Source organism: Daphnia magna, unplaced genomic scaffold (assembly GCF_020631705.1).
Source record: "Daphnia magna isolate NIES unplaced genomic scaffold, ASM2063170v1.1 Dm_contigs083, whole genome shotgun sequence".
NCBI classification, from domain to species: domain Eukaryota; kingdom Metazoa; phylum Arthropoda; class Branchiopoda; order Diplostraca; family Daphniidae; genus Daphnia; species Daphnia magna.
The window spans coordinates 415133-487221 of NW_025533121.1; the positions used below are offsets into that span (position 1 = coordinate 415133).

The 72089-nt window shown below is 40.7% G+C and overlaps 2 protein-coding genes, 1 long non-coding RNA gene and 2 pseudogenes across 4 annotated transcripts; 3 read left to right on the top strand and 2 right to left on the bottom strand.

Annotated features, from left to right (window-relative positions):
• Positions 1-14625: 14625 nt before the first annotated feature.
• Positions 14626-20420, top strand: LOC123477563. The gene is made up of 4 exons (XM_045180945.1): positions 14626-14982; positions 15327-15548; positions 19516-20280; positions 20415-20420. Exons 1-4 carry the CDS (start codon positions 14626-14628, stop codon positions 20418-20420), a joined length of 1350 nt encoding a protein of 449 aa, XP_045036880.1.
• Positions 20421-20977: 557 nt separating this feature from the next.
• LOC123477564 lies at positions 20978-23808 on the top strand (annotated as a pseudogene).
• A 2036-nt stretch (positions 23809-25844) lies between these two features.
• Positions 25845-27961, bottom strand: LOC116932941. Of its 2 annotated transcripts, none has more exons than XR_004399788.2 (5): positions 27831-27961; positions 27303-27764; positions 26720-27242; positions 26539-26652; positions 25845-26452 (listed from the first exon to the last, which is right to left on the bottom strand). It is a non-coding gene; the product is annotated as an uncharacterized LOC116932941 (long non-coding RNA). The 2 variants fall into 2 exon arrangements; XR_004399787.2 differs by having other exon boundaries at positions 26532-26652.
• A 5481-nt stretch (positions 27962-33442) lies between these two features.
• On the bottom strand, positions 33443-36753 carry LOC123477565. The gene is made up of 2 exons (XM_045180946.1): positions 34162-36753; positions 33443-33949 (listed from the first exon to the last, which is right to left on the bottom strand). The coding sequence occupies exons 1-2, from the start codon at positions 36751-36753 to the stop codon at positions 33443-33445; spliced, it is 3099 nt and encodes a 1032-aa protein (XP_045036881.1).
• A 13106-nt stretch (positions 36754-49859) lies between these two features.
• Positions 49860-58792, top strand: LOC123477566 (annotated as a pseudogene).
• The last annotated feature ends 13297 nt before the right edge of the window (positions 58793-72089 follow it).

Sequence of the window (72089 nt, forward strand, 5' to 3'; positions counted from 1 at the left end):
CTTGTTCTACATAGCCAATAATGAACTAATAAATGTTTGCTAGTAATAGTTGTTTTTTTAACGGATCAGTCTAGTCGTTTACAGCCTGTCGAATCCATGCTACTGACCAGTAAGCAGATCGATTGCTTTCGGAAAATGACTGTGCCCTGTAGGAATGCAGCATAAAACTGATTAGCTAGGCTTAATCAGGCTAAGACTAGCAAGGGCAAGCTGGTCGTAAAAAGAAACAGCAAAATTTTCTTCCCGGGTGGTCTACATGGATGATGTAGTCATCTTTGGGAGGGATGCGGAAGAGCATTTGAAAAGACTAAGAAAAGTCTTGTCGTGCTTCCGGAAGGCAAATTTTCAGCTGAAGATGGAAAAATGTGTAAAAACAAGCGTGTGAGGATGTTGGGCCACGTGGTAAGCAAAGCCGGAATAGAGCCTCATCCGAATCACTGTAAGGCTATCGAGATGTTTCCTGGGCCGAACCTGAATGCCAATGAAAAGGCAAAAAGGAAGTGGGTGAAGAGCTTGTAGGCCTTTGCTCATTTTACCGCAAGTTTGTTCCAAATTTCGCCCAGGTGGCGTATCCGCTCACGGCAATGGAGGAGAAGGGTGTTATTCGTTGGGGGGAGCTTGAACGGAACAGTTTCGCCAAGTTGAAAGCTGCGCTGGTGAAGGCAGCAAAGCTTGCTCATCCGGACTATTCCAAGAATTTCGAAGTGCATCATGACGCCTGTGATTACGGTAAAGGGGCGGCGCTGATGCAAGAAAGAAACGGGAACCCCATGCCAATTTGTTTCGTCAGTAGAGTGTTGAACAAGTCGGAGAGAAATTACACAATAACGGATAAAGAGTGCCTTGCCATTGTATGGGCTGTAAAGAAGTTTCGGCCGTTGCAAGAGTACGACATTGCCATCTGCTACAAGAAAGGGAGTTTACACGAAGACGTGGATGCCGATGCCCTATCGCGTTACCCTATACAAGAAGGGGGTAAGGGGACACAAGCGGTGGCCATCCCAGTCGCTGCCATAGGCCTGGATACGCGGTCTTGGGCTGAGGGTCAAGACCGGGTGAAGAAGTGGGGATGGATCAAGCAGGTAATAAGCAAGAATGGCACCACGCATAATGGGAATTTCATGATGAAGGAGGGCCTACTGTACCGGAGGACAATCAGGTTCGGTCAAGAATTTGACCACCAATGTGTGCCACCAGATCGGCAGCTGTTCGTTGAGTTCAACGTAGACGAGGCTCGGAAATGCGCTCTGTACATGGGCAGTGTGTTCCTGTTCCTAAAACCTATTGACCGGAAAGAAAGAATGAAGAGCTGTGAGGCAGCAGTTTTTCTGCAGGAGCAGGAAGGAATCCAAAGGAACTGTCGCTTAGACAGTAAAAAGTGGACTGGCATTGACTTGTTTTATATTGGTGGAAGAAGATGGGTTTACGCGGGCAAGGACAACGTAACCATAGTGCTCCAGTGTCCTGGGAAAAGAATTGGGGGAATAAGCTTGCCGCAAGTGTTGCCAGCGGCGGGAGTAATAAAAATTCCAAGATTGTGTTCAGCGACATCAGACGATTGGGTTCTACAAGCAAGCTTTAGGCAAATGCTACCCGTGAATGTGACAAATGTCATCGATGAAGAAGCCGCGGGTATGCTGAGTGGCGCCGGGGCCGTCGGTGGTGGAACAATCACCGCTGGCAAAGAGCCCCATCGTGGAAGAAGCCCCCGCTGCCCTTCGTAAGGCGTCCGGGATAGACCTAGCGGAGACGAACGCCCATTTAAAGGCGGTGGAACGCCTACAATGCCAATGGGAGGAAGAAGGGAATGCCAAGAGGTATCCGTTCGAATGGTTAATCGGATGCCTGCTCCCGGTGCCGCTGCTGGTTTACCTCTGGTTCGAGTACCGGAGGCTGAGTGGCCATGTAGACACCCTACTGTTGGTTCGTCTGAGGGAGATGCGGGAGCCAGGGGAGGAGGATCAACACCAGCCCGGCCCGAATGCAGTGGCGTAAATGTCTCAGTTAAATTTCAGTTAGGTAGTAACCCCATGTTAAAGTAGTAAGCAGGGCCCTTTATGTTTTGGCCGTTTAGAATTTATTAATTAAAAATGGGCACTCTGTATGTCATTCCCTAAGAACCCATGTCAGTAGGTAGGAGGGGGGATGTAGCGCAAATGTACTTTGTCGCTCAGCCCCGGATGCTGAGTGGCCTAAGTGTGCAATGGTCAATGAACTTTGCCGCTCTGGCCGGATGTCAGAGGCCTTAAAAGCCCGTCTATGGCCGGCCAGAAAGCAGTCCAGTGTAGTGATTCTGTGTAGCTGTAGTGTTGTTAGTTCTGTCGTGTCCTGCTGTGTATTGTGTAACCTGCCTACGAGTAATACACCAAATGAATCTGCTACAGTATACATGTTGTATAAAGTATAAACATAAATATGTGTGTCTGTATATAAATGTATAGTATGTATAATATATGTAAAACTAGTAACTTTGGGCCCGTCCAGGGCCGGGAGATAGGTGGAGCTAGCGTATTTTTAACGCCCTTTTCGCCATTTAATTCTGCCAAACTGTTAACGTTAAATTTTTGCCCGTCTACTCTTAAAGCTTTCTGCGTTCCCATTTTTTGCCCGCCGACCCGTTCACTGTCTCTACCCGCCAAGATGTCCGCCTAGTTTCCCGTCCTCTCCCTCATAGTCTGCACGTCAACCTATTTTGCCTGCCAAAACGACCGCTGTAGGTGCCCGTCGTCCCAATCGGTGGCCCTGCCCGTTTAAACCCTCACAGTCTCAGCCCGTCAAATCGCTACCTGTATCTGCCCGTCTAATCCCTCACAGTCTCTGCCCATCGGCCCAATCTTTGTCCACTAAAACGCCCGCTGTAGTGGACCGTCTGCCCTGTCCTTGCCCCTGCCCGCCCTCTCCATCACAGTTTCTGCTCGTCAACCCACTCGCTGCCCACACAAATCCCGCTGTAGTTGCCCGTCAGCTCCCTAACAGTCTCTGGCCGTCAAGCTCCTCTCTGCCCGTCAACCAACAATGGATCCGCAAAAACGCCCAGTATAGTGACCCGTCAATCCTTTTGTTGCCTCTGTTCATTTTTCCCTTCTGAGTATCTGCCCGTCGACTCACTTACTGCCCGCCAAATTCCCCGCTGTAGTTGCCCGTCAATCCACTCTTTGCTTCTGCCCGTCGATCTACTTGCTGCCTTTGCCCGTCACATCATTCACAGCCTCTGTCCGTCAACACCCTCTCTGCCCGTCGACACACTCTTTGTCCGCCAAAACACCCGCTGTAGTTGCCCGTCGACCCTATCGTTGCCTTGCCCGTGTGCCCCCTCATAGTCTGTGCCCGTCAACCCAATCTCTGTACCTGCCCGTCGACTCACTCACAGTCTCTGCCCGTCGACTCACTCACAGTCTCTGCCCGTCGACCCAATCACTGCCGGCCAAAATTTCCGCTGTATTTGCCCGTCGAATCACTCACAGTCTCTGCCCGTCTTCCCACTCCCTGCCCACAAAAATGCCCAATGAAGTTGCCCGTCAACTGATATATTGCCTCTGGCTATCTAATCCCTAATAGTCTTTGCCCGTCGACCCCCTCCTCTGCCCGTCAACCCCCTCTTTGCCCGTCGATCAACAATCGATCAGCAAAAATAACCACTGTAGGGGGCCCGTCGACCATATCGTTGCCTCTGTTTACCATCCTCCTCACAGTCTCTGCCCGTCAACCCACTTACTGCCCACCAAAATGTCCGTTTTAGTTGGCCGTCAACCTATTTATGGCCCCTGTCCGTCATCTCACATGCTGTCTTGTCCACCCGTCCTCTCGTCCGATTTCGTCCACCTTTTACGCATCTAGTCTTCCAAAAGCCTCATCCCGCCATTTACCTTAGCCAGTAGCCGGCGGCAACTTACAGCCAATCACAGGATGCGCACATTGCAAAGGACCCAAAACTCCTCCCACATTTTTCCTTAGATTTTTATAGAGTATAGATATATAATAATATATTTTTTTTCCCCGCTTCATTTAAAGAGGTAACAAAAGTCATCGGACAACGCCCAGGATCTCGATGTGCCACTTTAACAGAATCTGTTATGAAATGGTAAAAAAAAATTTTAAAAATTTAATTTTATCATAAGAAGAATGAAATTAATCTGTTTTGATTGTTGCTGTAATGTATAACATCAACTAAAAGAATGTCTGTGAATTTGTTGTTATACATTACGGAAACAATCAAAACAGATTAAATACTTTCTTCTTATTATAAAAAAATGAATTATTTTTTATTTTATTTTTTTATACAAAAAATCTAACTGTGTTTAAAGAAAAAATCTGAGCACTTGATATTGATCCCAGCACCCCTGGTGGCGCAAGCACAAATCATAATTTTCTCTGTAAAACATTTTAGTGTAACAACTTTGGGGTATAGGGAAGGATTTTTTTAGTTCAAATAATTCAAAAACATGCACTATATTCTAATACAGTAAAGAAAAACGCGTCGTTTGGCATAAAAAAATGAATTTAAGGATGTTTTGAAGTATTTTTTTTATATTTTTGGAAACGCCGGTATTAACATGGCGTTTATGGGGAGAAAAGTGGTGTACCTAATCATGTGAACGATACTTTAGCGCCCTGGGTGTAACTTCTACAATTTTTTCATGTTACGATAACTTTTAAAGCACTTTCTCTTCTGATAGAGGAAAAAAGGAAAAAAAAATAGTCCTTATCAGTAAAAAGATATTCAGGTTTTCCTAAGACCCGTAGCGCCATAAGAATGCACTAAAAAAACGAGGGTGTACCTAATCGTTTGGTGGGTACTGTATATAAGTAATATATATAATGTATATATATAATGTATACATCAGGCACGCAATGTATGAAAGATATAAACAATATAAATAATACTCAATATATAATGTATACATATTTTCTTACCTTGTTTGAATAGTACCCTTGTTTGTTTGTTTTCATAATAGAAATCGTTCTTTTCAGTTCATCTAATTTCGTACCTTTTCTACTACTCCATCTTCATCACTTTCTTCATCTTCATCGCTTCTTTCATCTTCAGTTTCATTTTCGTCATCTGTGTCACTCTCTTCGTTGGCACTTTCCGGATATTCAGCCTCGTCCCTCTCATTTTCAGTACGATCCTTTTCTTTTAGTTGTTGTTTAAGAGCGGCATTTTCTCTTTTCAATTCGTCAAGTTCCTAAAGAAATTATTTATGATTGCTATGTATGTATGTAAAGAAGAACTTTGATACCATATTTACTATCTTTTCGAGAATCGCTATTCTATTTCGATCAGACTCCTTCGATATTGCGTCCTCGATCACCAATTTATCCTATTTAATTTTATATTTAGTAATGCACTACGTATTTGAACATATCAACTATAACTATATGAATAATGATGCTTATACTTTCGTCGTCGTCGACGAAAACGTCCTCGCCATCCAGGGACACAAAACCAAAGAAATTACCCTGGAAAGAAATAGAGAATTTTTCGGATGTATCATAATAATTTATAGTGTAATTATTAAAATATATATTACATCATCCAGGGAAGTGGGAGAATAGTTACTTTCCTGCATCATTTATCCTGGAAGTATAGAAAATATTTTGTAGATCAGTTAATATATATAAAATGTAAATTTGTAAATATCTAGATTTACTGTTTCATTTTGTCCTTTTTTCCTAGAAAGAGATTTCCCCTTTTTTGATTGGTTGGTTTTCGTCAGTCTCTTGTCCACCATACGTTCCTATTAATGTTGAAATAAATTTATAAATACACATAGACTATACATTCTGGAAATACAGGAACGGTGTAAGTTGGATGTTGAATCCAAACCTAAAAAACCTTTATATCTGTGGCCTATTCTGGAATCAACTTTTAAGTCTTCAATTATTCTAATAAAAAATTATCATTCTGGACCGGTCTTGATTTCATTTTCCTAAATTGGAACGTTCCAGCATGATAGATTGATTATATTGGTTTATGTATGAACGCTTGGAAGTTGACTCATAACAGGCAGAATTCTAAATGCTACAAAGTTCTGGTTCAACATCCAATTTAGACCGTTCCTGTTATATGATTTTTAAAATGTTATTTTATACCAAAGTATACGTTACATTCACAATAAAATACATGCAAATTAGTAAACGTACATAAAATACTTACATTTTGTCCTTCCTCTGACAGAACAACTGTTCTAATTCTAAGTTTTCTCTCCATAATTCACAATATTTTGAAATGGTACCACGTGCGTTTCAATTCAAATATAATAATTAAATAAAAATATCATATCAAAGAGCTTTTAAAAATTAGGGCCATTGGGAAGAAATTCGAGCAGAAACATCTTGGGTATATAGTGGTGCCTCTGGTGGTGAATTTTAGGTTACCGACACGATTTAGGGGAAATCGTGTATTTGACACGGTTGTAAGCCCCTCCTTTATGGGGCGGAGTCTAGCAAATACACGGTTAGAGTACACGCTTTAGGGTGATGCGATACACGGTGATGCGTACACGATTTAGGGTGGCCCCTATCGTTTGCTTTATTTTGTACTGTCAAAGAAGGCCCCGAAATTACTCCCAAAAGATTCCCTGCTGCACCTTCTAATAGCAATTGGAAAACAACGAAACTATTAGAATCGGAAAGGAAGAAAAGGGAAAGGTTAAACAGGAGAAATTTAAATAGAAATTTAAAAAGGGCTCAACAACCTGGAGCTGGATTGGGAGGAAGGGCATTTGGTCTTTTGAACAAAAGGGATGGAATTTTGTCAAAAGTGAATCTTCAGTAAAAATACCTGCTAGAACACCTAATCGGAAGTCTGTTACTTCTGTTTTGGATAAAAGTGAAAATCAGTTCCAATCTAACGGAACTGAAATGGGGGACCAAGCTGATCTTGTTGGTGACTCGAGTTTGGCAGAAGGAGAGGAAGCAATCAAAGCTTTCAGTAAGTACATGATTTATAAAACAGTGTTATTGTTTTAATCATTTTGCACACTAGTTAATAAAATCTATCTAGGGGTAGATATTATTCAGAAAATAATGAGAAAGCTTTGTGAGGAAAACGTCATTGCAAAGCAGCTTCTACAAGGCCAGGCTGAAGTAAAAAAGAAAAACCATGAAAAGTGGTCAGAACGTCAGAAGAGCATTGACAATGCATGGATGCGAAAAAAGAAATTTGATGGCTGCATTTATTATTCATGAAGCTCCAGTAGAATCACAACGCTGTCATTAATGTTGAAAGGCAGTCGCGAATTGCATACGATGTTCAACATGTAAGGAAGTATTGTGCCCTAGTTGTGATTTAAACCATCACATAACCAGGTCTTTTCACAATCGTCAATGCATGAAACTGGACTCGTGTCTACCACTAAAACCAACTCAGTTTTTGGATGCTGACGGGGAAATATTAGAAAAACGTACAGCCTACAATTTATTTGCCAAGGCTTATTTGAACATTTAAATAGTTTTCTGTATTTTTAGATGTTCCTGTTCCGTTGTTCTGTCCGGAGGAATGCTCGAACTGTGGAGATAACAGGACCCTAAAATGCCAGGCTGGTACTAAGTCGATTGCGGTTATCACTCGTGATGGTATTGATTGATTCAATGGTGTACCTTTCTTTTTATTTATTTAATTGTATATCTACGTAGGCCGATTTGATCTATCAGATTCTTTAATTCAATGTGCAGTATGTCTTCACACAACAGAAGCAAGTGCTGAACTTTATCTTTAATCCGGATTTTAGCCCGGCTGTCCAACTTCTATAACTTATTTGTACTCGGAAGATGTACTCGAATTTTGGATCCATCTGAAGCATCAACTGCCAAGGTCTTCAGAACGAAAATATTTAAAAATTCTTGAAGAGTTATCGAGGACAAGGGGCAGAGTAAGTTGAAAACTAAAATCGATGTTTCTTACAAAAAACATTATGTATCTGTATTTTTACAGTTCGATGTTATCAGTCGTGTGCATTTTGCCCGAGCTTCAAGAGAGTACGAGTACATGATGCATAGAATTGACACAGAAGTTTTGTCTCTTTACATAATGATTGGTAAAGCGTGTGGCATCAAACCAAAAGCCCTGCACGTTGACGGTAATTTCAAACTTTATCGTTAGCTGTTATCCCACATCAAAGGCTTTTTTGCAAACAAAAAAGTTTGGTACAAATAGTTGTTTTAAGATTTTGCGATCTGGTGATATACTCGACCTAATCGACAAAACGGAAAAAAATCTTTCGTTCCGAAACTTTTTTTTACGAAATTTTTGCTACAAATTATACAGAAATCGGTAGCCCCTTCTGATTGATTATAAAATACTCTAAGTAAGCTACCAGAACCAAAAAATGTGGCGTTCTTTATTTAGTAGAATTATTTATTTATTTATTTATTTTAAAAATGATTTTATTGGGAACCCTTTCCTACCCCTTGTAGTTTACTCCCTATGCATTTTGAGAGCGAAAATCTTACCTTCGCTTTCAATCCCTAGTGGTGCTAGTGTGCTGTTAGGTGACAAAAGAAAACACACAGAAATCAATGTTGGGATTCTAATAGCCAAAAAGAATTAAGATAAAGCCATTAAAGAATTAAAAATATATTGATTTTTTGTTGATTGATTGAACCCATTCTTCTACTTATACTCAAACATAATGGTAGGTTGTTTCATGACTTTTAAATTACTTCTAGATTACTTTTTCGATAGCTACTCTTATCAATTCTAGGATTAGGTGTCTTTTCTACATCTACGTGTTGCAATTGTGTTGGCATTTCAATGCCCCAAAAAAGGGTCAACTTCGCTGACCAAACATCCGATCTGGCAACGTCTGGATGGGAGTTTGGGAAATCGGTAACGAAGGGCGGAGCTACGGACGACCTGCGCGCAGACGATCGACTAGTTGCCTAGAAGACACACGTGTCCGGCTCCCAAACTTACGTCTCGCCTTTAGTTCCGGCGGTAATTTCCCTAAATGCGAAGGAAGAATCAGAAGATACCGTGTTAGTATCCAACGAGCGTCAGGAAATTCCAGCATATTCAATTAAACCGGTTTCAGCGAAAGTTTCTAGTAAACTGGAAGGCGCTTGTGTCCTGAAACAATCAGTTTCACTGATGGCCACGACAAGTCTGTCTATGGTTCACGCCCTCGTGCAGAAGGAACTAGAAAACATATCTGTAGCAAATCTGTCTCCCAAATCATTGTGGCTGAAGAAAGGTGTAACATTGGGGACTTTAGAAGAATTCCAAGAAGTGGAAAACACAGAAGAATCTGGTGAAGCTTCAGGAACGGATGCTGCGATTGAGGGAGTGGATCAAAAATTTTAAAAATTATTGGATAATTTGAAAAGCAGAATTGGAGAAAACCTACACGAAGATAAAAAAAGTGAGGTGTTGAAAATTCTCAGAAGTTCCATCAGCTGTTTCAAATTTCGTGAAGATGATTTGGGGCACTGAGCGTTGGTGGAGCACGACATTAACACTGGAGTTAACCCTCCAATTCACCAGCTCCCTTATAAGAGTGCCTGGAAGGAACGAGCTGTGATCCAAAAATAGGTGGAAGGAATGTTACGTCAGGGAATAATTGAACTCTCGGACAGCCCTTGGTCTTCGCCTGTGGTCCTAGTAAAGAAGAAAGGTGGAACTTGGCGTTTTTGTGTTGATTATCGCAAACTTAATGCAGTGACCGTAAAGGAATCCTACCCGCTGCCTCGTGTGGCCGATACATTAAGCCGCCTGGAGGGGGCAACAATCTTCTCCAGCATGGATCTCCAATCCGGATATCACCAGGTGCCAGTCACCAGAAATGATCGTCTGAAAACAGAAATCGTAACTGCGGATGGATTATATCAGTTCCGCGCTCCTCCATTTGGTTTAACTAATGCCCCGGGCACATTTCGGCGAGCAATAGATATTATTTTAGCCGGACTTCGATGGACAACGTGCCTGGTGTACCTAGATGACGTCATCGTCAACTAATAACTCGGCAACGTTCGAAAAACATTTCGAACGACTCCAATCAGTGCTGGATTGCCTTGCAAAAGCCAACCTGAAACTAAAATGGTCAAAGTGTTCATTTGCTAAGAATACATAAAAAGTATTAGGTCACGTCGTTACCAAGGAAGGTATTGATTCGGATTCTGAAAAACTAGAGGCGGTGGAAAATTTTCCATCTCCAGCAGTAGGCCATTCAACTGCAAATAAAGTCAAACGGGTACAAAGCTTCCTGGGATTGTGCTCCTATTACCGGCGTCACATACAGAATTTTGCAGCCATCGCACCAGTGTTTTGGATCTTTTTTTTTGGGGGCCTGAAGATCGGATACCGATAGGTGATCAACTACAAACCTAAAGATCAGATCAGATAGTCGAAATAAATGCTGAAAAAAAAGATAGAAGATACTATCTACAAAAATACCGATCAGATACTTTTTTTCACATTTTTTCTCCCTGAAGATCAGATAAGATAAGATAAAATACTTGCACGTCCTCTGCCACCAACCATGTTAATATTCTTGAAAATATTGTATATTCCTCACAAGCCGCAATACAATACAACCAAAGGCATCAACAAATACATACCGTCACCAGATGTGACTTAAACAGTCATAAATGCAGAAATGAAATGAAGTTCCTGGATGAAAAGAGGAATAGATATAGCAAATAAATAATAAGCATACTACAGAGCGAAAAATACCTGTTTGAACAGACAAATGCTTTTCCTAGACAGGATACTTGAACAATTAGGCTGCGAATGCCCAACAAATCCTGAAACCAACAGAGTAGTAAAACATGAGCATTAAGCAACCACCTTCATGAACAGTTATGAAAGTTGGAGACGAAAATCAAATAGAAATTACCCAAGATCACAGAATAGAAATTACTAGTAGGGGAGAGTGTGGTCAATTGAGACACATTTTGGTTTTTTGTATCTCTTGAAAACAAAACTAAAAAATTTAACATAAAAACTATATAAGATTGTAGCCTACTATCTCAACTACTAAACGGTATTTTTTTAATGAGAAAAAATTTAGTTTAATTGTAGTAAATTGTAAAAAACTAAGGTAATTTTTTGTGTTTCAATTGCCATGGTAGCAGGGCAATTGAAGCGGTGTGTTGACGCAATTGCAACGTGGGATTTTCCATAAGGAAGTTTCTTTATAGAGCAAGTGACTGACGCGTACCTGTTTACGAGTAATACTGTTTTACGAGTGCACCTTACTATTTTAAGAGAGAAATTGTGGCTGGCGGCCATGTTTATCTCGAAACAAACATGGCTTCCAGCCGCAAAAGATAATCTTAAAACACCAATGTGCGTTCGTAAAACAATGGGGGTACTTGTCAGTCATTTGCTCTATACCCACATTAAATCAAAATCACGATATCTCAAAAGCCACAACTGCTAGTGTGATCAAATTTTACAATTAGGTACGTTGCGATTTACAGATTTTTAAAATATGCTTATGGTATATCGAACTTAAGTTTAAAATATTTAAATAACTAAATTTTAAAAAATTCCATTAAGCTACATGCTTTTTCAAATAAATCTTAAACAGCTAATGCAAGTATTATAGTTGTCTTAAAATGATGATTTACATTTGTTGGAAGGAATTACATGAAATACTTGCAAACAAAAAAATGCATCCACTTACGGACAGAGAATATTAACAATGTGTTTCAATTGCCCCACAATAGGGTCGTCGTTACATTTAATTATTTAGAATTATTTAAGAATACAGGAAAAAAATAAATGACATTAAGTTATCGAAAAATGAATTGCAAACCGTTTCAAACTAATTTTGTTATTGAAGCATACTACTTTAGGGTTCAAAACAAAAAAATTAAAAAAGCAAAATTAATAGACGAAGTACAAAAAATTTTTTTTTGGAGATAACTTGAAAAGTTTTAAATAAAAAAAACTCACAAATTTTTCTAAACTTGTAAATCCCGTCATTCTATTAATCCTAATTTTTTCAAGAAAATTCTTCTGATACGGTGCGAGAAACAATTTTTGTTTCGATTGTCCTGTGTCTCAATTGACCCCACTCTCCTCTAGAAGGATGGCGGATCACAGAAACGTTTTTAAGCGGTACATTAATTTGGTACAATAGCAGACGACTCCTTAGTCACAGATACAGGCATTACCAGATTTCAATAAATTCTATCTGTGGTGGCGCTGTCGTCATTTTAAAATTATCTGGTCTTTTCCCGATATTGATCTATATTCTCTAGTGCCGAAGATCAAAGATACTTTTTAATGCGTTTTTTTCTGGTCGATCAAGATACTGAAAAATGTATAAAAATATATGATCTTATCTGATCTGATCGGATCTTTTCAGAAAGATCCAAAACACTGCATCGCACGTCCACTCACATCGCTGACAAAGAAAGATTCATTCATTTGGGGAACGGATCAAGTTAGTAGCAGTGTTTACTATCTTTTTTTAAGTCCAAAAAGATAAGATAAGATAAATCACCCTCAAGCGAGAAGAAAGATAATATAATGTAACGAGCCACTTTTACTATACTACATTTCCATTATCCTTGCACGGGAGTTTGAGTGGCACATACAATATGTCACTCAGCTAAGCCCCTCCCACTTCACCTTGTTACGGTCAACGTACGTCACGGTTGATGTATGTTACGACTGGCGTGCGTCACGGTCGACGTGAGCACCAGTGGATGTTGCATCCGGAGGTTGCACCACAGGCGTATGTCACTACAGGCGGATGTTACTACCGGTGGATGTTACTCCCGGCGGATGCCCCTACCGGCGGATGCTTCATCCGGTAAAAGCTGCCTTCTAGGAGTATATAAACTCGTTGCAGTTTCTTGTACTTCCAGAGTTGTTTTTGTACTCTCAGTAAAACGCTGTACTGTGCACCGAGGACAAAATACAATATTAAAAGCAGATTTTACATTTGGAGGTCCCAACGAGACTGAAAAGGCTTAAGACTGAAAAATGAGTAAAAAAGATCTGTTAGATATTGTATTAAGTTTGGAAAAGTGCATGTGCTAGTGAGGCTACAAGGTGCGTCAGAACCTACAACATCAGAGGTAAGCGAATGAATAGCATTTCTAAAAACTCACCAGAGACTGCTCTCAACACTAATCCACTTTACCCCGACTTAACTCACCAGCACCTACCCTCCCTGTATCCTACCCTAGATACCCTTGACACCCAAGACCCTGAGTCCGAAACACAACAAATTAGAGAACAGTTAATCGCACATTGGAAAGAGCTCGTAGAGCTTGAGTACGAACATTTTAACGAAAAAAGTAAACCTCACCAAACCATCTCAACAACACTTGACTTAAAGAAAATAGAGGAAAAACAACAAGAGATCCACAGAAAAACTAACAACACACTTCAACTTTATACGCACTCTATATTAAAGAAAACTTTGGAGACCCCAGACAATATCACACCTAACATAGTAACTCAGACAGCTAATACCCTTAAAACTGAAATAGCACGGCGTTGTGGAGAACAAAGTAAAGTAGATGATCTTTTACAACAAGTAAAATTTATTCATGGTAAAGAAAAAGAATTTCTATCTGGTACAATTACTATACTACAAAAAAAAACTAATCCAAAAGATTAGTGAAATAAAATTATTAGCAGAATTAAAATTGGAAAATTCTAATTTGTATAAACAGCTTGACAATATCAAAAAGAAAGCTAAAAGTTCCAAATACACATTAAGTAGCTCCCTTGAACAATTACAAGAAAACAATAACACCCTCACAAAATCGGTTGAGAAAGCCCACACCCGAATTAAAGAATTAGAGAATAATCAAGAAAGTACTACCGCACAAACTTACCTTAAAAGTTTACTGAAGAAACAAAAAGACGTTATCGCAGACATTGAAAAAGAGAGCCAGGAGACAATTAACCAGCTTGAGAAAGAAAAAAAATTACTGGTTGAAAAACTAGACGCCACCAAGAAACAGGTTAGAAACACTTCAGAAAGGATCCAGCAGTTAGAAAACGAGATCAGAGAAACGAAAAAAGCCTTTAACGAGTCCCAGACAGAAAAAAAATCTTTGCGAAAAAACCTGACAGACACAACCGTGAAGACATCGAAAAAAAAACTAATAGAAGTCCAAGCATACACCACCAAGCAGCAAGATAAAATATCGTATCTGGAGAGTCGCATAGCAGAATATAAACAACGAGAATTTCATTTTCTGGAGGCTGAAGGAACAGACGATTCAACACGGGAAGAAACGGTTGGAGAAGTAACGGAACTAGTAAACCAGATAAACGACTTAACATCTCTAACGGGAATTGGAGAGAAATCCTTACATTTCGAACTAGAAGCGGAACAAGTTTCTGAACTACAACAAGTGATAGATACTCTAAAAAACCTAATAGAGTTGCAAAACAACGACATATATCATCTGCAAAAGGAAAACAGCCGCCTGTATCAAAATCTTAAGATGGGAATAACTCATGACGCCAGCAGTAAGACCGATGACGCCAACGCTAGGAAAGAAGCTTCGACAAGCGGCAAAACAACCACTGACGAACAAGCTATGGTGACTAGCCTAACTCAACCAATTGTTAAAGTTTAGGGAGAGCTTTTTTCCAGAGAAGAGAAAAAATCCATCCCACCTTTCAAAGGATAGAGCACGGATAAACTCATCATGGAATGGCTGAAAGGAGCGGAACACGTTGCCAGGAACAACGACTGGGATGACAACCAAAAATTACGGTTTTTCTCAGATCGGCTAAAAGGAGAAGCCCTTGAGTGGCACGGAGAATATAGTGAAGAGCAAAGGAAAGAACTTAACTATGGAGATTGGAGAGAAGCCATCATCGAAAGATTCCAAGACGCTTTCGACTTAGCTACCCTCAAGAAAAAATTATTGAAACTTAAACAAAAACCAGAAGAGAATTGCCGAGCATTCGTGTCCAGATTAAATAGCCTATATGACAGCATCGAAGGGAAAGAAGACAAATTAGATCAAGATAAAACAACCATCGTGGAAGACCACTACTTAGTAAAGTAAAGAAGATGAGAGACGGAACAAAAATCAAAATTCTTGTGCAAGGGATTCTACCGAAGATAAAAGCTGAACTATATTTAAGAATGCCTGAAGATCCTAACGACTTTGATGCGCTTTGTAAAAATTGTTAATATCTGAACAAATTTTACAAAACAAGGAAAACAACGAAGAAAAAGAAATCACTGGAGTCATAGCAGGAATCACGCACCACGAACAACAACAAGACAAAGAACTATCTCAACAGAAGACTGAAATAGAACAATGAAGACAAAAAATTTTGGAATTGGAATGCGCTAATAAAAGTCGTGAACTATCCCAGGAAAATTCTGCGACAATAGCAGCAACGGACCGATACAAAACCCGAGGGCCAAATAGCAACGAACGGCAAGCCAGATCACCATACTCAAGAGTCCGATACCAACAATGCCGAGACAGCAGCAGAGAATCAACTTATTCGCGTAGCCGAGAAGCTAGTTTCTCAAGGAGCAGAGACGGCAGCCCACACGGAGGAAATTACAACCACACATCAAATCTCCGAGAAGGCCCAACGTCAAGAGACGGTTTCACTACCTACCCAGACAGATCAAGACAGTATAGTGTACGACCACAAAACCAGGGCCCGACACACCATCAGGCGTACAGACCTTACCACCAACCCAACGCAATTCCCATATATCAAAATCAACCACAACCATCCTGGCAAAATCAAGCAAACAACTTTCAACCAAGACCCCAGCAATCATCCAACAATCAAAGGACACCAGGAAATATGGAAATCATTTGCCACAAGTGCAAAAAAAAGGGCATATAGCGAGAGAATGCTGGACTAATATGGCACATATCAATCGTCCATTCTGTCGACCTATGTAACCAATTTACTTTCCACTTCCCAAAACCACACAAATAGCCCCACAATAGCAATACCCAAACTTATACGTATTCCCATTAAAATAGCCATGTAGTAACAAAAGTTTTAGTAGACACAGGAGCAGCTGCTAGCCTAATATCAGCTGACATATTGTATAGCTTAAATAACAAAAAACTGAAACAAACAAAAAATAACAATACCCCAATATTCCGAACAGAATCTGGACAACTACTCCAATCAGTAGGGCGCTACGAATTTTCTATCACCATAAATAACAATCACACAATTAACCATTACTTTTATGTAATAAAAAATTTAAATGAGGATTGTATCTTGGGATTAGATTTTCTTTCTAATAATAACGTAAAAATAAGTACTAGAGATAAGAATATATATTATGATCACTTAGGTGTAGAGCACATTTGGCAAAATAGCTTCCTTCCACTCTACAACATTACATTTTCCAAGGCAGGAATTAATATCCGATTAATACCAATTCCTAATAACAACGATTGCGAAGAGTTTTCACAAAAAGACTACAAGAACTTAAAAATGTTCGCACAATTGGACATTCATAGCTCAGCAGTAGCGGATCAAAGGCAACAGGGTAAGCCAGAAAATGAAATTTCACTTTTTCCCGAAGAGATAAAATCAAAAATCAAACTATTACTTGGAAAGCACGAGTTAATATTTGCAGACAAAGAATCCGACCTCGGTTTGGTTACACACGTAAAGCATTTCATAAATACCGGAGACAGTGCACCCACTCATCAAAGACTTCGGAGAACCCCGGAAGCGTTAAAAGAAACCGTAAAATCAAAAATAGAGATAATATTAAAAAACAAAATTATTAGAGACAGTCATAGCCCATTTTCTGTAGCTATTGTAATGGTACCAAAAAAGGATGGAGAGCTTCGACTTTGCATAGATTATAGACCACTTAATAAAATTACAATAAAAAACAGGTACCCTTTACCACGAATAGATGACACTGTAGATGCATTGTGCGGGTCTATGTATTTTTCAACATTGGACCTTTTGAGCGGTTACTGGCAAATAGAAATTGAAGAAAAAGATAAATATAAAACAACTTTTATTTGTGAATTTGGACAGTACGAGTTCAACCGTATGCCATTTGGTTTAACAAATGCGCCAAGTACATTTCAACGTGCAATGAATACCATTCTTAAAACTGTACTGTACAAATTTGCATTAGTATACTTAGATGACATTATCGTTTTTAGTAGCTCGATAAAAGAGCATATAACACACTTAGAACAAGTATTCTGCCTTTTAAAAACTGAAAAGAACGAAATATGAGTTCTTCAAAAAGGAATTAGATTATTTAGGATACATAGTGTCGAGAAAAGGCATCACATCCAATTTAAAGAAATTAGAAGCAATTATGAAATACCCTGCTCCCAATAACACAAAAGAATTGAGTTCATTTTTGGGCCTGGCTAGCTACTATAGGAAATTTATCCGAGCTTTTGCTGATAAAGCTCACCCATTGACAGCTCTCACGAGAAAGACAATGGAATGGAAATGGGGAAGACAGCGGAATGGAAACGGGGGGAGGCAGAAAGGGACGCCTTTAATTGTATAAAAAATTGTCTCATCACTAGACCTATCCTAAGCTATCCCGATTTCAAGCGCGAATTTATCATCTATACGGATGCATCAGGATATGGAATAGGAGCAGTTTTGGCACAAATACAATCTCCACCTAAATCAGCGGATTCAGCTGAGACTAATGAATCTGATCTCAGTGAATCAGGCGGCGTTGAAGTCGTCATTGCCTACACTTCCAATCATCTAAATGACCGCGAAGCCAAGTGGTCGACAACAGAAAAGGAAGCGTACGCGATAGTTCATGCTATCGAAGTGTTTCGAACATACCTATACGGACGTAGATTCACAGTTTTTACAGATCACAGGCCTTTAGAATGGTTAATGAGTAAGACGGAACCAGCAGGTAGACTAGCTAGATGGGCACTTAAAATACAAGAGTATGACATCGTAATTGGATATCGACCAGGTAAATCTCACCAAAATGCAGATTCACTTAGTCGAATCCCAATAGTGCCTATAGCCACTGTAGCAACTAGAGCAAGGACAAAGGGTGAAATCAAAACTGTAGACAAGGAATTGTTTCGATTGCAGCATGAAGATAAATATTGCAAGTACATTTTTAAAAACCTAATGAAAATGAAAAGCCAAGAAGGCATAATGAAAAGAGAGATAAATAATTACAAATTAAACGATAAAAGAGAATTAGTTGATAAATATGACAGATTAGTGGTACCACAGGTTAAAATTAGAGAAATAATGGAAGATAATCATGATCACATGTTAGCAGGACATTTAGGAATAACAAAATCTTTAGCCAGAATCCAAAGACAATTTGTTTGGCCAAATATGCGATCGGATGTCACAGCAAACGTTAATAGTTGTTTGCTGTGTGCACGACGAAAAGCAGTTGGTACAAGTAAAGCCCCATTGAAGCCTTTTCCACCCGTCGACAGGGTTTGGGAAAGGATTGCCATGGATGTCGTTGGACCGATTCAAGAAAGTGTAAAGGGATACAAATATATTTTAGTTTTGTCAGATTATGCCAGTCGATTCGTCCTTACATTTCCAATGAAAAATCAGACCGCCCAAACAATCGCAAGAATCTTAGTAAATAAAGTGATAACAAAATATGGAGCACCTAAAACTGTGCTAACCGACCAAGGAACGAATTTTCTCTCAAAAATGGTTAGTGAAATATGTAAATTATTTAAAATTAGGCAAATTAGAACAACAGCTTATCATCCACAAACTGATGGATTAGTAGAAAGGTTTAACAGGACGCTATGCGACATGCTTGCATGTTACGTGGTACACGAACCAGAAGAGTGGGACAAATTTTTACCATTTGTCACCTTCGCATACAACACGTCCAAGCAGGCAACGCTTAAAGATAACCCGTTTTACCTTTTCTACGGAAGAGAACCAGTACTACCGAATGACATTAAAATTAATAGGCATTTTGAAACACATGAAAATGAAGGTGTAATGTATAACTATCAATGGAGATAAGCACAAGAACTAGCAAAAGAACATCTCGCAGAAGCTCAGACCAAACAGAAAAGACATTATGATGCGGGAACAAGAAGCATTAAATATAAAATCGGAGATTTATTATTACTAATAGCCCAAATATCCCCAGGAAAATTTATAAATAGGTGGAATGGGCCATTTCGAATAACAAAACCCTTTTCTGATATAACTTACGAAATTCAAAATATTGCTAGCGAAAAAGAAAAATCCGTTGAACATGCAAATCGTCTAAAATCCTATACCCCGAGGGAACCCATAGCTACTATAGAAAACGAAGAAAAAAGCACAGTAAAAGATACAAAAAATTTCAAAAATGTACCCAGGAAGACGGAACAAAATCTTGAACCTAAATCTACCTTAAGAAATAATAGGCACCATTTGTTAATTAAGCCTACCCTAAATGAAAACCCAATCACCTCATTCCTCGACCCACGAATATCCTATGCTGAACCCCGAAAACTAAACCCCACAAGCCATCAGACAAACACGCATTATAATTTACGACAAAGGAATAGTACGCAAAAATTCTAAATGACGTTATTTCTATTTTATAACAGATGGAAAAAATACCTCTATTCCTTTGCATTTTAACTACATTTCAATCTGCAAACACCATTTATTCTTCCGTTTGCGACTGTAAAAACGCAAAAGAAAGGGGAATACTTTATATAAACTCACCGTTTTATTGCGACAAAGATAACTTAGAAATTAATCATCAGCGTAGATTCCCCACCAATTATACATTAATGACAAAACAAAAACCTATAAAAACATGGAAGGGTTGGACTTGTAAACAATGGGTTAAAACCAAGAAGATCACTGGATCATTTTGGATAGGATCATTCGATACAGTATTTTCCCAAAGAACCAAATTAATCACCCCATTAGAATGCTGGGATATGGTGAATGATAAAAAATGTGGAGGAAACAATATGCAATCTAGTCCTACCACAATTAGCTTTACAGCAACTCCAATAGGAGAAGGTGTTTGGTACGCGACTAGAGAGTACCACGTATTAAATGGCCTAGCGGAAGAAATAACATTAAGACAAGAATCCCCTAACAGTTTAATCGAAAGCCCTTTTGGATTTTTAAATGCAACTCAGCAGGATGGACAAATAGTTCAAAACCATAACACTATAGTTTGGGGAGACCGATCAACAAATGTTTCCAGTTCACAAATTATTTTAAAAGGTGCAGGATTTTTAGAATTAACAAACACTAACACAAGCCGCCTACTAGATAGTACCCGACAAATAGAAATAACATTCTTTAACAAACCCGATAGAGAAAACAAGGAATTAACTCAACCTGGATATAGGGTAGTAGGGATACCACTTACATTTCTCATTTTTCCACAAGAAGCAAGCACAAAGCTATACCACCTATACAAGTTAACTTTACCCTCCTGCCTAAACCAAAATAACATAGATACTTGGACATGCAATGAATATAGTCCTGATAAGAAATCCCAACCTTTTCAAAATCGCATAAGAAAATCAGTTACAAAAGAAGTAGAATTTTTACTAAACAGCCCAATCACAGATACAGAATCTGGGAAAAGACTCTATAGTATCTCTTATGCGTGGGGACCATTAAGACTTGGCCATCCTAAAATTATACAAACAATCGAATCAGGAAAATTGGTTGAAAAAGACACTATTGTCTACATTTTCTATAATTCGTCCAAACCCACTAACCAGTTAACAATACACCACCAATTTGATATTGTTGACCAACTCCCTCTCGGCACTGACCTAGAATATATTGTCGACCAAACCATAAAAATCCAAAAAACTGACTCCTGTATCACAACAACTGAAACAAACCATATCATCGCTGAAAAGTGTTCAGAAAAAACAACGTGATGGATATTGGATATGTTAAATTCTCATATCCCAAGAAAAACATCTATGCCTCACAGTTAAAACGCAAAACGAGACCAAAATAAACACACCAACAAATACACTGGAGCTTGTCAGATGCAGCAGACCAGAAAACATCGACGAGAATTAACAATGGGTTTTCGGGACCATCAACACAAATCCAGAAATCTTAGAAAATTTTCCGGAAACATCGATCGACGAACTGGAAGAAATTCAACTAGAACAACGAAGGACAATGACCACTACCATTAATTCACCAACATTTGGAGGATTGATAACGGATAACGGCAAAGGAAATATAATTTGGGACATGATCAACTGGGGATTACTAAAAAGCGGAAAGCCACCAAACGAAAAATGTGTCACCTACCATGGCTTAGCAAACGTATTAACATTGGAAACCTGTGACCCAAATTGGACACAATGTCAGGAAAGCCTGAAAAAACTCATCACCAGCAATGACCCTCTTGTACAAACCCAAACATCTGTAGCTAACTGTAGCCAGAGCAGTGGCAAAGGCAAAGCCTTTGAATACTCAGCTGATTTTACAATAAGACCTTTTAACACCAACCATTGTATAAAGGCAAATACGTCAATGGTAGTACTACAGGAATGTTCAGATACCAGTTCCATCTGGGGAACCTTCAATCACACAGGACAATTAATGGCTACCGACCGGACTGGACTACACTCTCCAACATCAGACAGAAAATGTCTCAACCTAATAACAGGAAGATTAGCACTAGGTCATTGTCACGGAGGAAGCCAGAAACAGCACTTTAGTTTCTAATACAAAATTCCGCATAAAATAAAAACATTATCGGCAGCAGCAATTATAGCACTACACACACAACACTCACTAAAGGGTAAAACCCTACCAGTAATCCCACCAATAACTAGAAGAGATATCCACGATGTGTCGTTACAAAGTAAAATGAGTGAACCAGCTAGTCAAGAAAAAAATCTAAAAATGTCCACAACAGCAGTTACCCCTACTACTACAATCACAACAAAGCCAACAACTACTACGGTCAAAACAGCAGCAACCACATCCAAAATTACAACAACCACTACATCAAAACCGATAACAACCACAACCACAAAACCAACCACAACTACAAAACCCACCACAACCACAAAAACCACCACAACCACAAAAACCACCAACCCTACAAAACCCACCACCACTACAAAACCAACAAACCCCAAACCAACAGCAACAACAAAATCACTACCAACAACAACAACAAACTCGACGACTACAACAACTAAACCCACGAGCACAACATCAACGAGTGCAACAACTTCAAAAACAACCATAGCCACAATAAATTCAAAAAGTATAATCTCAACAACCACAACTACAGAAACTTCATGGCTGATACAATACAAAATTATCTCTAAACCGTCAACAACAGAAAGAAACAGAACAATAGAAAAAGAGATCATCATGGCAAATGCTACAGAGAAGTGGCAAATACCACCTGAAAAAGCTACCCCAAATGAGGTTGAGGTACAAATAAGCAAACAAACTCCCCCAAAAATAGAAAATTAGGCAAGTGAAGCATTAAAATTAACAACACTGTATGAAAATAGGAAACCGGAGGCAAGGACATACGAGTCACCAATCAACGAAGACCCTAACTACGGATTACCAAAATCTATCAACGAACTTTATAGACACCTTAAATTTGAAATCAGTAAAATGCACGAGCAATACAAAATTAGCATGGAAACTGAACACGAGAACAAATTAGCTAAGGAAATCAGAGATGTTTATTGCCAGCTTTCAAAAATTAAGAGAACACAGGCAATAAACTTGGCGCAAACAAACGGAATATTAGCAGCCGCCGCTTTAGGATTACCAGTATGCAGTCGACTGTATGGTTTTGGACAAGCCATGACCTTACAGCAATGCGAACAAAAAAGGATTTTACTAACTGCCAAGGAAACAAAATGTGGATTCCAACCTTTTTTTAATTATGGAACAAGCGACTGCACAATTGGAACGGATGGATGGTCAATCCACCCGTACTCTGAGTGTTTTTGGAAATCACAACTTGTAAACATCAATGGATACCCTCATGCTTGGGAACACAACGAAACAAACGGTGATTGGGTTAGGCAGGAAGCCAACATACACACACCGAATTTGGACCTGATCGCCGAATTTGAAGAACTTCACTTAAACGACTTTGATTTCGCCCTCAAGAGCCATCCGGCCCACGATACAATGGAGACGGAACAACTAAATATACTGAATGACTTAGTAGGAAGGTTACAAGAAGGAGAAACAAAATCTCTATCAAATATCATCGTGACCGAAGAACAAGATAATCAAATTGGGAATATGTTTTCTTGGTTCGATAAACTTAAAATTATGGGATTATCTGTAATAGGATTTCTACTCTTCCTAATATGCCTACGAATCTTCATAGTTTGCACCCCTTTCCCACGAATCATGCATCAAGTAGAGAAGAGAAGAAAATTACAAGAAGCGAATGAAAATAAAGACCGACAGGAAATGTATTCAATGCTACCAAAAGGCGTAGAGGAACAACCCTTCACACGAGAATTTGCGCCACTACCACTAATGGCATCTTCCTCACAAGATAGAGAAACGACAAACAAAATAAGGAAACCAAGTGCACCCAGAAGGGAAAATTTGTACCCAATGGCGGAATTAAAATGGGAAAATGAGAACAAATATTGCACTGGCATACAACATGCACCTACGTCGTTGGTTATGGAATGGTATGGGAGGACCTATGCCGCTGCACTACTAACCCACACACAAATATATAAAAATAAGAAAAAACTGGAAAAAAAAAAAAATTTTAAATAATGGGAAAAGGGAACACGGTGAATTAAAACTAACATAACGGAACAGTGAAAATGCAATGATTTTGGTTTATACTAAGTTGTGGCTATATTTCCAACAGGAAAAGACAAGGAATAACTTAAAAAAAAGGAGAGAGTGAGAACAGGCAATTTATACATCTTCTTAGATCAAGTTCAAGCCGATTTAAAAAACGAAATGGAATCCAACAACGACAGACAAAACTTGCAGTTCAATTACATTGAAGTGGAAGAAGAGTCGGACAGCAACGATGGCAGCAGTAGTACTGTAACTATTCCTTTAGGAGTAGAAGAAAGAAATGGAAGCGAATATAATAGCTGCCTGAGAACGAATTAGATTATTATGCATCTGAAGAAGAATGCGTAAGTAATGACGAATATATGTTCCAGTACAGCCCAATATCCGAAGAGGATCAGCAAGAGGAGGTGGAAATCAACCCTGAGGACGTATTGGAAGAAAACCTACAAGATCCTGTCCACTCAGAACCTACCAGATCGTGGAACAACTGCAAAATGAAGACGGTACCAATTTTATCGTATGGAAGAGTAGGAAAAATAAGAATGGAGAACTTGCACAAGCCCAACTAAAAAATGGAAATTCGACCTACGAAATGATTTACGCACCTCGGGAATCCATTCGAAAATTCCATTCTCTATAAAAGAAGAAGAAAAGAGGGGAGGAGAAAAACTGAAAGAAACACTAAATACCTTCTCTGTAAACGGGCAAATTTTGTTGCATGGGATGGTAACGGAAGAACGTTTCGACATAACGGATCTACTGCTAGAATTTGGAGCAGATCCGGATATTATGGAGGATGGACAAACGATAGCACATCGGGCTGCAGCAACAAACAATACACACCTACTACGTGTGTTAAGTTATCACCATTGCAAATTACGCGCCTGGAATTCCCTAGGAGAAACACCGCTTATGGTTGCAATTGCACTAATTCAACGAGAAAGCATAAGCTTTCTTTGGGAAACATCAATCATCAGCAAATCAGGACGAGGAGCGGAAACTGTGTTGCACTATGTAGCTAAGTTTAATAATAGGAATGTCGCCTTAGGAGCCTGTGATTCGAGACGAGGAGTCGACGTAAATCAGAGATCCCTGCCGAGATTGGAGTCCGCTCTAATGGTTGCAGTTCGTTATGGGAACCCCGACATCGTCAATGTGCTTCTGAAAAATGGTGCCACAGACAACAATCCAGACAAAGATGGAAATTATGCACAGGATGACATAAAAAACAAACAAATACGACGAATATTCAGAATTTGGAAAATGCCAGAGAAAACGAGAAAACAAAACTTACTTGCAATTCATAACGAAGAAAACCAGAGGAAAAGGAAGCGCACAAAATTTGAGTTATCAACCACGGAATCGGAAGAAGACTAGGACCCAACTACCATGTTGCATGCCGACGACCACTGCACAATAATATGATTAAAAATTTCAAATAACCTGTAGAATAGTTCTACTGTTTCCACAGCTCCAACATTCTTCAAAACTCAATATTGTATACAATATTGTATTCCCCAAACAGCGTCACACTAAGGCCGAATTGGTGCAACAATTTCTATTTCCCATATGGGGGGGAGGAGTGTAACGAGCCGCTTTTACTATACTACATTTCCATTATCCTTGCACGGGAGTTTGAGTTGCACATAGTATATGTCACTCAGCTAAGCCCTTCCCACTTCACGTTGTTACGGTCAACGTACGTCACGGTTGATGTATGTCACGACTGGCGTGCGTCACGGTCGACGTGAGCACCAGTGGATGTTGCATCCGGAGGATGCACCACCGGCGGATATCACTACAGGCGGATGTTACTACCGGTGGATGTTACTCCTGGCGGATGCCCCTACCGGCGGATGCTTCATCCGGTGAAAGCTGCCTTCTAGAAGTATATAAACTCGTTGCAGTTTCTTGTATTTCCAGAGTTGTTTTTGTACTCTCAGTAAAACGTTGTACTGTGCACCAAGGACAAAATACAATATTAAAAGCAGATCTTACAATAAGATATGGGCAAAAAATTTATTTAGAAGATAAGATACAGATAGTATCTCGTAAGATACAAGATACTTTCGTCGAAGATACTGTGTTCTAAAGTAAAAAACCGTAAATTTGTTTTTAGTAATTCGTTTTGCTGAATATCTGTATTATTATCCGCCGTTTGAAAATTCACATTTATGATGATTTAACATGACAATACAGTGAAATTCAAACTTTTTTTCATGAACTTTTATGATAATGCAGTAGCGTTAACTTTCGCATTGCACTTGATAAACATTAGATTGCTAAAGAGATCTGGTTTTGTTCTGTTTCGTTTTGCACATAGAATATCTGTACCAGTACTGTATGAGCGCTCGATAGCTCCTGATGAAGCAGGTACAGAAAGTGAATCCCTCGCAACGACTGATAGAAACGAAAAGCGGTGACTATTGGTTTTCCAGAACTGTAGAGGTCGAGTTTTCATCAGTTTACTTTCGGGATCATGGGGATTCGAGGGCTGCTCCAATGGAACATTTGGTTCGGTTAAGTAAGCTTCAAACTCGATAATTTTTCCAGGACCAATGGACTGAGAACATGGCTCTTCCAGTACTGAGGAGTAAAGCAGTGACTGGCTGTTTTTTCTTTAACGTGTTTGCCCTTGAGCACGTCTCGGACCCTCAGATTCCTCCGCTGGCGCTTCAACGACTTCATCGTCGCTAGCAATTTGGCCGGTAGCAAAGTACTTACAGTCACCTAAAAGTGCAAAGTTCAGAAGTCAGGATAATATATAAATTTTCAAACGTATACAAAACACTGATGAATAATGGCACACCGCTTACGATAGTGGCGATAGCGCACTTCTAACTGGACTTTTACTGCTGAAAGAATGTCTGAGTCAGAGTGCCCTGAACGCTTTATCCATCCTTTTTTGAATGGGGGATCCAAAAGTGCGCCTAGAAAGAAACACAAATGTTCTGTCATGGAACAGTTAACTTATACAAAAAAACAATAAATTCGTACCCAAAACATAGTAGAAATCGTACAAAACGTAAGAAAATCGAGAAGCAAGTGATTTTTCAAGTGTAGTGGTGACATTCTTCAAATGTTTGATGGTTTTGCTTAATGTGCTGGCCGGATTAGGAACCTCGACTCCATGTCTGTCTTTGATTTTAAGACATAGAGTTGTGCGCAATCCAAGAAAAGACGGAATGACATTCCCAATGGATTCGAAATCAGCCTGAAAGTCATCTGAAGCCTGTTTGAAAGGCTTGAGAAGGGCAACTAGTTCTTTCAAAACCAAAAGCTCATACGCCGACAACTTTCCCAGCTCTTTTGTTGCATTCAGGGTCTCTTGGAGATAAGAGGCCTTTTAAAACGCTTCCAACAACTTTCGAAGCATTAAGTATTGACTATTCCACCTAGTAGCGTTTTCGTTCGGCAATCGGAAACCAACGGCTTTAAAAACTTTTTCCGTGTCCAACACGCTTTTCCTAATGTAGGACACGATCTTCCCAGCTTTCTTTGCGGAAGAAGCCGCTTCAACCTTAAATTATTACAAATTTCAATGTTAAAATTCCTGGCACCAAATGTTTAAAACGAATACCTGCAAAGCAGAAAGTCCGGTCTTAATCACGAGTTGGAGCAAATGGGCAACACATGAAGAGCGTTATTTCATGTTCAAAACGTATCTGTCTTGGTATGCTGGCTGTAAAGCATTGTTGGAAGATGGTATGACACTTTAAAGGTCTGTTTCTACTTCGTGGAACTCGTCCCTATCATCGTCGTCTTCGATTGTAATCTCGACAACGTCGATTTCCAATCCTGCTAGCATAGTCCAGAAAGCATCCTCCTCTTTTTCTGTTGATGAGATATCTATCTCCACCATGTCCTCTTCATCACCATTTCCATTACTAACTGCTGGGGCGGACGTGATTGATCCGTCATCAAAGTTTTCTGTATAATCTCTAGCACAGCTCACATCTTCAAACTCTTTCCAGCCAGGAATAGGTATATAAAACGTGTTAAAAACCACATTGGACCCGCCGTCTGTCTTATCTTGACTGATCTATCAAAATTTAAAATTGATATTTAACAATGAATTATACATTTGTGAATAGAAAAACATTCTTACGGATTGAAAAGGAATTTGCCATTCCCCAATTATTTGCTCATACTCAGCAAATACGTTGGCTGCGGTGTGGCGGCCAGGCATATGCTTAATGCCTAAAAAGACATGCACGAGCTCATAATCCTGGGTTACTGCTTAGCACTTAAAGCCAATGTAACCCATCATTTGCTTTGAAGACCAAATGTCGAGTATGATGTTGAGTGAGGTGCAGCTCTTTAGCAATTCAAGGGACCGTTGTTTGGTGGCAGCAACAAGCTTAGGCAACATCACATTTCTCATTCTCTCAGTCGAAGGAAGCTTGTACCCAGACATTCCATTCTATATGCAAGAAAAGAAAAAAAAACATTAGTTAATGTGTCTGATGCCATGTCAGATGATTTTGTTACCTGAATCCATTCCCTGAATTGGGGTTTTGTCAGAATATTGAGGGAAATATTGTCTTCAGCCATGGAATATGTTAACTGAACTTCGAGTTGCAGCTGTCGTGATCTCTGCATTGCTTTGCTTGTTGCATAATCCTTAATAGATTGTTGCTTAGGGTCAGTCTTTATCTTGTGTTGGGCTTCGTATGCTTTCCATTCTTCCGAATGAACACCTTTTAGATGTTTTGTAAAGTTAGTGAACGTTGTTGGACCTCCTACGAGGTAGCGAATTTTCTTGGCAGGACAGTCTCCTGTTTTGCATTTGGCATATATTTTGCCATTTGCAAAATCCTGCCGCTAATCAGAGAAAAATTTGCACCTCCACACCGGAACCCAATTCGAAGTTGTAGAAGATGAAATTGGCGTTCCAGGTGGAAGCTGTAAAAAAAAAAGGGCGATAAGTGCTTATAACACCCATAAGTGCCTCACAGAACACAGACCCCCGACCTCGACCACCACGCTTACTGACACGCTCAGTAAGCGGAGTGACCCAGCCATCAGGCTGGGTCACAGTGATTTTTTTTCTAAATTGATGCTGAGTAATAACGATGGCTGTAACTGTAAAAACTTAAAACGTCACGTGTAAATTGTTGAATTCTTCCTGAATGTAAAAAATTTGATCAAAAATTGTTGACTGCTATAAGGGTACAACTAAAAAGCAAGTTTTATTTCCTTACGCGTTAACGCGGAGTTGTAAGTGGTGCCAAAAAGTCGGGTGGCGCCAAAAATTCGCCACTTTTTTGGTATCTTATCTTATCTTATCTTATCTTATCTGTTTTTTTTCAATACAAAGATAAATATGCAAGTAACGGTATCTTACCTTATCTGTTGACATATTTTAGGAAAGATACAGATAAGATAAGTTACTTTTCACAATTGTTTGGGGGAAGATACAGATACCTCGAAAGATACCGATTTTATTTTATCTTATCTGTATCTTATCTATCTTTTTGAAAAGATAATAAACAATGGTTAGTAGCTTCAACGCTCTAAAAGTAGCACTTACACCAGCTCTAGTGCTAGCTCATCCAAACTACGATTTACTGATGGAAATTTTACCGGACGCCTGTAATTTCGGCATAGAAGGTGTACTAGCCCACCACATCGATGGAGTCGAAAGACCAGTAGCTTACGCAAGCCGTCTACTATCTAAATCAGAAACACATTATTCTATCACAGAGAAAGAATGTCTTGCATTAGTATGGTGTCTTACCAAGTTTCAATGTTTTGTGTGGGGTTGTCAAGTGAAAGTGATCACCGATCATCAAGCGTTGTGTTGGTTAATGAGCAAGCGGGACCACGCCGGACGTTAAGCGCGTTGGACTCTCTTGCTTCAGGAGTACGATATAACTATCGTATATTGTTAACGACAGAAGTCGTTAGGGATAAATGTAAATTTAATTTTTTGTTTTGTATGTCTGTATGTACGTGTGTGTGTGTGTGTGTGTGTTCGTGTCATTGCCGAGGGGCAGACAAGTCTGAACTTGTCTGACCTTGGCTAAACCATTTGGTTTTGCAATAGGTTACCCTCCCTTACACTTCCGCCACCCCATTTACACCTAAAGCTAATTGTTCGCGTTAGCGCCCTTCTTTTGTTTTCCCCTTTTCATGCATTTCCGCCGTAGTCGAAGACGGAGGGAGATGCGGCAACGAGGTCACTCTTAATCGTTTTCGTCGTGGCTGCAGTCGCAACCTGTCGCTCCAATTTTCGGTGCTGTACCCTCGTGCCGTGTCGGCTAATACAATCGCAGCGTGGCCTTTTAGCCACTGAGTTCGCTTATTTCGGTGGTTAACATATATCGTAGTGGGAAAACACACGACAAAGCCGACTGCCTCTCACGAAACGCACTTCAGCAGATAGAAGAAATGGAAGATGATCGATATTTCATCGTTGCGGCCATTGGACAAAACGCAGTGGATTCGGGTGAGTCGACGTGAGTCTATTGAAACACAATGTTTCCAGCCTGAGATTTTCTAATATTCTATGTAGTGCTTCTCCTCTTTTGAAAAGATGAATATCTTAGTTTAGGAAAATTTCCCGCTCCCGTGTGAATGATCGGCCCTTAGTCTGTTGCCATGTTGCACTATATATGGCGATATCACGGTTGGGACTTTTTTCATAACTTAAAATACCAAATAAAATACAAAATACAAAATACAATCCGGGAAATGACAGCTAATGTGTTTTGAATCTTGTGTCATGTATCGGAGAAATGTTAAAAGTGTTACAATATTGACAACAAATATGTAAAACAAATGATGAACCTGTCACGTAAAAGGGTTCGTTCAGAATTGAATAGAATCTCGTCTCCAGGGAAGTTTTAAGACCACCGACAAAAGTCTCGCAGTAATTGAAATCGTCCGTTGCCTCTTAAAAGGGGGTGAGAACGATTACAACTTCTTTCAGCTGCTGGATTACCAGAGGAGACAGTTTTGGATGTTTTTTCGTCGTAGCGTTGAATTAGTTGTGCAGTTAAGCGTAAATTTCAAGAACTCCGATGATGGATTTAAGAGTATACATCTTCGAGCTCCACCAATTTCAATACGAGGCGGAAGCTGACCGATTTGAGGACTTTTTGAGACTCTGGCGGACAGAGTTGGCTCCCCCATACTTCATCACAGCTTCTAATGGGAGCTATAGTAAAAAAACGTGAAATAAATCGATGAGGAAAAAAAAAAAAAAAAACTAAATTGGTATTTATTTAGCCTACATCAACTATTTTGACGCTGTCCTTCACAGTAAGGTCAATACTCATATCAATTCCATTAGTTAAATTGTAACGAGCAATCCGAGAGTAACTGTTTATTTTAGATTTTAATCCACACGGGCAACTACACAAGGCACAGCACTCAAAGGATAAAACCAAAAGAGGAAAACTGCCGACACTAAGGAAGGAAACGAACGGAAGTTAAACAAAACGCTAACACAACTAACACACAACTGACAAGACTACTGACTGATTGACCGCCTCCACTCTAGTCTCTGCTCGGGTTTTTAATGGTTCGCATCTTTCATCCATCAAGGCTAAACCGATTGGAAGATGCAAGATGACCTTTTCCGACGGATGGCAAGTCTCTCCGTTACATCTATAACGGAGGGTGAGAACGGACGTTAAAGCTCTATTGGTTGACAATCAGCCAACCAATACCTGCATTAGTTAATCATTTTGACCAGCCAGCAACAACTACTCCAGCTCGTCAGCCGTATTTTACTCAAGAATATTTGGGTAGTAAGACATTTCTATGCACAACCAGCCAGCAGCAAGTAGTTATCATCGCAAAAGTTCTATTCGGCCAAGTCACGTTCCACCGCGTTTTCAACAGCAGCTCTACCCAACTGCTGATTCATGGGAACGTAAAAGTGAAACTCAACAAACGCAAACCTCAATAGTAAACGAGACTGTGCAGAGTAATTGTTAACCACCGAAATAAGCGTGACGAAAATGTGGTTAACTCATTGGCCAAAAGGGCAACGCTGCGATGTATTTAACACGAACACGAGGTTACAACGGCAAAAACGGGAACAACAGGTTGCGACTGCAGCCAAGACGAAAACGAATGAGACTGACCTCGTTGCCGCATCTCCCTCCGTCTTCGACTACGGCGGAAAGGCAGAAAAAGGGGTAAAACAAAAGAAGGGCGCTAACGCGAACAATTAGCTTTAGGTGTAAATGGGGTGGCGGAAGTGTAAGGGAGGGTAACCTATAGCAAAACCAAAGGGAATTAGTTTGGCCAAGGTCAGACAAGTTCAGACTTGTCTGCCCCTCGGCAATGACACGAACACACACACACACACACACATACAGACATACAAAACCAACACTTAAATTTACATTTATTACTAACGACTTCTGTCGTTAACAGCGGGGCCTATTACTGATTAAAGAGAGACACAATTATACATCAGTAACATCACATACATTCAGATTCTAATAGGCATAATTTGGACACCGGGCGGTGGTATTCTCCAGTAGAGGTCTTGACGAACACCGACCTGACGATTCCATCTGGACTGGGGATGATCCGAGCTACTCGACCAATAGGCCAATGTCCTCTAGGAGAGTTTGTGGCCACCACAAGCACGGTATCGTCCACAGCCAAATTTTTCTTATCAAAAAGCCATTTTCGACGGTCAGTGAGTGTGGGGAGATATTCTTGAAGCCATCGGCGCCAAAAGTGTGTCGTCATGACTTGCATAGCTTCCCAATGTTTTCGAGAATACAGTTTCTCGTCCTCGATGATGTCGTCTTTGGTGTTAGGCGAGCTCTGGACTAACAAAAAATGATTAGGGGTAAGTCTTTCGGGATCTCGAGGGTCCACACTGACAAAGGTCAGTGAACGTCCATTCAACAACGATTCGGCCTGAATCACGAAACCACGTAAAAGCTCTTCGGTAAGCGGACGTGATTCCATAATGGCTTCCAGAGCCGACTATGCTAATTTTACGAGACTTTCCCAAACGCCTCCGAAATGTGGCGCTAATGGTGGTGAAAAATGCCATTCGATTTCTTGTTTCACCATTTGACCAACGATGTTTGGCTCCTTGAGACGCTCGATGCCTTGTTGGATTGCCTTGTCCCCAGCAACAATTTGAGTTCCATTGTCGCTATACACGACTGACGGACGACCTCTTCGGGCGGTGAAGGAAGCAAAGGTGATCAAAGCAGACGGCAAATCGAGTGAGGCTGCAACTTCCAAGTGTACCACTCTAGTGTTGAGACAGGTTATCAGCAAAACATATCGTTTTACTTTGTGACGATAAATGGTGATGTTGCAAAGGGCCGAAATAGTCCAAACCCACATGAGTGAATGGACGTTGGAACGGAATAAGATGATGGCGCGGAAGCGGGGCCATTAAAGGAATGCAGGGAGTAGCTCTATGGCGTTTGCAATTAAAGCACTTGTGCAGATACCTTTTGATAGCCACTCGTCCTTTAATGATCCAATATTGATACCTTATTGAGCTGAGCAGTCTTTCTGGAGATGGATGAAACAGGAGATCATCCTCTCTCATGACGATTAAACGCGTGAGTGGATGATCGTGAGGCAGGATTTTGGGATGCTTGATGTCGAACGAAAGGGGGGCGTAATTCAAGCGTCCTCCTACTCGCAATATTTCTTCTTCATCCAGAAATGGTGATAAAGTAATCAGCGTCGAACTCAATTTTAAAGGCCTTTTATTCTTTAAAGCCTCTATTTTTCGAAATATTTCTTCAATTGCGCAGATTTGATGCAATGATTAGCAGCGTGCTGAATGCATTTGACACCAATGCGTGATTTGTCACGATCCAACAATTTCAATTTTGAGTTGGAAATGAAACGAAGGATCCATGCAACAATTCGCATCACCACGTCATAGTTGGAATTTCGTTCCAAAAGTGAGCGGAGCCTGTTTTCTTCAGCGGGGCCGTAAACGAGCCAGATCCAGTTGGTGGCTGATCCCTCTGGATCTTCAACAGAAGGTTCGGGAAGTTTAATGGTTATCGGCCAGGCGTTTTCTTCTTGCTGCAAGAAGTCTGGGCCATTAACCCAACGGTAATTCTCCATCATCTCATCAGGGAAAAGTCTTCTGCTGCACTCATCAGCTGGTTTTTCGATACCTGGGACATGTCTCCATTCAGTTGGTTGGGAATGCTCTAAGATTTCGGATATTCGATTTGCGACGAACGTCTGAAAGCGACATGTCTTTGAGGTTATCCACTGAAGAACAGTTTTAGAGTGAGACCAATAGATGATTTGAGTGATGGGAATACGAAGGGTCGATTGGACGAACTTCACAAGGCGTAGTGCCACAACTGCTCCTTGGAGTTGTAATTTCGGAACGGTCAGCGGACGAAGAGTGCCACGCGGTACTTTCACGTAACGAAATTTACGGCGACGATATTATTGCGATAGGTTACAAGTAGATATACCACAGAGCCAAACCCAACGATGGATGCATCGCAAAAGGCATGCAGCTGAATGTCTTGGATGTCACTAGACGAAGTTAGAGCTCGCGGGATCTTGAACGCTTCGAGCTGGCTAAGATTAGTAGTCCACTTGTTCCACTGGTGTTGAATTACTTCGGGAACTTGGTCATCCCAGTCAACACCGACAAGCCACAATTCTTGTAGAATTCTTTTGGCGCTAAGGATCACTGGTGATAAAAACCCCAGTGGGTCATACAAGGTGGACACAGCACACAAGATTCGACGCTTAGCACTCGCTTCGACGTCGGTTTTAACATCAAAGATGAAGCTGTCACTTCCGCTATCATATAACACACCTAAGGTTCTCTCCGTGGGCAAATCTTCTAGATCCAAGTTCAGGCGAGGCTGATTACGATCACCATCTGGTACACGTAACAATACCCATCGAGATGAAGAGAGCCATTGGTTCAGGTGGAATCCTCCCTTTTTTAGCAATGCTGTAGAATCTTTGACCGCTCGACTAGCTTTCTCTTCGGTGTAAAAAGAATCCAGAAGGTTATCTACATAGAAGTTCTTGTAGACTCGTTCAGCAGCTTCGGGAAATTCTTCACGATGTAGGTCAGCAATATGTCGAAGGACTTGGGAGCAGATGAAAGGGGATGAAACTGATCCAAAGATTTGTCGCTGCATTTCATATACGGTGGGTCTTTTTCGAGAGCCAGATGGACGCCATAGAAATCGTAGGGCGGAACGGTCTTCTTTCTTTACGCCAACTTGAAAAAATATTTGTTGAATATCCCCAGATAGGGACACCGACTTTTCTCTGAAGAGTAGAAGGGTAGCACCTATGTCATTGATGAGATTGGGACCCTTTAAGAGCACTTCGTTGAGCGCAACTCCTTGAAAGTTTGCCGAAGCGTCAAAGACCACCCTAACCTTTTCGGGTTTTCGAGGACTTACGACTCCATGATGGGGAAGGTACCAATTTCTCCCAAAGGTGCCCTTCAATTCACTTTCTTTGAGAGGCCGCGCGAATCCCTTTGCCACATAGTAATCGATTACGGCTTTGTATCTTTCAGCAAAATTAGAATTGTGAACGAATTTGTTTTCGATAGAGAAAAGTCGACGCAATGCACTATTGTAATTGTCGGATAATGCGATAGCATCTGAAACCCATGGTAGACCTACTTCATACCTGGTTCCGTCGAATTGAATAGTTGCATCGAGTTTCTGCCTCGCTAGTTTATCCTCGGTTGATTCTAGCGGTTGAGCCGGAGTTACAATTGGAAAGCTTTCCGTTTCCCACAATTCCTCGACTTGACGTAAAAGTAGTGCTTCCGTCGGTGATTCTTGTACAAGGTAGCAGAGTTTTTGCACCGTCATCAGTGGTTTGTTTGAACGATAAACCGTTGAATCATGCTGCTGCGTCCCTAATGTTAGATCGCCAACGCAAGTCCAACCAAATGGCGTCAATAAACCAAAGGGAGCGTCGGTTCCAACAGGAGGTAGTCTTTCATCGAGACGTAAGTGCAGCCATTGGTTTCCCGCTCCAATAAGGATGGTTGGTTCTCCAACATCAACCAATTTTACGTCTTCGAGATGAGGGTAACGACTTCGGATCTCCATTAACTCCTTCGGTGGGCATGGTAACTTTAGGTACTGAGTCGGCACAGTAGAAACTTGCTTTAAATCCAATTTGAAAGATCTATCACGACCCTTCACAGTCAGACTAACCGTAGTCGATTGAAACTGTGGGTCTTGGCCGTGAAACGAGCCAAAGGATACATTCCTTGCATTCCCTTTGCATTTGAGCTGTTTAGCTACATCTTCTCGAATTAAGTTAACGGTCGCTCCTGGATCTAGAAAAGCAAAAGTTTCTATTTCCACCCCGTTAGCTTGAAGTAACACAGGAACAATAGCTAGGGAAGTGTTGATAGCCATATCCCTATTTTTAATGGTCATTGCGCGACCATCAGACGATTTTGCTGATGGCTGGCCTGCATTTTTAGTGGTTGAAGCATTCGCGGTGTAAACTCGAGGTGCTCCGTGCAATAGAGGGTGGGGTCGTTGACCACAGTTCCCAATTTTGCAGACGATTTCGGTGGGACACTCAGTTCCCCGATGTGTTCCAATCAGACACCTGAAACATAATCGTTTCTCTTTTACCCACTCCACTCTAGTTGCAACATCTAGAGCTTTGAATGTGGAACAGGTTTTTATCGAATGGGCGTTATCACAATAAATGCATTTCATAATAACGCCTTTCTTCAGCGATGACGAATTACTCTCAGAGGGAGGACTTTGCTGCGGTTTCTTGACTGGTGGAGTTGTGGAGGTGTGAAAAACAACAGGACCTTTACCAAAGAGAGGAGTGGGTTTGGTGGAAGGCTTAGCACTTCCCGCTTTCTTTTCCTTCTGTGGAGTTGGTGATCTATGAGTAGACGGCCTGGTCATCAATTCACCCATCACCATCTCGTCTATCCACTTTGCTAGATCATTGAGAGTAGCTCGTGTTGGAGTCATCCGGTACACTTTCACGCCCCAGCTACTTCTCATTCGCGGAGGTAAACGGGAGATGACGTGTTCCAGAGTCATTCCCGATTCCAAGTCTTGCTAATATCCGCCGGTCCTCAGGGCATGCATGGCTCCATGAAGAGTTCGATTGAGCTTGGCTAGTGCCTCTGAATCATCATCTCGGATCGATGGAAGATTCATAAGAGCCATCAAATGGCTCCGAGCAACCACTTGTGGTTGACCATATCGCTTTTTCAGTTCTACTAAGGCATCATAATAAGTGGACGGATTGTCCAAGTATTCGGCTATGTAGGAACGAACTTCTGTAGTGAGCAACTGCTTTAGGAAAGCATGGCATTGAGCGTCCGATGGTACCACATTATGGATCATGTCCCTAAACGAAGAGATAAAGGTTGGCCATTCCTTTGGATCACCATTGAATGGCGTGAGCTTTATCTGTGGTAACGCATTCATTAGCTAATTTGGGCTGCACCCCGCTGAAGCTCCCCTTTATGGAGGTGTACGCCTGTTAATCCAATCATCGCTGCTGGACGATGGCATTAAAGGAGGTGGTGGACCACCTCTCCCCGATTGCTGTAATGGTCTAGGATTGTACTAAGACGTGGGCGGGCTCCCAATCGTTGATACAGGTCGAGAGGTATCGAATCTATATCGATCGTTAGTTCTGTCCATTGATTACCTTAATGTCGGATCAGGCGTTTACGGCCGTGAACTGTAACGATATTCATCCATGGTGAAGAAAGATTCTTCATCAGCTTGGCTCCGAGAAGCACGACTGGCAGTAGAAGCTGGCGAGTTACGTCGATCATCAAGGTAATGATCTACCTGTTGTGATACTCCTCGGACTTGAATCTCTATACCTATAATATAATTATAGGCATCTGTCATCGGCTTCTTGGCTTCCCATAATCTTTGATTGTACAAGAAATGGGCATCTCGCACTTGATCCAAACGACTATATATCTGTGTATTAAGATGGTTTAGTACGGAACGGCGCCCATGGTTACTAATCAGCTGCTCTATCTCACGACACTGATGCTCAAGGATAACGACTAATGTGTCTCGTTCGACACGTGCCACCTCAATTGCTCGAAGTCGCTCTTGCGGTGTAAGGGATACTCGGTTGCTGGATTCTGTTGATCCACTTTGACTGCCAACTCCAGTATCATTTCTGTTACGATGAACCAGAATACCAACATCTGGCATACTAGTTATGCTGCCGTCACGTGTCCGTGTTTGAGACATTTCGCTAGGTAAATAAGCTTATTGTAAACTTAAAGTTTCTTCTACTTGACGATTTCGCTCTATTCGTTATAATAAGACAAGTTGAAGCGATGGAATTCAATTTCACTTTTATATTGTTAAACCGACACGGGAATTAACATACAATATTCAAATGAATTATTTCCTTCGAGGTTGTTGGTCAGAATTCCGGAAAAGCTGACTTGAGGTTACCGTGCGTACGATCTGGGTCCTTGTGTTTCGGATTCTCCAACTCTTAGCAGGTTGTTCTGGTTCAACATGCGCAGGTTCAACCTCAGTTTCGCCAACTTCGCTCCTTACTCCACAATCGGCAAGATTAGGGACGAAATCGTCCGGCTCAGACTCTGGAACTCCTGGAGGAGTAGGTGGATCCGGAAGTTGCTCGACTGGTCGCGGACTGTATGGCCGATAGAAACGAGGTTTCTTTGGCGACGGCGGAGAAACAAAATCCGCTAGCCGTGGTCCAGTCTTCCGGAGTGACTGAGTAGATTTAACTAAAGCAGCTCTCAAAGCCTCCGGTGGTTGTGGTGGTGTGTCGTTATCTCTTCCACCTGAGGAACGAAAATAATCCAGCCGTATGCGACGTGGAGTAGGATCAGCAGCTTGTGGCTGTGAGATCGGCTCCAGCGGCGGACGTAATTGACTGGGCTGGCTGTCTGAAGCTGACGGTAAGTTTAGAATAAATTCCGCTACTTTCTGTGCAGCTTGAATCCAAGGCAGCAGCTCCAGTGTGGACAACTCTAAACAACTGAAGTTGCCAGGATAACTGTATATAAATAAACCTTAAAGTTTAGTTACGTGGAGCAGGAAGAATAACAGCTTGCATGCCTTGTGTTGGTCTCCGTTGAGCGATGAGTCTTGCAGTTGTCTCGCTTGCAGTCTCTCGATATGCAGGTTCCAAATCCTTGATATACTGGAAACGGTATTGTTCCTGCCGAAAACCTTTACGGATCAGCTTTCTCCTCAGCTTAGCCGCCGGAGTGTTCTTCTTTCACGGAATGATGAAGCTGTATTACTGATTGTAAACAAATAGAGAGTCAATAAGTAACAATCTACGGCCCTGTAAAGTTATCGACGATACGAGACGGACGAAAAGGTAATTAACAATCGACGGCCCTGTAAAGGGATCGACGATTGTGATTGTGCACAAGCGAAAATGAAATGAACAATCGAAGGCCCTGTAAAGGAATCGACGATTGTAAATGTGCACAAACGAAAAAACGAAATGAACAATCGACGGCCCTGTAAAGGTATCGACGATTGTATTAAAGACAGGCGAAACGGAATTAACAATCAACGGCCCTGTAAAGGTATCGACGATTGAAAATATTAATGACGGGCGAAAACGGAATTAATAATCGACGGCCCTGTAAAGGTATCGACGATTGAAAATATTAAAGACGGGCGAAAACGGAATTAACAATCGACGGCCCTGTAAAGGTACCAACGATTGTAAATGTGTGTTGGACACCGAAAATTACCAATCGACGGCACTGAAAAGGTATCGACGATGGTAAATAGGACGCTTTACAACTGGGATTAAGGATTCGGCTCCCCGACTCGAAGCTGAAGGACCGGACGCGGGTGAGGTCTGAGTCCCTGCGTCTACAAAAACTCCCATCGGAACCTTCGGCCTTACCCCCAAATCTCCCTTTATCTTCGCTTACCCTAATTCCCCTTTCGGGTGACGCTGAAATCCCCCTTATCCTTTTACTTTGCCTAAGTTGACCAAAATTCATCTACCCCCTTAACCGTAATTCTACGACCCTTCGGTCTCAAGGTTTTCCCCGTACACCTATTTTTAACCTACACAGAGCAAGATCTTTCCCGGTGGTGAAGCGAAACCAAGGGGCAAGAAGTTGGGCCGGGACTGTGGTCCAATGCCCAAGCAATTTAAGGTAACCGTACCAGCTGGTCAAACTTCCCAATGACCTCTCAACAGAACCCGCATCCTAGCTTATTACTTTACTCTTCACCTTCAGGGGAACAACCGGTTTGTCTTGCACCCTGCATCTCCACCATGTAACGAGCGAACCGGGAGTAACTGTTTATTTTAGCTTTTAATCTACGCGGGCAACTACGCAAGGCACAGCACTCAAACGATAACACCAAAAAAGGTAAACTGCTGACACTAAGGAAGGAAACGAACAAGTTAAACAAAACGCTAACACGACTAACACACAACTGACAAGAGTATTGACCGCCTCCACTCTAGTCTCTGCTCAAGTTTTTAATGGTTCACATCTTCCATCCATCCAAGCCTAAAGTGATTGGAAGATGCAAGATGACCATTTTCGACCCTTACATTTTTCCCCATCCAAATTATACATCCATGACACCTAGCGGTCGACTACAGCATCTTTTTGTAGACTTTTCACTTACTGTGATTTTCCCTATTTTTTCCAATAATTACTGTATCACAACAACACAAAACAAAAACGCAAAAACGAAACAAAAAAAAGATTAACAAAATAAAATAAAGTAAAAAAAAAAAGAATCCTTTTAAAATTTTCTAAACTGTAAATTCCTTTCCATTTCTATATTGTATACTTCTTTCACACACATATTTTTCTCTTCCCCTGTCAATCCCTCTTCCTAAACTTACTAATGACGGGTAGTATTCCATTGGAACAATTCAGCTGTCTGATCTACGACATGAAACTTACCCAAGTTTACCATGCAGAAAATGCTGCTGTATCTCATTGTAAATAACAGGTCAGCCCGTGTACTTATCTTACCTTATTAAATATGAAATTGAAGTCGAGGAGATTAAAAAACACGGAAGCACTGGTTGTATGTCGTAACTGTGCGGGGTGTTACGTTACTAACTGCCACTTGCTCTGAAAATAGTAACGGCCGTGATGCCGAGAACGGGGCTAAGCACAATGGAATTTTAAGATGGTGAACTCCTACCGAGGGCTACCCAGATCATACAATGAAAAACGTTGTGGTAGACGTGTCTGAAGCCCAGACCGGGTCGTCTGCTGTTGTAAAGACGGTGTATTCCCAACACACTTCCCACCAGAGCCCATGGTTCACGTCTCTTCCTGTTCGATCGGACCCGCGGCGGTCACGGATGGAGATACCTCTTCCTGCTCTGACTCCAACTCCAGCGGGGGGGGGCCTCTACGTCTTCCAGCTTGTCTTCACATAGTTCTAGGGGATGTAGCGACTGGATGGCGCGTTTGATTAGGTTCCCGTTCGGCGTTTTGACCATAACTTAACGGATTAAACCGTCTCTGCTAGTGATCAACTCCTGACAACTTCTCCTACCCTGATCTAGCGGCTGGGTGTTCCCTTGCAGTGGAACATGTCGATTTGGAGTAAGTAGTCAGTTACGAAGCGTTCGCAGATGTCGCTGACATATTCCCAGCTTTGCCGATCAATTTCCAAAAGGCACGCGTTGTTTGCATCGGGAGTGATGAGGTTCACTGCTGGCTATGGCGGAGTACATTCGACTGAATCGGAGTACATGGAAGATTTGGGGCAATGGGGAGCGGTCATAGCTTCCTTCTGCCACGTAGGTGAGTGGCCTGGCATTCACCATACTCTCCGTCTCAATAAGACTGCATTCTAGTTCCAAGCATGCGTGACCATTTAATAGCCGCATTAAATCCTTTATCGTCCGCGCCATGCGTTCCAAAACCCTCCCAACCATGGGGCTAGACTGGCGGAGAATATCGATTCGGTTTTCCACATTGCCAGAAGTTCGTGGATGGCTGGATCGGATCTTAACACTTTCATATAGTTGGAGACGCATCTGGATGTCTGGGCCTTGTCCAAGTACATAATAGACATGCTACTCCTTCTAGCGGAGAATTGTCTTAATGCTAGGAAGAAATCAGGTGCGGACATAGTTTTCGTTAACGCCAAATGGACGGTTCTAGTCAAAGCACAAGTAAATAGGCAAGCATAACTCTTCGGCTGTTTGATTTTGCCTTTCCTTTTGACTGAGGATTCACCCGCTTGGAGATTTTCTTTGCTTTCCTCCGTTGGTTCCATGTCTCGAGCTTCCGTAAGGGGCTCCATATCTGGAGGCTCTGTTATGGGCTTCAAAACCAAACCATCCGTTGACGGGAGATCCGTGAAAGCCGTGGGATCAGCTTGTTTGCGTTTTTACTGGATGTTGGGTGTTTGTAGTACAATGGCTTGCGAAATATATACCCGTGATTTCGAAGACTTTTGCTTGTTTCAGGCGATTTAATGGTAGAGGTGCAGCTTCTTCTCTAAATGGCCGTGAAGATAGTCGTTGGCATATGACGCAGGCATGCAAAAGATATTTAGTCTGTTGGCGTCCTTTGATAATCCAAAAACGTCGTCTTAGATCCGAGAGGGTATTTTTAACTCCAGCGTGTTTCAGCGAGACATTTCGGTCTTGGGTGATTAATTTGACGACTTGATGGTGAGTGGTCAATAAGATGGCGGGTTCAATTCCCCTGTCTTATAGCGCTAGCTCAACCCTTCTTTTTACTCTAATTACTCGATCACTTGCATCCCAGACGGGTCGGAGTGCGGTAATTTTTTCCTTTTGATGTGGTTGCCTCCCTTCTTGTAGGTCTTGGAACGTCTTATATAACGTCCTCGATAGGCTTCTCTTTGGAGCTGTAGATAAGTAGCTCCACTTTCGGCAGGTCCCCTACGGTAAGATGGTCTACCATTATTTGTTTTCCGTCCCCTATCTTGATTGGAGTTTTCACTTGTGTGGCGTTTGCGGGACGGTCTCTGAATAGTTACTATGGTTAGTATCCAGGCGGTTCTTCGGAGTAATCGATTCCATGACGGAATTCGATCCAGCTGTCATTCCACTTAAGTAGCTGGCTCCACGGAAGCCACCGACATGATGACGGTTTTGGATTTGGCTTCCACTTCAATCCACTCACAATTACTAGGTTCTCCTTCCTCGGGTGTTGAATCTGGTTTCTATGATGGACCATCATGGCCATGAACATGATGGCCATGATGTTTCACCACAGCTCGGAGTGTATCATCAGCGTTGCCATTGGCGCTACCCGCTAGGTGAGATCCGTAGGATTTTGAACAGCTGGGCATTGCTGCCACTATTTCGGTTCGCGAATGACTACTTCACCCGTTTTTTTTTTAGCCTTTTATAGGCTACGGCTCCATAAGCTGCCTCGGATTTGTTGCCGAAAACACGAATCTCTGCAAGTTGTATGACTCTTTTCGAGTAACCTATCCAGCGGGGGATTTTTAGGTTGGTGAACTCGTTCAACCCAGTCATAGCTGATATCCATGTAATTCGAATCCCTATGACCTTCGGTTGACCTTCTTCCAGTTTCTGAGTGAATATTATTATGGGATTGATAAGCCCCTTCTCACAGAGAAATATACGGACTATTTGGTCGTAGGTGACCCAACTACGTATGTTGAGTTTTGCCTCCTGTGGGATGAATTTTGTTTCCTTTATTCTTGTTTTGGCTGTGGAGGTGCTGTCGGCGCCTCTGAGGTAGTCGTCGAAGTAGATCTACTCCTTTAACTGTTCAACTGTGGTGGAGTAAAGTGGCTCCATTCCGTCTAGGTGCTTGTTGAGGGTAACTAGTAGCAAGAATGGGCTGGAGCTAAAACCAAATGGGACCACAATGGGTCCATTTGTAGGCGACTAGAGGCGAGCCTGGCGTTTCTAGCTCCATTACCTACATAAATCTTACAACTTCAGCGTCTTCAGGATGCAGGGTGATGTTCAAAAATGCTTTTTCGATATTTGCTATCCATGCGATTCGATGAAAACGGAATCGCATTAAAACGGCTAGCAGATCGTGGTTGACATTCGTGCTGGTTTCCAAAACGTCGTCAAGGTTCAGTTTTCAATTTTCCGCCCCATCGAACACCGGTAGAATTGCTGTGGTTGTTTTGTTCCGTCGGAGGACAAGATGGTGCGGTAGATAAGTTTGGAGTCCTCCGTAGTTTGATCTGCCTCCTCTACGAAGTTTTAGATTCGCAGTTGGTCGATTTCCTTATGGTAGGATGATAGAAGCGCTGGTGTTCTTTTGAGTAATTTTCAGTAGACTCTGCAGTCTTCCTTTTGCCACCAGGAAATTTTTCTCTAACCTCCAGTTGTCCGTTTTCCACGAGATTGGGGTGCAGTATCACCTATCTTCTTGACGGGTGATTTGTTTCCAAAGGAGCTAAGTGGATCGTCTGGCTCTACTGCATCGTAATTGTTTAAATTGGCGAAGTGTTCTAGTTTCCAAAACAGCGATAAATCGAAGTCCGTCTTCCGTTTCAATTCTTGTTTTACGATTTTCCGTTTTTTCTTTTTGCTTCTGGAGATATGGTCAGGCTCCTTGCTAGAATTTTCTTCCGTAGGCCTCGGCTGGGGTGGCGAAGATTCCTTGGCCTCATTCCCGGGTGCCATTTCCTCCTTGTTTTTGAAAGGGTTCGTAAAATTAACTTCTGAATCGTAGAAGGTATTTGCACTGGAGACCGATGCCGTAAATTTCGTTGGGGCATTGTTTCCGTTAACAGTCTGTTGTGCAAATTTTGTTACCCTTTTATCGCAGAGGACGGTGTAGTTTGTTGACTGGCTGTGTTTGCATGCATAGTTGGTGGGGCAGATTGTGGTTTCGTGATTGGCACTGAAACCTCTGACGCACCGTTTCTGCCTGGCGATGATGGTCTTTTTGTCCTTAAGGCTTACTGGACAATCTGTGGAGTAGTGGATTTCCCCACAAAAAATGCATGGTCTTGTGCTTTCTGGGACGATGTAGTTGTCCTGTCGCCTCGTTGGTGGATTTGACGGCTGTGTGTTTTGCTTTGAATTTTTTCTGGTATTTGGAGCTGGCTGGCTGTGATCTGGCTCCAATCGCCAGCTGTGAGGCCACTGGTGGCGGTTTCGCCGGCGTGGTTGGTGTCATCTGCTGTGGTATTTTTACAGTTTGCGACTTCCATCGGCCGTATCTTTCAGCAGCATCGACTTGATCCCTGACGAACTTCAGCAGGGCTGTGATGTCGATGATGTCGTTGGCATCAGAACACGACCATTCCTTCTGCCATTCTGCAGGAAGCAATTTTATTAGTTTAGTGCCAAAGACTTCTCCAGATGTGTCGTTTTGCACTGTGAGTGTCTCCAAGGCGTTTATATGTGATTGGAAGGTGAGCTGTAGTCTTCGTAGAGCTGCTACGTCTGTCATGACTTTACGGGAGCCAGGCTGTCGAATTTACACGAGTTTGGATGAGGGCCTTGGGTTTGGTGTAGACCCTTTTTAGTTCAGCAATGGCGATGCTGTAGTTAGCTCCGGTGAGCTCCAGGTTTTCAACGCAAAGGTATGCCTCACCTTTGAGATATTCTTTGAGATAGTCAAATTTTTGCACATCTGACATTGTGGACGAGTGGATGGAGGTATTGAAGCTCTACCAAAATGATGTCCACTCAAGGATATCTCCTTTAGAATGTTTTATTTGCCTTTGGAGAAGGCAATTTGACTGTGGCGCAGGTATGGCTGCTACTGGAACAGGAGCAGCCGCTACTGGAGCAGATTTGGCTGCTCCTGGATCTGCTGCAGATGCCATTTGTACCGTAGCTTGATTTTGAACTATTAGCTGCTGAATCTGTAAGGTGTAGGCCTATTGCTGATAAAGAATTTGGGCTACAAATGCTTCTTGTTGTTAATTGAGCAAATCTTGGAGCAGCTTGTTCCTGTATTTATCCCGTTTGCGATCTTCATTTTTCTGCTGGTCTTGAAACTTAGCGTCCAGTTTGTGTTAGTATTCGTCGCGTTTTTTTTTTGCGAGAGTGAGTACCATACTGATTTCTTCTTCGACTTCCGCTACTGTGGAATAATCTTCTTCGATTTGCTCCTTGGTGGCGTTGGCAGCTTGCAGAGACCATCTTACTTGATCGCCCGCCTTGATACATTTTTGGTAATGCCAGTTCAGGAGTTCAGTCTCCGTGGCAAGGTCAATATCCAATTCTGCTGTCATGGAGACGTCTTTTTACTTCTTTATTTTCTTCTTTGTCCTGGTGAGGTGGCCTTTTACGCCTGAACGTGTTGCAATCGCCGCTCCTGTAATCTTGACTTTTTTTGCTGGAACTAACTGAAGCAAAAAAAGAAAAGGGGCTTGTCTTTCCTTGCTTCTATCGTCGATGATACCGGGTTTTCAAACCTTTTAGTTATTGGCTGCTTAGTGGTTCACAGTGGGGTTCCACTTCTGGATTTCCATTAAAGGAGTGGATAAAAAGATTAAGGTGAAAGTTTTTTACTTTCGTTATTGCCACCAGTTGCGGTTAATGGAAGGGATTAGCGCTGTTCTCCAGATAGTGGGCGTATTGTTAAAACTCCACTGGTTTAGATTCTTCCTCCTTCCTTCCTTCCTTCAAACAGGTGACTGGCTGATGTAGCGAATTTCGATTTTGGCTCTTAGTTACCTTTCGGTAACTTCGAGCAATGTACCGATCTTGTTGTCAGTAATAAATGATGTCACAGCGTTTGGGCGGTGTTTTAACACGATTCAAGATAGTTGGTTATTAAACGGAGTACCAAAATTGGCTTTTCCAATAACATGAATGTTAACGACAGAAGTCGTTAGGGATAAATGTAATTTAATTTTTTGTTTTGTATGTCTGTATGTACGTGTGTGTGTGTGTGTGTGTGTGTTCGTGTCATTGCCGAGGGGCAGACACGTCTGAACTTGTCTGACCTTGGCTAAACTAACACCCTTTGGTTTTGCTATAGGTTACCCTCCCTTACACTTCCGCCACCCGATTTACACCAAAACTAATTGTTCGCGTTAGCGCCCTTCTTTTGTCTTCCCCTTTTCATGCATTTCCGCCGTAGTCGAAGACGGAGGGAGATGCGGCAACGAGGTCACTCTTACACTGCAATCGCAACCTGTGGTTACAACACCATTTTCGGTGTTGTAACCTCGTGTCGTGTCAGCTAATACAATCGCAGCGTGGCCTTTTAGCCACTGAGTTAACCACATTCCGTTCCGCTTATTTCGGTGGTTAACAATGGAGGTTTCAATGCAAGGTTTCAAGTATTGCGAACAAAAATTTATAAAGAACTTAACAAAGATTCACCATAGCGTAGTTTATGAAAGTTAGGTTGCATAGATATGAAATTTTGGTAAAAAGACAGAAAACATTTTAAATTTTGGAAAATAAATGGAAAATTTTGTTTTTTGACCGCTAGGTGGTGTGAGCATTCACTTTTGAGGTAAAAATACAATTTTTAAATTTTTTGAAAAAGTTTGTTATTTTGACCGTTAGGTAGCGTAGGAGTTCCCTTCTGGTGGAGATATTGTTTGAATTTGATAAGGAAAGAAAAGTTTGTAGTTCTGGACGCCAGATTACGTATCCATTCAGCTAGAATGCAAGTTTGAAATAATTTTGAAAAAAAATAAAATAGTTGGAATTTTGAGCGCTAGATGGCGCCACTCTACTCGAAAATTAAAAAAAAATTACTTTGGTGTTGTCTATTTCTAGATATATTTTAGAAAGTCTTTTTCTTTTTTGTGTTGTTGTGCAATTGTTAAATTTCGCTCCAAATTGAAAGCAAAAGAAAGAAAGAAATGGCAATCATATTTTTTATTTATTAATTTATTTTTGAAGGGAGAATTCAAAAGTTTTTTGTAACATGAAACAAAAAAAACATTTTCCCCAAGGCATTCACGTGGTGCGTCACACTCACAGACCCAAAAACTTAAATTTTAAATTAAATTTCAATTAAAGTAAGTGGTTCGAAGGAGCATGTAAAGTATAGGTCAGCCCGTGTACTGATCTTACCTTATGTGACGTAGAATTCAGAAGAAAACAATTGAAGGGAGATGGGCGAAAACGTCAAACGAGGGGGAATAAGAGGCTGCATAAAACAAAAAGAAAAGAGGCGTAAAAGGAAGAAGGCAGTAGTTTTTCTGGTAGGGTAGTTTTTAGTTGGAAAAGATCTGCTGGACAAAATTCGTTTCGACAAGCAATTACTGCAATTATTGTAAGTAGAACAAGTCCAATTTCATATTTTTTCTGTTTGTATTGCTTGGGGGATGACTGAACCGCCCCTTCCCCAGTTGTATGTCTACTCATGCAAATAAAGTTGGAAAGGCCACATGTGATCATCATTTGAAAAGTTTGTGATTTGCGAACATCACCTGGTGGTCTCCACCAGTAACTAAGGCTCGTCTGATCTTCTTCCCTCAAACGCACTTGCAGGAACATTTTGGCCATTTTCGGCCGGTGATTTTTTTATTTTCTGAAACGTAATAGCACTCCTACCAGGTTGGAATAGAGGCCAGGTACCTTTAACAATACTGTGTTCAATAAGATACCACGATGTTTTGCCGATAGGTTGAACACTATTTTTAACTTATCCGGTTTGTGAGGGTGAGTCACTGCATGATGCGGAACGTACCACCTTCTTCCCGAGTCTTCATTATTTAATTCACCTGATGAAACTTGTCTAGCGTATCCCAATTCAACGTATTCATTAATGGTCTTTGAATAACGCTTTGTTAATTCCGGTTGTCGTAGTAATCTCCTTTCCAAAGCGAAATTTTTTTTCAATATCTGATGGGCATTGTCAGGAAGTATTTGGCGGGGTATTCGCCACGTAAGGCCTATCTCATAACGTCCGGTATCCAGCAAGCGAATCGTCTGACCAAGAGAGGTTAACGCAGCTTGATCATCCGGGGAAACTAATTTCCCTACGTCTGGTTTTGTGACGATTGGCTCTGTTGTTGAAAATTTCTCTTCCAATGCTGTTAATGGGTGTTCTTTCGATTTTGTTGACGTGCAGTGACTTGCAATTATATTCTTGTGAAATGTTAGCTGGTTTAACTGGAACTAACTACCGTCCAGCCTAAAGAAGTCCGTATTGCTGTGGGGCCTGGCGCAACCTTAGCCGGCCATCTGACATCCAACGTTAGATGTACATCCAGGATATCATACCCAAGCAGGATGGTTACCAGTGTAACGAAGCAATCAAAATGTATATATCTTTGCAAGATACCCACAATATGATCTACTTGCTTATGCTTACCTTATATTTATATTATATTCTTATTCACTATTATAACCGTATTTGCTAGTTGCTTCATGTGCAATCATGTTGACCTCGATAAAACTTCCGGGTTCTGACTCACGCGTGTGATGTACCTGTACAACACGAACATCACGCCACGTTACAAGACATCCGTGATTGGCTACACGCGTGAAGTACCTATACGTCATCACATATCACGCCATACACGAAGATTCGACGTTTCATGGTGAACCCACTTTCTGACAGGAGTCAGACAAGTACCAGCTTGCAAGATGTTTAGTCGCCTTTAGCTTGAATTATCACTCTTAAACAGTAGAATTTTTATCTTGATGTCTTAGCTTATTCATCTTAATTCACTAGTTATTCCTCCCAACTTATTTTGTTCTTCTTTCCACTCCGAGCATCGCGAGTATTCGAATTATCTTCTCAACACGTATTCCAAATACTATACGTGTCGGCAAGTAGTATTGTTTCCCGTTTTTCTCCTATTATTCCCTCACGCTTGTACGCCCGCACTACCAAGGTAAGATCAAATTACTTTGTCTCGAATCTCGCGCTCAGTTTCCCGATTGGACTTACGTCCATGAATCCCTACTCGTTTTGTAAACCTTTCCGCCTCAGCTTAATAATACATAATCATCATTGTGGGTAAATACGCCTTTTAGTTTATTTACACGACCAATTGTCTTAATTCATCAACCCATTAACCCGAGAGGGAGAATGCTTTACACCAGCGACGTGTCAATTTCTTCTAGTGGTATTGTGGATAAATGGCTCCAACGAGCGATTTCCAACGGCCAATGGATTTTTCGTTTAGTGAGGTGAAACTCGGGTATTGTAAGAGCGTTCTTCATTGCATAGGCCACTGAATGGTTGCTGGATGCGATCGTGAAGCTGGTAGTGGTTGTCGAGATGTCCGATTCGGTTCCTTGGATCGACTTAAGTTTGATGAGATTGATGTGCTCTTTCAGTCCCAATTTTCTGGCCATCTCCGTACGAATTAAAGATGACTCACTTGCGCTGTCTAGTAAAGCATACGTTTTTACCCAGTTTGCTCCGTTGAAAACGAAAATCGGTAAGACCGCAAGTAAAATGATGGGATGGGGATTTCCGCTATTCGAGATATAGTGATGGCTAACAGTGCTCTCTGTACCACGTCTGCTGATCCTTGAAGCACCATGGAGTGGATGATACGGTGTACGTGATTAACCATTGGTGTAGATCATTGAGATCAACGTATTTCGGTCGCATTTGGAACGCAAACTTCGCCCATCAATTGCTTCTTACGTCGGGAGGTAACTTGCATGACATTTGTTCGAGAGTGTTTCAATAACTCAATTTTTCGACTTGTTCTAGGGCCTGTAGCGTGGTGACGGTGTCGTGGAGCTCCGATAAGAATTCGTATAAAGCTGGGTGGTCACCCTGTCTGCAACTTGGAAGGAGAATAAAATGCTGTATATGATATCTAACCAGTTGCTGGACATCCTCGTACTTTTGGCGATGCTCCTGTACTGCCCTCTCATAGGTTCCTGGTGTCTGTAGTAGATGAGCCATTCTCTTCTTTATATCAGGATATAGAACATCTCCAAGAATCAACAATTTATGTTTATTATGCAGAGTGGTATCGTGGACAAAGGTCTCGAAGTTTGCAATAAAACTCGGCCACTCCTTGGAGTCTCCGTTAAAGGGATTGGCTCTCATTCACGATACGAAGTATTCTAACCATTGAGTCGACGTTCTTGTTCCTGTCTTCTTGTGAATTCCCGAAAGATCCTGTGCTCTGGACCACCGAAGTGGCTCTGGACGAATAGTTTCATTCTCGCACTGTTCCTTTTGAGCTTGGAGTGCATTCTCTTTAACCTCTTGAAAATTGCTTTCTAGTTCCATGCGTTGGCGTTTGGCTGGTTCGTCAGATGTTTCTGTCGGCGGTTGCCTTTTGCTGGCTATTAGCAACTGTTGTATTGCTCGATTCAATTTTCTGACTTTCTCCTTAGCGGTTTCTTCATAGCTGGTGCACTCGCTTGTGTCTCCTTCGCACGCTTCTATGGACTTCCGTTGAAGCTCAAAATTAAATTGTTTTCTAAAATTATCTACTAGACACTCTTGCGTTACCGCCTCCAAGCTTTCCTTATAGATGGCTAGTTCTTCTTTTTCGAGTGGGGGTTGCCGTTGTAGGCCGTTGATGATGCGATCTAGTAAGTTTTGTTATCGAGTTTTGGCGTTCTTGAAAAGCCACCTGGCGATAGCTTCTTCTATGTTGATGCCTTCAATGCCTTTTTCTAGCTGAAGGCGTAAATTTGTGAGTAATTGGAGCTATATGGGATAACAGAATTTGCATACCGTCAACTGAGCTTAAGCTCTGGCTAATCGTGCTCGAGCCTGAGCTCTCTTTCGAAACGTGGAAAGGAATACGCCGCTAATCAAAACGTGGTATGGCTTGAGCCCCTATCGAGAATGTGTGTGGTCTGTTCTATTTCTGTGAGTGTAAAAAACTCGTCAGTGGTTTGACCCACCTCTTAGTAAAATAAATTTTGGTACCTTCCAGAATTCCTAACTTAGCCTTAAGTTCAAGTTTCAGTGGAAATATATTAGGTCTTCACCCCACCCTGGGAGATTGCAAAATGACCCGACCTGTTACTTGCCTTGAAGCGTAATATTTTAAGGCATTTAAGAAAAAGGTCTAGACTCACCCAACCCTGCCCTGTCGTGTCCATCACCCTGTCTACCCTTCCCCTTAAAGAAATACAAACAAAAACCCTTTACTTCGCCAGTAGGTGGCTTTAAAAAATTAAATCGGTGTTCGGATTTTTGTGCAGGATACTGTACATACTAAAATTATTTTGTCAACATCGCTTATTATCATGTCAGCGTTTGTCAGCATCGCCCCAGCCATTGTGGGTAGAAATCATTTCATAACGCTCTAACCACTGACGAGGGATTTCTGTTTGGCTACCTCAAAAAATAGGTGCGCTTATGAATTTCCTGACAGCTGCCATAGCTGTGCCTTGAAGCTCCTGCTGATGTGTTAGAGGTAAAAAAAGGTGTTGTCCTATCACAGGAACAATAGGATGCGTTGGCTGAGTTAATCTGCTTCTGAGTCAGATTCCGAATCTGACTGATTTACAGGGCTGTTTAAACCACTCTGAAGGACTGTCCCTACTCTTGAGACAGCCAAACTTTCTCTAGAGGTTGAGATTTAAGAATCTTGTGTCTGGCTGGCGCTTTACTGTCACAACAGGGCAATGTGGTTGACAAGTCAGGAGGCGGATGCAATCGTCTTCTTGGATCTTGAGGGAACTAGGTAAACACGGATTAGTCTTTTCTGGATCGACTATAAATAAAGCAGCGCAAAATTCGTTAGAAACGGGTAATGAGCTGCATTTCCATGATTAAAAGTCACACTGGACTTTAACTAACTATTGTATTTTTCTTCCGACACAGAATGGACAAATGCAATGTGACACAAGAATTAAAATAGGAAAGACTTAAACGTTACTCAACTTCTTAGGCGTCTAGCAGAACTCTCGCTAGGACAAATGAAGACGGGTTTTACACTAATTTTTGAATTTACACCCCTTCCCTGAGGTTATATAAATTCACTGTGTTTCTAAGGCTATTTAAGAATTTCCTACTTATCTAGGAAAAATGTACGATTCTTCACGGAAAGTTTTAGTATTGGTAATTAAAGCGTCGACTGTAGCGTCTCTCGGAATAGATAACCACGTATGCTGTTGTCCGCAACATCTTGTAAAGTATAGTTCAGCCCGTGTGCTGTTCTTACCCTTTTAGAGATGAAATTAAAGATGTAGAATGATGAATCACGGGAGCACTGGTTAAATGTCTGAAGGGCCAGTGTAGATCGTGTACGAATCGTCGTGTGCGTGTCCTGGGTACATCGTGTATTATACCATGTATTTGTCAAACTTCTCCCCCTAGTTGGAGGGGCTTAGCGCCGCTTGTACATGGTTCATCACTAGAAGACGACGGTGGAAATTGGGTAAATCGTGTATGGAGCCTTCCGTGTACGTGTATTGGTTTGGTTTTGTTTGTCAATTTGAAATTAATACGACACGATAGTTTAAAATAAATAGAAAAATCAACAAGTCCAGTCTTTTTTTATTAATAATAAAAAATTGGCGAAATCGAAAGGATTGCCATCCGAATAAGCAAATATATATCTAACATATTGTTTCAATAAAAAATTGTTGAAAAAAATTTCTTGCATATTGCAACAGAGCATTTTCAAAAACGAAATGATGAATGCCCTTGTGGCTTGACTTTATTGGAAATGACCATATGGACATTTTTGTTGTGGATCATTCCCTTGGGTCACTCGTTTTGGGGAGTAAGTCAGTGGTGTAAGTTGTGAGAAAACTAATTGACCGTTTGTGATTGGATTTAAGTAATCCGTTCTCTGTTGTGTTTCCTTCTCGTTTGAACTTACGGAAAATGGTTTTTAATAAAAAACAAACTGGATTTATGCTGAGCATCATTTCTATGTTTTCGGATAATACTTTACCTGCGTATATAATCAACGAAGAAACAAATTTCCCATCGCATGCTCTTTTGCCAAACCCAGGTAAGATTTCTGTTAAAGATAAACATAGCAATAGAATGTTTCATTAATTGTCAAAATGTTTACCAAATCGTTTTTTCTACTTCATTGTAGAAAGATTACGTATTTATCATTGCATTTCGTTCCATAACAAAACATACAACTTAAACATATCTATAATATGTAATAAAAATGTAATCTATGTTACATAGGTACAAAATTCATGATTAGATGGGAAGGCGAGAAATTTGAACAGGATTGGCGCATGGATGGATATTGTTGGCGTCAAACAAGGGGAAAAGTGACATAAACCATTCAGAAAAAATATCTTTTTCCGGAACACAGTGAAGATTTCAAAGGGGAAGAGAAGGAGAGCCGGTGCACTATCTTTTCCCAGTCTACTTTCAAATTAAGGATCAATTGCGGTGAAACTCCAGAGTCCTTTACCACCCAGTATAACAAGACAGTATTGCATCACAAAGAATATCCTAATGAGGTTCTGGTTAACTACGAAGGCGACGCATCGTGATTCAACAAGGAGTATTCGCACGGATATGCAAAACGGCTTGAGAAAACAGAAAAGCCTCTTTACCGTACTACCCAGTCAGTCTTAACAACAGCAAAAGAAAGAAAAGATGACCCACCTTCCCAAGTATATGGCGACATCATTGAAGGTGTAGGGAAGAATATGAAAAAAAACAGGCTGTACAGGCTCCGAGGAATTTACAGCAAGTAAAAAAATGCACAAAAGGCGGCAAGAAGAGCAACAACACTTAGCCATGATGCGCAATACAGCGCCTACTTATCTGGCATTGAAACAAATTTCATGCGGAAGTTCGAGCTGTATCCCGAGTTCAATTACGCGTGTTTGCATTTCGGTGAATATGTATTATACGTTATTTATTATTTTTTAATTATACGTTGCAGATTTTAGGTACGTCTCGGATAACAATTAATTTACATTTTTAGAAATGGCTGATGAATTCCAATTGCTGCTGGATCGCACGGATTCACCGGCAGTCGTAATGGAATACGACACGAACATTGATCTTGTAAGCTTTAACGTTAGTTGGCTTTCATTCCACCATACAGAATATGAAAATCTTCCTGGAAATCCTATTCCCACCATCGGTTTAGCCTGTTTTTGCACTCAAAGAAACTTCAGTCATCCTATGAATATTTCTTCAACAGGATTAAGGAAGAAATTAAAAAGATTAGCGGAAGCTAAAAATATCATAATATGCACAGATGAAGAGCAAGCTATAGTTAACGCTATTGAAAAGGTAAGAATATCGGGCATTAAGTTGTTACAGTTTAACAGATTATATTTAGATTTATGTCATTTTTTGTTATATAGATTTTCTAACATATTGAAAAAATGTTTTCTTTTTTTATATTCGACATTTTTCGATTGAGCCGTATACTGGACGTATCTATGACATAATTCTTGTATACTTCCAAAATTGTACGTTATATTATTTTTTTAGGTATTTCCTACTATTGAAACAATTAGCGTGTTGATGTTGATTTAGATTTTACACCAATTACATTACAGCAGCAAAAACTAAAGGGAAAAAGGTAACAGACGGAGGGAGGAATCGGGAGAAGACTAACTCACTGACTGCCTCGCTGGTCGACTGGTGACTCGACTTACTGCTGGTGAAGTTTGTCCGTCTTTTATACGGTAACACAGAGAGTCGAATTTAAAGTCAAACGAGGTCAGGCGTGTTCAAAAATATAAGGTCGGCGGAAGAAGGCTGACTTTACCGTTAGAGTAATAAAAGTAGAAAGTGGGTGATTCGGGGCAACAAATTTGGGGTCAAAACTGGGCAATAAAAGCCACGAGTTAAATTTTACCGTTTAAATTCTGATTTGGTCGACGGATTCTTACATGGGTCCCCGTCAAAATAGATTGCGTCTCGCAATCTCTGTTCTCAAGATAGTAAAATATGCAGTTGAAGAGAAGAAAATATAAGACAGGAATATTCGAGGAGCTTTATCGCGTTGGTAGCTTTCCTCAGATGGAATGAGACAATTTTCTTATTTGGAACGAAATACAGCGAAGGAGAAAAGATACAGCATTAAACGAGTAGTGACGCAGACGTCTAGGAGCGCGAAGCTCAGTGTGGCGTGTTCCGTTGAAGGAAATATATACGCCTTTGAGCACGGAGCTCGATAAAAAATAATCTGAAGTAAAGTGTCTAAGCCTAGACGGTCTTTTGAAATCAGATTTACAACAGCAAAACAAAGAATATGAAGAAAGGGTGGTGACGCAGACGTCTACGAGCGCGTAGCTCAGTGTGGCGCATTCCGTCGAAGGAATTTACGCCTTCGAGCGCGGAGCTCGATAAAACAAATCTGAAGCAAAAGTGTCTAAGTCTAGACAGTCTTTACGAATCAGATTCAAAACAGCAAAATAATGAATATGAAAAAATGAGTAGTGAGGTGGACGTCTGGGAGCGCGGAGCTCAATGTGGCGTGTTCCGTCGAAGGAAATATGTAACGCCCTCAAGCCCGGAGCTCGGTACAGATACAATTGCCTTTGCAAGAGGTGTGCCTAAACCTAGAACACAGCTTCGCAAACAGATGTGTCAATAAGAGAAGAAGCAAGATTCTAATCTCAATAAAACTTCAGCTGTTCCAAAATAAAAAAAGATAAAGAATAGTTTGCATGAGAATGTCCTCTTTGGTTAAGTGGAGGGATAAGAGGGTGGAATAGAAGTGAAGTAATTTTTTTTTTTTTGCTGTAGTCTATATAAATCTGGAGGTGTCAAATTCAAAGGAACTAGTTTTAGGTGGAAAAATTATGTAAGAGAAGGGGGGTCTAAGATAGTTGTGAAATAAGTTGGATCGGTTTCAAATTGTAATGTTGAATTTCCAATGTCGGTTTGGTCGGGTATTCGCGTGGTCTAGGTGATGGGGGCTTAGGCGGCTGGGCAGACAAGCACGCACCGTCTTTGCGCAAAAGCAACGGCTCTTTCGTGCAACCTCTTCTTCGTTTCTTAATTTTGACCGTTGGCCGTGGCCGATCAGAGACTCTGAAGGTTTCGGCTTGTACAGCGTTTGAAGCGCGTTGATCGTCACCTGGCGTCAAGTGGGCATCGTGTAGGATCGAGTGTAAGAGCTCCAACTGGTCCAGATGTTTCAGCCCGGGTTGGTCTTCGTGGTCATCAAGGTGGTCGGAAGTCACAGCGATTTTTGGTTCCTTTGTTCTCACTTGCCGACGTGGTAACAGCTGCGTTTTCGCAAGTTGGTTCAGGAAGAGGGATGGAAAAAATGCAACTTACAGTCCTTTGATGTTCCAACACTGATGCTCGTATGACAGATTCATCCGCGAATATGCTGTTTCCATTTTGGTGATTTTCCTTGTCTTCGTGTTTTTCCGGGTGGGAAGAGACTTTCTCAATGGTGACTCGGCTTGCGACAATAGCAGACGAAAAAACAGGTCGAGATATTTTAATTTTCAGTGTTTTACTTACAAATTTTTTTAGTTTCTTGACTTTCTCCAACCACAATGCCTTTATTTTCTTCTTTAAAGGTTTTTCTTTGATGTCGGTGACAGAATATTTGTCTTCAATTTGTGCCATCATCGGCGAAGAACTGTTGTAGTAGAGTTTTGGTAACGCGTCCGTAACGGCCAAGACTTCGGTCGGCGGGTTCGTCCTCGCTGCCACCAGATGAAACAATTGGCGTGTTGATGTTGATTTAGATTTTACACCAATTACATTACAGCAGCAAAAACTAAAGGGAAAAGGTAACAGACGGAGGGAGGAATCGGGAGAAGACTGACTCACTGAATGCCTCGCTGGTCGACTGGTGACTCGACTTACTGCTGGTGAAGTTTGTCCGTCTTTTATACGGTAACACAGAGAGTCGAATTTAAAGTCAAACGAGGTCAGGCGTGTTCAAAAATATAAGTTCGGGGGAAGAAGGCTGACTTTACCGTTAGAGTAATAAAAGTAGAAAGTGGGTGATTCGGGGCAACAAATTTGGGGTCAAAACTGGGCAATAAAAGCCACGAGTTAAATTTTACCGTTTAAATTCTGATTTGGTCGGCGAATTCTTACACTATACCTCGTGCTAGATGTCACATTCACGCATGGATGAATATAAAAATGAAGTTAAGAAGTCTCGGGATCTCAACGAAGCCTGAATTGGAAAGGTATCGTGAACAATTTTACGAACTTCTACACCATGAATCGTACCACGCAAACAGCGTTTCGCTGGATACCTTACAAAGACATGTACGGAACAATGTATGTAAATCCTATAAAATTTCACTGAAAATTCATATTTAAATCATTTTTAGGTTTTTTCAGTTTATTTCGAAAAAAATATTCACCCTGACATGAAGGAAATGGGACTTTGGGCACTAAAGGACTACGGGGTTTACAATATTATCTCAACAAATAGAATCGAATCCTTCAACTCCCTTTGAAAAGGCGATTCGAAAAGCACAGAGGATATGACGAAGAAAAAATCATCGATGGAAGTGCCGAAATATCACGACATCGATTACTTCAAGTGAAAAGAGCTATACGCAGCGTCGGAGAAACGTGAATACTTCGCAAAGAACTGAGGCAGTGTTACCGGTTGATTGATGACGATAGTGAATTGTGCAACTTGGATACTGATGTTCTTGTAAAAGGGAAAAAATTACTAGAGGTAACGCGTAAAAATTATGTACAAAATATACCCAATATGTATTTTGTATAACATATGTATTCATCGCTAGGTTGACAGCACTCCAAAATTATCGAGAAGTACGTACCCAGTCCAACTATTCTTTGCCGTGCACAACTTATAATATTGGAGAACAGAATTTCATTGGTGCCTGAGAAAAAATGTTTCGCTATCACCTCAACCAGCGCTGACACACACTGTGTCACTTTGTTTTCTGGTGAGAATGGAGACCCAAACCAATACTGCACTTGCCCGGGTACCATGACGTGCTCCCATATACTGACTGCAATGATGGCGATTGGATATGTTCCACGACAGTCAAAAGGATGGTCGAATGGTACAAGACTCCGAAGAAATATAAAAGCTCGAAATCAGGAACTAAATTCCATCCTAGATCAAGCAAGGCAAACAGAAGGCGCAACGGTTACAAGAAACTGCAAAGAATAAAAAAACAGGTAGACTATTCACTATCATCAAAAAAGTATGAAATATATTGTAAAATGTAAGCTTTAACATTTATTATTTTGTTACTAATTTCCGACAACCACAAAATTCATCTTAATGTAATTGCATAACCATATATTTATTTTACTCATTAGGAAAGTAAAATTGGTGATGATATATTTTCGATGAATCGCGGAAGAGAAGGAATTTTCACGATTGGAATCAGAGCATTTGAAAGAACTTGATAAAGAAGAAGAAACGAACCCAAGTGGTAATCTGGTGATGAAAATGACGAAGACCTGAATTGGAAGAAAAGAAAACAAAAACATAAAGGAAAAAATAAGGAACCCATATCCATTGTGAAAACGATGAAATAAGGCGAAAATGAATATACAGAGAGTTATGGAGAATCCGAACGTGAAATTGATGGAAAAAATAACGAAAAACAAGTACAAATTGAGGAAGAAATACCCATGGACTTCAACAACGAAGACACTTTACATAACATTTAACCAGAAAATACAGATATTGATCAAAGAAACTCCCATACCAACACCAGTAGCTCTGATACTCCCAATTCTAACGGGAGTAATTCCTGTACTTCCATTTCAAGCAAACAATCATCTACAGATTCAGAGAAAAAGAGACTTTCCTGGTCATTGGTAAAAGAAACGTTTCGTATACACTTCATAAGAAATAGAAAATATGTAAAATGCGTGCATATTTGTATAACGATCCACGTTCATTCACAATGTTACCAGTAGCTATATTTTATTGTAGGTGAAGAAAATTAGAAGGACAACAGTAAAGTACTTGCAGAAGAGTCAGGACAGCAGCCGCAACAAGAAAACATTATTCAATTTCAAGAGAAACAGGACGATGCCAGTAGTATGTTGGAAGATCTAACACAGCTATCGGAAAAACCCCAAGTACATAGTGGTTCACCTAAAAAAACACAGGGTATTTTTTACTAAATCTTTCATGTATTTCATAATTCTAAAACTAAATTTATTTTTCATTGTACCAAATTGTTTTAAACACTGTGGTTTATGTAAGCATAATCTTTTTTTTCTCATGTGAGAAATTATGTATTAAATTTTATATTTTGTTTGATTTTTCCAAAGAAGATTGAAAGGTCATTTTTTCATGACACATTCGTTCCCGACGCAGAGTTGAAAAACATCATAACTCCAAAATGTTGGCTATCTGATGTCCACATGGATGCAGTGTCAACAATTTTGCGGAAGCAATTCAAAGACATTGGTGGATTCATAGATGTTATGTTTTTGCAGACAGCCAGTTACCCTTAACCAAAAGAAGCTAAGTGGATTCAATTTCTCCCTAGTCCAGATCACTGGCTTGTTGTAGTTAAAGGTTTTTTTGGGTCCAGTACAATGCGCGTTTACGATTGGTATGAATAAATATTTGTTGTTAGCATAACATAAAATATATATCACATAATATATATTTTATATGTAATATGCAAACAACTATTTACATATATTTGTCGATTACAGTTGGAATTTTGTCGAAAGTGGACGAGCACAAGTTTTGGCCGCAATTTCGTCCTTATGCCGAACACCAAACAAGGAAATGACATATGAGTTAGCATCTTGCCAACGGATGTCAGAGAAGGAAGTAGGGGACTGCGGCGTTCTTCTATAGCATTTGAAACGGCAATTGCCAATGACATAGATCCTATCTATTGTTATTTTGAAAGTCGTGCCATACGCCAATATCTTTTGAAATGTTTCACAACTAACGAAATAACAATGTTTCCCTATGCCACACGAAGATGTACGACTAGGCAACGACGGCAGTTGACATGCCCTGTGTTTTTCTATTGCCGAAGAACAGGATTAATGGAAACAAGTGATTGAGATCTCATTGAGTGTGAAAAGTGTAAAGATTGATTTCATAGGATGTGTTGTAAGTCTAATTACCCTTTGAATCCTGACAAAGTGATTTGAAACTGCAATAACTGTAAGTGAATGTCAATGTTACCTTACTAATTATAATAATGTTTCCATTCATTTAATTAAGATAATACATAAAAGACTAAATTTCATATACTCAGTAATAAACAAAGTATACGAATCACAAAATGTATATATCGTTTGGGCACAAGCATGCAAATACCTAAAGTAGCACAATACCACTTGTATGTTTAAAGTAACTAAACATTATTAATTTCATTCAACAATTCAAAAGAATTCAACACTAATTCAGTAACGTCATCATAAATTCAAGACGAAATCACGATTTACCCGGAAATCGTGTTGTACTGTATACGGCGCTAAGCCCCTCCCACTAGGGGGCAGAGTTTGGCAAATACACGGTATAATACACAATGTACCCAGTACACGTACACGATGATGCGTACACGATCTACACTGGCCCATCTCTGTGCCGTGCGGAGTGTATTTTGTTACTGGATGCCCCTTGCCCTGTACATAGAAACGGCCGTTAGGGCAAGGGCGGGGCTTACACATAATGCAATCTTAAGATGGTGGCCCCCTACCGAAGGCCACAAAGTAATATAATAAAAACGTTGTGGTAGACGTGTCCGGCGCCCAGTCCGGTTCGTCAGTTCAGCTTCCCATGATGAATAACACCAGGTGGAATTCACAATATCAACTCGTCAAAAACTCCTACAAGAGATCGTAATCTGCCCCTCCCACCAAGAAAAGTTGAACACTTGCAAGAAGGACGGCAGCTTTTACCATAGTCAAATCAATATGCTTAAAGAGCTCTTCCTTTTCTTGGACCAATCAAACAAGCAACTGATGCTTTCCATAAATCTAATGAGACCATCGGACTCGTCATTCCGACCTATTTTGATGTTTCAAACAGAGTTACTCTTGATTCGAAGCTCAAATTCAGATTCAAGTCCCATCAGAACGAAAGAATGCAAGAAAATTGCCGAAGCATTGAAAAGTTCTATCGTCAAGCGCATGAATGAGTGTCTAAAGGGCCATTTCTGTGTGATTCGTAAAAAACCACATTTCCTAATACTGCATGCTCGTTGACATAATGTTCATCTTTATATGGATAATCTACATGAGGGGCCACGTTGGTTTCAAGATTCAAGTCGAAAGTACTCCTGTCAAATGAATTGTAAATAACTTCTTTTAGTATTTCATTCTGCAAAAACAAAATACACGATTTATTTGGATTTGGATTGAATTTGGACCAAGTTTGCTTAGTACTGATTTTTTGTGGTTCTGATTGGGATCGGAATTAAAACACTTGCAATGATTTGGATTTCAGTCAAATCCGGCAAATGAAGAAAATCCGAAACACTGATTAGATTACCTGTTGAAGCAGCGAATGTAGATCCGATTCGTTCCCCTCGTCACGTTACTCCAATCCCCATTAGAGAGAAAAGCCTTGTTAATGAAGAGCCAATCACACCAGCAATCCAAGTGAAATATTTGTTTATTAATTTGGGGTTTCGATTAGGGGAAAAGATCAGTTGTTAGATGGGATAGGTGATCGCTACGGTAGAAAAAGCGAGAAACCCGCTAAAAATGGAGTAGTTACTTGGTTGGGTATGAGACGTGGTTTAAAAGGAGAACAATCGCGTGCAGCTTTTGTAAAGCAACGAGGGGGGTAATTTAAGGAAGGGGAAAAGGTCATAGTCACCTCATGGTCTAACATTAGAGGTTCCAGAACTGTCGTCTGCTAGGTGTTTCGTCTGCTATTTCCACGGACAAATTTTGGGGCACTCTGCTAGGGGTGCTGACTACCCGGATCAGTCATAACATTCCCTCCATAACGTTGTCAACAATGGGGAAAGTAGTCGCTTGTGACTGTTTTTCGCGCTGTTTTCTTCTGTATTAAAAATTAAAAAAATAACTATACAAATAAAGGAAACCTGAATCAATTCGTCTTTGTATTATAAAACTTAATATACATTAATACCATCTTAGACAGTTTGCGCAGCTTATGCTGTCTTCTTTTTTTGATTTCTGGCTAACCTCATTTTTTTTACCGTTTCTCTTCCATGTGATGTCGGATTTCTATGTATTCAAACATTAAAAATGGGACCATTTCCGTGCAATGTTTGTCGCAACAAATATTCGGCAACACAATGCAGTCCGTCGGACGTCCGACAGATGTTGGGGTCGGATGTTGAGTACATCTTTTTGATATCCTCCGGACAGCCCGATATCCGATCTGGATGATCTATGGATGTAATTTTTTTTTTACCGCCCTCAACAGCACCGTCGGACATTCTAAGGATATATGAACGGGCTTTCATTTGGCTATAAATATGACATGCATCGGACCTCTAATCTTGAATAAATATTAGGCTATATCTGGATTCGAACTCGGGTCTCCGCCAACCTCCTATTTGAATTGCAACACGATGCTCTGCCGAAGGGGATCGGCTAAATATGTGCAGATGGTATGTTTACGAAACTTATCACGTAGTAAACCGTTCATTTGGTCAGTTGTTCAGCATCCATGGCTTCGTCACGAAGTATGGAAAGTCCAACCAGATTCCACTTCTCTATGTATTCAAGTCCAGTTGCAAGCTATGCGATTATGTCGTGGTGCTTGAAAAATTTAAATCTCTTTTTGATCCCAACTATGAACTTTGTATAGAAGAAGTTGTTTTAGATTAAAAAACAGCTACTAAAAGAGCATTTGAAGAGGTTTTCTTGGAGGTTAAGCTCTTTGCTTTCAACTGTCATTGGACACTAAACGTGTATCGTAATTTCAAAAGACTTTCGATGGCTTACAGGACTGATTTAAAACATCAACGAGTGAGTAAGAGAAGTGTTGGCATTGCTATTTGCCCCTTATCAAGAAATTCCAAGTTGTTTCAAAAGACTGAAGGATTGATCAATCAAACTAGTTACTGATTGGCATGAATTGAACGAAGGAAGAACGGATGATAATCTGCCTCCATTTTCTATTGCAGATCTGAAAATATTCTTCGAATACGTGAATGGCGACTTGGTGAGTCTTGTTTGGTCCCCAGAAACCTTAAGTGTCTTTTTTCAAGAAGTGCGGGAAAATAATGATGCCGAAGGATGGCATTACCGGATAAACCTGCATGCTACGAAAAAGCATGCATCATTGAACCTCCTCATCTGATTGAACTTCTTTATAAAGAAACACAGATAAATTTAATCAATAAAAGATTGATTCTTCAACATAACATTTCTCGTCTACAACAAAAAACATTTATTATTGAGCAGAGCATAAATAAACAATACAAATTTCCATTTGAATAATTATAGTGAGTTGTGTAGGTCACAATATGATTTTTTTTAATGTTTTTCATCACAGTTTGTGAAGCAGACTTCTCAACATTCATCATAAAACAATTTCCATCATTTGAAATTGTTCCCTTAAGAAACACATTAGTATAGTTTTATCGTTTAGTGACTCGTTACAATAGTAAAAATACAAATTAAAAGAATACTAATAAAATAGCTAACTAGTATGAAACGGAAAGAAAAATTTATAGTGGTAAACAACGCAGACGGTAATGGCACCGCTAACGCCATCTCAACGGTAAACTGAAGGTCAAATAGGTCAAATTTGAAATTCACGACTTCACCAATTAAACAAATACCAAGTGTTTTAAGGTACATTTTTATTAAGGTAAATAACAATCATTTTAGAAGTTAGAGGTAAAATTACTATCTATCTCGTACCGATGATCTCGTACCAAAAGAGGACAGGGATCATCTGGTGGCGCAGCGCTCGCTCACCGCGTGCGTATATAAGGCTAGCCACTCACACTTATTTTTCATTATCCATCTCGGTGCCTTTCTGACCAGCTGTTTAAAAGTAGTGGTTTTTTCATGACAAAGATATTGTAATTGATTATTTCTATCTTGGCCCGATTATCTCGTACTAAGTGCTTAAAGAATCCCATCTCGTACGGTCATCCGGTAATAAATTAGTGGTTTGAGATGAAAGTTGTAACGAGACAGGGGTAGACCTCCATCCTTCAGGGTCTAAAGAGTAGTCACCGAGTTTGGGCTGAGGACCAAAGCTTGTGATTTCTGTGATGATTGTTGAGTTTTTTTGTGAGCATTGATAGACGCTGATTGATGCCCCAGTAGTTATCAACTTGCTACATGTGGGCAGTAATCCATTCACTGTGTGGTGTGGTGGCGATAGCAGTTTTGTGTGCCAGCACCCTATTTTCACACTGTAGAGTTCAAATTTCTTGATCTATTCCATTTATTCCATCGGTAGTTTGGTCTTGTGTGTACTGAGAAGGTGCGGCTCCGCTTATTTCAGCTAGAATTATGTCGTCAATTTTTTCTGTGTCTTCTTCCAACGTTTTACGTGGGTGAGCATTTTGGTCAGTTAAAGAGTGTAGACGCAAGACAACCTTTTCCATTACTATTACTTGTTTGTAGGATTTTTAGACTAATTACAATATTTCTGGGTAATGGTATTGTAAACGAAGTCAAGCTGTTGTTCGACATCACAGATCCTTTCTATTCCAATACTATTTATCAGGTAACGTTAAGCGATACCTGTTTCCACAAGTCTAAACTTACGCTGTGAAACTTCCCTTACCAGGACCAGGACCAGCTTCACACTATTCCTGTGGAGATCGAAGCTACAGTGAATTCACGCCCCTCACCTACGTCTTTGGTGACGACTAATCCTACAAGGTCCTATCCCCTCAAAGGCTACTTACAGGGCGCCAACCTGAAGCAACCACTGATGTACCAACAATTTGTGACATGAATCGCTCAGACTTAATCAAACTGGATAAGGAACTGAGTGAGTTTGCACTAACAGGGTGGAGATTGTGGCAAGAGACCTACATCGCGGACCTTAAGCGATTTACAATACATTTACAATACATTACAATTACCACTACCCAACCGTATCGCATTTGCAGTCAAAACAAAAAAAATTGCATGCTTTTTTTGTTTGTATTTTGCAATTTAAAACAATGCCATCTAGCGCTCATAAGGAATTTTTATTTTTTAGGCTACCGGGGTTGTGTCTCTTTTTTGTGGAGGATACTGTACGTCGGAGACGAAAATTTCAAATGGAGAAAAAGAAGGCGAAGGTGAGATGGATGAACTTGGAAATGGATCAGACCCTGTATTATGTTGCGAAGAGGAGGCGGAGTGCATTATGCATTATGCACGGCACGTGCAGCCAATCAGAAGACGTTTACTTAAGAGATTGATGGTGACGTGCGTGCAACCAATCAATCAGTTGTTTATTTAACCGCGTGATATGCGTAGCGCGCTTGCGTCAGATGCATGTGTTTAAATGGGTCAAACCAAAGCGTCGATGACTAACAGCTACGATGCGACTTACAATATTTGAGGACCTACAAAATAGAAGAATATTTAAATCAAAGAGTGAAAATACGGATATAATGAATGTAAAAAAGGAGTAAATATAAGAGAGTAAAATGTAGGCCTAATAAGTCAATATATTTGTGGGCCTTCGTTATATCGCTCGCAGTTGTGCGAGATTACGTCCCGTAATCAGACTGAATGCGTAGCGGTGCGTTCGTTAAGGGAAGTTCCGGTGTGCAGGTGGTGGCAGCAGTGTTGTTTCTGTGTCACGTGGTGGTGCCGGTGTTGTGGCTGTCGCACCGGGGACGGTGATGTACAGCATAGTCTGTCCACGGTAATTCCGGACGTAGTTGACTTTGCGGGTTGGATTGGTTTGTTCGGCCATCTTTCTTCTCTTTTTTTTAGTGCAGGAAGAGAGCGTGCATGTGTATTGTGTATTGTAGCGTGCATGATATTTTCTGTTTTCGTTCGTAGCGTTTACGAAAATGCTTATGTATATTCCCTCGGGTAAATCCATACTCCGGGAAAATAAAAAGAGAGAGGTAGTGCCTAATTTATCACCCTGCTCCTTTATTGTGGCCTCTACAATTTAAGAAGATCTCGACTTATAAAAATCTACGTTGGACTCAGAACCATTATCATTGATGTTCCTTTCATTAAAGATATCTATGGGTAGAGTCTTCTGGCTGCGGCAGTATCGAAAAACTTCCACGCTTTCCGGTAAATCCATACCGGAAACAATAGAAAATGAGAACCGGTGACTTAACTATCACCTTTCTCCCAGATTGTGGTATATACTACCTGAGAGTTCTTTGAGATATAAAATACCCTTTTAACTGCAATAATGACTGTATTAGCCTTCGTTTCGCAGCCCGCAGTGAAGTAAGAAACGGCAAGGGAAATTATTCAAAGTAATATTTTCTTATCGTATCCCTCATATAATTTCTGTGTCGGACTCAAAGCCATCTTATTGATGTTCCAACAATTTTTGTTTGCGTTACAAATATTTTTGTGTAACGGTTTTTCGCGTCACCAGGATCAAATGCTGCTTTGATTGAAGTATACCTTAGTTTTCCATAGAGTTCTTTGAGCTACTTGTGAAGTTGATGCTGTGTTATTATTATTATTATTATTTAAATAAATAAATATTTTTTTTTGCGACTGATTTAACTTTCTTGGGATAAATTTTTTTATTATTATTATTATTATTTTTGTTTTGTTTAAACTAGCCCTATTTTACAGCTGGTACTACTGGTTTTTCTGGTTCAGTAAAGGGTAGATACGTTACACCTAATCAGACTGTCTCTACTTCGGCACGAATTTGCTTTATATCCTACTTGTTGACAAAAATAACAAGAAGACGGTTTTTCCCGGCCTTTATTTTGTCTTGAATATTTAAAACACATTTCGATGTTGTGGTTTTCAAGGCCGCAATTTGCACACCCTATGGCAGACTGCACAAACTTATTGTTTTGTCTAAAACTATCTTGACCTGAGTTGTTTCGGTTAGTCTTTCTGAAAGGCTTTACGGTGTATCTGTCGGTAGCCGTAGGCTTGTTTTTGTCTAGTGAAAGTATTTGAGGAGGCGGGCATTGAAAAATTGATTTGTTTTGATTGGTTCGACGCATAATTGTGCCTTCCTTTGGTGGGAGAACCGTCCCGTTTTCTTGTCAGACGTTAGACTGTATCAAGCTGTCTAGATTTTCCATGAGGTCTATTAATCGGTCTATTTTATGGTTCAAATTTGTAAATTGTTTTGTTTCGTGCATAGCATACTCGGTTGTCTCAGAAATAGAATTTGGGGCGTGATACAAACTGAAGGATTGAAGAGTATTATTAGTCGATTGTAGAATCGGAAAACATTCTATGGTCTGGTCGACAACATCGGAAAACGAATCTGACGCTAAAGAGGAATAACTGGGATTCTTTGAAATTACACTTTCCCTTGTGGTTTTGCCAATCTGCCTGTTTGCAATATCTAAATTTGTTATTGTGTTGTCTGTTAGAATATCGTGGGATGTGATAGACAGGTTTCCGTTGTTAATGACATCTCCATTCGGCTTATCATTGCTCTGAATTGTTACTCGGTCAATTTCCGATTTTACGTTTAAGCTACTTAATTCGGAAGCAATGCTACTTTGGGGAAATAGACTGACGGCGCTTTGTCCTTCCGTTAAGGGTTCGAATTTAGAAAAAGAAACCATGCTACTTGTTGGTAACTTAATTTGTTTGGTTGATTTTCTAGACGTAAAAAAACCACTTTTTTTATAAACGACGTTTTAGTTTTTCTAGTTAGGTTTGACTGCGTCTCAGATAAAAGAGTCTTAGGTTTATCCACTTGGGTCAAGGATACAGTGTTCAAGGTGAAATGAGTGGCCGTTTTTTGAAAGCTCGTTTTCCATTCGGACAACAAGGAGTCATGTTCTGCAACATTAGCTGAGATTGGTAATATTTCCATTGACAGTACACAACAACACTGTAAGTGAGTTCGAAAACCGCTGCCACCAGATGTAAAGGAGTACACGACGTTGTCATGTTGTCTCCAATACGGAAAAGTTTAATTTAATGCGGCGTCTTTACTCACAATGTCTTGTATACTTAGCAAGCATAAAACAACACGCACGCAATAAATAAAAAGCCGTGTATTATAAACCGATTTTCAACAGGTACCCGTAGAATAGTTAAACAAGCTCTTAAATTGAGGAAAGAAGACTCATGACACTTAAAAGTTACCAATGGGTACTAACTTCAAGGCATAGACGTAAAAAAGTAAGAGTCAAACAGCTACTTAGTGATTACTTAAAGGGTACTTATTCTGCGGCTTGCAAGAGTTACGGTAGCAGGCACGGCGGGAGAACGAAAGAGGCTTAAGTTGGCACACGGAACAGGTAGAGTAGATCTGACTAACCTTTGGGAGTTTGCGGTGGCTTTTTATATGTTAGTCATCATCCGGTGGGGGACATACGGGACAATGTTAAGGTATAGGCGGACAAATTCGGGCGGTATCGGGCGATTTTGGACGTCACGAAGAGGTAAAGGCGGACCAATTCGAGCGGTATCGGAAGAATTTGGACGATTGTTAAAAATAGGCCGGGCAGTTTTGGGCCGTTTGGGCAATTCCCAATAGACAAAAAAATTCTATTTTTAGCCACGGCAAGTTAAGGCCATTTTGGGCGGCTTTTGACAAATCGTAAAAGTTTCTAGTGGGGTATCAAGTTAAGGAGAGTTTAAGAAATAAGGTCTTAGTCTAATTAAGCAAAAAAAAGGGCAAGAAGGGGCTTCGCTTGGCGTTTCGTTACACATGTAGCTCGAATAATGGTTGCGAAGTTGGCGAGTAACGTAATGATTTTTGTATTTTTTTTCTCCCCAGTTTAGATTGAGTCAAAGTTAGAAGACATCGAGGTCCATGAAATATCCTTCGAAGGATGGGTGAGAATTCGAGAGCGGGGTGGACCATATTCCACCCCAGTGATTTGGCGACGAAGGGCTTACCCTTCCGACGAGTGTCATTTTCTTTCTAGCGTAGCATTGGATAGCGAAGGAAGAAGAAAATAGAAAAGAAGCGGAAAAAAGAATATAGAAGAACACAAGATCTCAAGACTATATGGGAGCAACTGTGAAATAAAAGGAATTCCTCTAACTATTATTCACGGTGTAGTTATTGTTCGAACTATAAAAATAAACGTAATTGAACAAAATAAAATCAATGTAATGTTACTTCATAAATCTATATTTTCAAACAAGAAGTTATTTATTAGAGAAAATTCTACCAATAAGTTAAAGGTTCGACGCGGTTCGTCGGGTCGCTGACGGGTTGGGTTGTCGGGGCGACTGACGCAAGGTAAATGCACCCAAGAACCGTGTAACCCGGGTAACCCGTCTAGAACACAGTGCGATCTTCCTCGCATAAACCTCTTAACTCATACTACTCGATTCACTTTACTTCCTACTGTTGTTTATTTATATTTTGATAATCAAATCAATAAAACAACTATCGTTACGAATTTTCTTCTATTTTATTTACTACTGGGATAAAGGAAAAGTTATATGCGAATAATTCGAGGAAAAAAGAACAAAGAGAAAAGAAGGACAGAATAAGAGAACGATAGAGCGAATTTAAAGAAGGACAAGAAAAGATAAACAGATTTTTTAAAGAGGGAACGATGTCTTTTTTTTATCCAGGAGTTTATTCTTTCTACGTTTACCTGGTTCTTCGAATGGACGACCTGGTATTGTGGCTGCACCCAATCCTGCACAGCTGGCTGCTGCTGATGGGCGTTGCTATCGTCGTTTCGTTGCTGCGGCTGTTCCTAGTATTGTATACCTTCATCTTCTAATGAAGGTCGGAATGGATTGGCGATGTTTCCGAATATATTCGTCGGAAAAAATTTTTATCTACTAGAGCTGTGTCAATATTGGATGTATTGTTCATTATTGTTGCTTCATGATCGTGATCTTCAATCGCAATGTCGTTTTCAGGAAAATCTGTTGTGTAAGAGGCAATCGATTTACGGAATCGGCTTTCAAAGTCCGACAGGCTTTCAAAGGGGGGACAAGGTTCCCTTTTCCACAACATCATTTCATACAAGGGTTTTAGGCGGTTGGCATGAGTACGTTGCCACACATAGGAATTATCAGCTATATCTACAGTATTATTGTTATTGTAAAAGGATCATGGATTTACTCATTCTTCCCTTTACGGAATAATTAAATTAAAAGTGGTTTAAATAAATAAAAAGGAGACGGTTGATCCACAATGCAAGTGTATTGGCTACTAAGTCTAATCTACAGACATAAATAAATAGAGGTGTGACATACAGTACCCACGCCAGGTATTGGATCACCTCGGTCCAAAAACGGCGTTTTAACCCGCGCGAGATAGGCCTAACGGTGTCTCGCGCGTGAATTTTTTTAAAATACTAAGATTGCTCGTACGAGGTAAATTTTTTTTAGCAGAAAGATAAAGAACTAGTCTTTATCTTTCTGATTTTTAATTTGTAAAAAGTATAGTTGTTATATGGGAAAAAGGATCATTTTGAAATATTGGATCACCCCCGACATGTGCTGCATGGCTATGCCGTCGGGTGTGGGAGAGGGTCGAATGGTCAGAAAGGGATCCAAATTACAATCAAGTTTCCCGACGGCATAGCCGCGGGTAGGGACAACGAATGCAGCACATGTCGGGGGTGATCCAATATTTCAAAATGATCCTTTTTCCCATATAACAACTATACTTTTTACAAAATAAAAATCAGAAAGATAAAGACTAGTTCTTTATCTTAGTACAAGTAATCTTAGTATGTAAAAAAAATTCACGCGCGAGACACCGTTAGGCCTATCTCACGCGGGTTAAAACGCCGTTTTTGGACCGAGGTGATCCAATACCTGGCGTGGGTACTGTACCAATTGTAACAGTTGAGCAATGCGTGAGGGAATGGTCTAATTCACAGAATTAACTTAACTGAACTGACTGGTACCTTAAACTGAGTCTCAGAGCTCGGCAGGAACTGCAAGGTGCTCAAGAGGAACTAAAGGAATTAACGAACTAGACAGAACTAACAGAACTGCCTGAACTAACAGAACTGTTCTATGAGAGGAAAGTCACGGCCTTTTTATATGGAAAAGATGCGGCCGTGACCTGAATAAAGAAAACCATAGGGAAAGAAGGCTCCGTGCAAAAGCCACCCCCGACTCGAGTTGACAGTTCTATCAACTCACTTAAGTCGAATTTTAGGGAGGTTAAGGGGTATCCATCCGCTAGGATGAGTAACGGAGGGGTGGGAAGAATTATAGTTTTAAGTCGGGAAATTTACGTGAGAAAGCGTGAGTTTGAGGTATAAATTAGTATTTAATAGTCCTGTGTTAAAGCCACCCCCGAACTGTAGTGACCTTTCGGACAGGTCACTTAACTAGGGTTTAAGTGAAATATTAGTAAAAATATTTCTATATCTACGGTTATTTATGCCTTGTGATCTTAATCTAAAAAAGGGGTTGAATGTTCTGGCGCGTGCGGTGCAGGTACATGAATATTCTAGGCGTGGGAATAGGTAAGAAGATGTTCTAAAAGTTTCCGGCTACACGGGGTGCTCCCATGTTAGTCGGCTGATATAAGAATATGTCTTCGGGCGGCGCAGGTGTCTTTTGGGGAGTCGATGGGATAAA

Excerpts from the sequence above, each read along its gene's own strand:
- LOC123477563 (XM_045180945.1), top strand. The coding sequence starts at position 14,626 with ATGGAATGGCTGAAAGGAGCGGAACACGTTGCCAGGAACAACGACTGG. Across the intron at positions 14,983-15,326 it reads TCGTGGAAGACCACTACTTA|CAGCAACGGACCGATACAAA; the intron begins GTAAAGTAAAGA and ends CTGCGACAATAG. Across the intron at positions 15,549-19,515 it reads AGGCCCAACGTCAAGAGACG|ATGGAAAAAATACCTCTATT; the intron begins GTTTCACTACCT and ends ATTTTATAACAG.
- LOC123477565 (XM_045180946.1), bottom strand. The coding sequence starts at position 36,753 with ATGACTCTGGAACACGTCATCTCCCGTTTACCTCCGCGAATGAGAAGT. Across the intron at positions 33,950-34,161 it reads TCGTTGGGTTTGGCTCTGTG|TGGATAACCTCAAAGACATG; the intron begins GTATATCTACTT and ends ACTGTTCTTCAG.